Consider the following 72,089-nt stretch of genomic DNA (forward strand, 5'->3'; position numbering starts at 1 on the left):
TGGTTGTTATGTAACACAAATTGAGAAATACTGCAACTCTTGGGAGAAAACTCCTTGTATGAAATTTAGGGTAAAATTTGTAGAAGCAAAAAGCCTGGTTATTTCTCTTTGTTTGTTTGTTTATTTGGTTGGTTGGTTTTGTTTTTTTTTTTTCCTTTTTCTTTTTCTTTTTTAAATCAAATTCAGGAAAAAGTCCTAAAGAAAGAATGCTTAATGAGTGAATTTGTTGATATTGATTGACCCAGTCATATTTACAAAGTATTTCACTTTATAATTCTTTACGCATCATCTTTTACAATTTGAAATGTAGATACTCTTTGATTCATATCCTCACTTCAGCAGCAGCTGAGAAGTGATGCACTTTATCTGAAGATGACCCAACATCTCTGTCTGCTTTTTCTGAAGAATAGTGACAGAGAAAGTTGGTAACACCAAGATTTTACTTCATTCTTTTTCTTTCCACTTAAAAAAATTTCTTCTCTGTCATGCTTTATACCCAGTTAGTCTGATTCTCTCTTTGCTTACTCAGGCTTAATAAAATAATTTGAGCTTAGCCAATGGTAATGCAATCCAAAATGTGAATTAATTTATATTTTCACAATTATGTATCTTCCATTTTAAGGAAACATATTCTAAAAAGAAGTTATGCAATTGCAATACCTGTCCATGCAAATTGAAAACATCACGCTCTACACCTTAAAGTTCTTATCTTTTATCTTTGGTGAGGCAAGATGCAAGCAGAAGGCAGTCATACTTATTCTAAATCTTGTTCCTCTTTCTGACCCAAATCAACCATAAGCTCTTGAATAAATAAATACATATATTTTCAACTATGGCATGGTACTTTTCTGTAGCTGTGGATGTTCTTCTGTATATGTCTGTATCTCTGATTGATTTATTTTCCTAAAGATATCTTCAGGATTTGGGTCAAATAAGCAATCTGAAATTATTTGGTACAAAAACATGGTTGTACTGTCTTACTGGTGAAACCAAGATAAACTTTGGCATGAGACTTTCAATGAAAGGAGGAGGTAAGTAAGGGAAAAGACAAAGGGAAAAGGAAAGAGGAAGTGGGAAAGGGAAAAGGAAGGAAGAGGAGAGGGGAGGAGAGAGGTGGGGAATGAAGGGGAGTGAGTTAAGGGAAGGAGAAGGGAGGGGAGGGAACGGGAAAGGGAAAAAGAAACTATATCTAATCATAACAAAACTGCTAAAATTTCCACTCTCAGACATTTCACTCAGCTTCCTATTTTGACTATGTCGGTACTGGACTTCCTTTGTTAAAGAAAAATGCATTAGTCCTATTTAACTGTATATAAAAACAGTAAGCCTAAATAAACTTTAATAGCACAGGAAGATAATAGAATATTTTTCTATGTTTTCAAATTTTCCAGTGCAGCTTTGATACCCAAGTCATACAATTTGATAATGCAGCGATAAGAGAGCAGTGTGGTTGGAAACACATTCCTGCTTTCAACATTCAATTGAAAGTGTGCTAGGGACTATGAAACAGACTCTTGGTTACCAGCCTCTTCCTCAAGCCTATACCACTGCACTGGATTGCAGTGACTCAAGCATATCTTTCAGTACATAGCCTTGTTGAATGTCATACAACTGGATGTGGCCCATCAATCCAGCTCATCCATATCCCTCTACAGAACCTTTTTACCCTCAAAAAACTCAACAGTCTAATCTGACCTGATCCTGTCTACAGATTTACTGAGAGTGCACTCAACCCCCTCAGACAGATCACAGATAAAAATATTAAACAAAATTGGCCCCAGCACTAACCCCTGAGGAATGTCACTTGTGGCTGGCCACTAGCTGGAATGAAATCCATTCACTGCAATGAACCGAGCCACCCAGTGAACAACATACCTGTGTAAAACATAATCAGATAGTTTCTCTAGGAGAAGTTTGAAACATTCTGAGCACAACCAGTCACCAACTAATTATGGAAAGACAGCTCCATATGTGGAGGACTAAGTTCTGTGAATGAGCTAGGCACAGCAGCTTGCCTGAATGGGGTGTTTATCATATCCCCATCCTTTTTCCAATCATGTCTGTACATGTAAATACAGGGGGAAAAAAAAAAAACAAAACTGTTCTGAATTTATGCAGACACCAGTGAGCAACCTGGAGTATTACACTTACATCACTGGCTGATATGGAACGATGAATGGTCCTCACATCTACAAGACTTTTTCAAGAGCAAAATCTTTTCTTGGATTCATATACTAAATGTATAAAAATAACAGCAATAATTCTGAACAAAGCAGTTTATGGTTTCGCTGTTTGAACAATGATTATGTGGACAAGAGCAAGGAAAATTTCATTTACTATCTGGGAAGATTCAGCAAGATCTTTCTTTGGGAAAAGCCTCAAGGGAGTCTAGATATCATGAAGACCAATACTCTTGGCATTTCAGTATACTTCCATGTCTGTAGAGGGGTGCCTTTTCAGGGAGATAACAGTTGGACACAGACAAAGCAGTCTTCAAGATGGGTATTTTTTAGTCAGTTGTCAAGCTGTTAGACTAAGATATGCTTCAAAAAATCACTAAGTTTTATGTTATAAAACAATATTTTATTATTTGTGCAGCCTGAATGATAAGTATAAACCATATATGCAGTACTGCTGTTGATGGTTCTTCGAAAAGAAAACCCAAATAATGTTTCAACAGATATCATTATATGTGTTTTTACTGCATACCAAAACCACCATCAACAACAAAAAGTAAAAAGAATGGAATTAATCATTATATGAAAAACAAATATACAAGCATGTAATCTATTAGTCTGATGAGAAAAATATTTTGAAAATATCCTATTATCAAAAAAATTTCTGAAAGACATTGTTATAAATAATGAGAAATAATGAATAATATTTTCTTGGAATTGAAGCAAAAACAAACAAACAAGAACAGCATGAGGAGAATCCAAGCTGGCTCAAAGTTTTACCACACTTCATTTTATTCTCAACTTGTCTAGCAAGCAGTTGTTAAAGATGTGGATTATACTGCTTCCTGTCCTGAAAAATGTGGACAGCAGCACAAATAGTAAATATTCTCAGTGCTACATTAGAAGTGACAAAGAAGGTTGGAGGCCATTCTATTCAATTGTCTTAGTGCTGGTTTGTGGTGTCCTGGAGCAGTGTCTCCTCTTCTGATCTTCCTTCAGAAGGTCGGTCTTCTGTTACCTCCATTGGTGGAATCTCCCAGTTCCTCACAGATTTCTTTTTGCACTTTCTGTGTGAGTCAGTCTTTGAATGCCTGTGCAAGGTTCCTGCCAGAACACTGATCAAGAAATGTAATGTGATTATTTGAAGGGACAAAATAATAATGAAAGCTATCTACATTTCTATTTTTCCCACTTATTTCTCCTGCTGTATTTGGTTTCCCATAGAGATTCTTTTACTGATACGTAGAAAAATAAAGGTGTGTTGCTGCTTTTTTTCTTCTATTGTGGAAATGTCGTGAAACTACAGGTATGGCAATCTTAACTCTCAGCCACAGGGAGAGATGCCAATAAGAGGAGTCTAAAGCTATGGGTACTTTGGCAGGAAAAAGTTTAAGGATTTTATTACATCTGATACATAGGAGTTAAAGTAGCAGTTTTTTATTCCTAAGAGTGTTAGAAGTGTTTTTCTGTCCCGTTTGTTATCTAACTGCGCGCAGAAATTATTTTCACAGTTTTAAATGTTTATTCACTTTGGAAAGAATCTTGGGCAAAAGAATGTAATGCATTTTTTTCTAACAGTCCCAAGACTATCTTCTAAACTACCCAGGAAACTATCTGTAGATCAGCAAGCTCCCTGACATGGGACTTCAGGATGTCTCTGATACTTAGAAAAGCAATCAAAAGAAAACAACTCCCTTTCCTTCTCCTAGTCTCTGTGACAATAATTTTACCTTTAACTTTCTCAGTGTGTTAATGAACACTTCATCTGGAATTAGAATACTGTGTTTGAATGTAATATATTAAGGTATTTCTTTTTAGAATCTGCACAAGCTTGCTCTCTCAAAGAACAGATTTTCAATTAGGCAAATATGAATTAGCCCTTGCACTTTAATTTCTAGTAGGCAGGCATAGTTCTTCTGAAAGTGATACAGCTGACTCTTTATAATACCAACTTTCAGCCATTGACTCCAAAGCTGTCTGGATCTGCGTACAAGAAATACATATAAATACTGAATGTAACGATATTCAAGAAATATAAATAACATAAATATGAGAGATTTGAAAACAAAAATAATTCTTTCAAGATTCTGTAACTTTATTTCCTGCCTTCTACTAATGGAAGACTACTGATCTCAGACTGAAAAAAGGATATGACCCACATCTGTTAGAATATTTTTCTCCGTCTTCTCTTTGATCACTTTGTTGGTGTTACTTTCTCTCTTTCCCTTCTCCTTCATGAGTATATATATGTGCATTTATATACATACTGTTGTTTTTCTGTGTTCAACACAATTGTATGGATTAGAAGTCAAGATGAATCAGAGTTTCTATGGCATGTAAGTTCGTTGAAAGGCTAAATCACTCAAGAAGTTGCAAATTTTCATTTCTCTGCTCTTACACTGCAGAAGATTTGGCGTATTTCTTTACCATTGCCATTTATTTATCATTTGCTTCTCAACCTCCTCAACATAACCCCAATTTATGTTATTTTTGCAGTGACTGCTGTGTCCGATTGCAGCATAATTAGTCCTCCCATCCAATAAAGTCTTTCTTGGGCTTGGCATAAATGGAATAGCTAGATGCTTTTTATTTCTTAGACCAATGGTACCTGAATTTATTTATGATAAAATACTGCACAAGTAAAGAAGGTATTTTTCCCATAATGATAAATGTGAAGGAAATAGGAGAACTTACAATTAAACGTATGGTCAACGTGACCTTTAGACAGTCATTGTGAAGGTAAGCCTTGAATAGTCACTGAGCAGCAATTATTTTGTGGTCTTAAGATCAGCAGAAAACTGCACAGGCATTAGTGTTGCAACAACATTTGATTTGTCCTTGTTGGATGTCATCTGAGGGCAGAGAGCATAACAAAATTAGTTTTATTTCATGACTGAATGACTTGGATTCACCTGGTTAGATTGCAACAGCAACAAAAGGCAAGGTCTTCCAAAAAAGTTGAGGCATACAGAGAGGCTTCAACATACAGGTCATTCATGACTATGTTCAGAGAAGCATCTCAATTTGAGGTCCTTGTTTCCTTTGAAGTCATTCTCAAATCTTCCACTGGAGATGAATTGGGCATGTTACATGCTAGAAGCCTTTGTAAGAGTTGAAAAGCTTTTTTCCTCAGTGGTCCTGAGCCGTTCCTGAACAGCATAACAGCATCTACTAAACACACCAGCAAGGGAAAAAAAAAAAAAAAAAAGTGAAACTGCAGCAATCCTCAGAACCTTGTTTATTGACTGTCAAACTGAGAGCTGTTATTGACCCAGGGGGATTAAGGCTTATTCACGGTGCCAAGTAATTATAGAAGTGACATTAGATCATCATTTACGCTCATGGTATAGTCAGGAATGACAATGTCAGCTAAAACAAGGACAAATGAGAAAGACCCCACGGTTTATAATATTCCTAGAAGTGCTGCACAGGGTTTAAGTAAATGAGGATCCTCCAGTCTAGTAGCTGCTCATTTCCATTGGAAATAACCACCTGCTGTTTTCAGTGGCTGTTAACTCTAATATGAGAATCCCTGAGCCAAAGCAATAAACTAACAGAAAATGTTGCTTTCTGTTTTTCATCACTTCAGTTAGGTAACAGATAAGGCAAATTGCAGAAGAGACCTCTTAAGCAGAAAGCTTTGGTACTCAGCAAATTTACTCCTTAATCAGGGAATTATGTAATAGGGTTTTGCAGAACCTATAGCACCCACTTGAACTGGTGCAGGTTATTGATTTCTGGTCAGGTATCAGTTCATTTTTTTGTGGTTTCCACACAGTGCTTTCCAGATTAAATTTCAGCACGTACAAATTCATGTGCTACGTAGATGAAAGTTCAGATTTAGAATACTTACAGGGTTCTGTAAGCATCAGTGTGATGCCACTGCATTACAGAGATCTGCAAACAAAGCTGAATATCCATTCCAGAAAACTCAGTAGATAATCCCCTTCTAAAAATGTTCATGTTGGGTTTCTCAGAGTTATCTCTAGATCTGAGTCTGTGACAGGGGTACAGACACGGAAGGAGACAAAAGAGAGGGGAAAATAAAAGTAGCCCACCTTTTCTAGCATGGCATGACCAGCCCCCCACCCCTGTGACTAATGAGGCAAGGTACTTGGAGGCCATACATTCTGGGAGACAGGGAGAGGGTGAAGTTTAGGGAAATAGCAGACAAAAAACAAGGGCAATGATCTGAGAAGCAACATCAATTTACTAAATCCAACAAAATCAAACAAAATGAGAGAAAAGAATGTCCAAACATGAAGTCTTATGCTAGTAGACTGTAGAGGAAGCACATGCTTTTCTCCACAGCAAACCAAGAGAGAGCAAGTCCGTGAAAGGCAGAGCAGCTGGTGTCCTGCCAGGAGATCCATCTTTCTTCCTCTGTGCACCAGGTCCTCTGGGAATGCTGCTCCTCGCCTCCCCTCCAAGAACCCAAAAATTCCAAAAAAGGTAGTCCACGGAACCAGAACATTAACTCTTAACCCCCATTGTTTTACATGATATTCTGATGTGGAATACCAACAACAAAAATCACAATACCACAACACTGGGACAAAACAGTGGGACTTTTGGTGTAACATACTAGCTTTCCAAACAGGAAGGCTGAGAGAATTCTTGGAGGATATTAGAAGACTATCATCAGTGTAGTCTTCCATAGTATAAGGTTTCTCTAGACAAGGATACTTTACAGAAGTATTACTAAGACCTAGTAAGTCTAAAGGATCCTAACACCTGAAAGATTCATGAGCGTAAGAAAAGGAGAGTAGGAACATGCAAATTAACCCTCTCACTGCTGCTCTGACAGAAGCATCCCTAGAAGAAAGGAAAATCAAAATATTTTGCTAACTGTATTATTAAAGTGTAGCAAGAAGGAGAATTGCTTTCACATGGAGTTAATTTTTCAGCTTTTTTTCCTTCTATATCCAAGTAAAAATGTCACACGTAGTTCAGGTTAGGAAACGACCATCCCTAAGTGAATAAACAGCTTGAATTTCACCTCTCTGATTATTTATTTATTTATTTATTTTTAATTTATGTTAACCTTTCTGAAGTAATAGCCTTTTTTATATAGAATCATCAAGACTGGAAAAGATCAGTAAGATCATCCAGTCCAACCCATCACCATCAAGTCCACTGTCCCACTTCATTCCCTGTTTTTTTTCACCCAGTGAGAAGAAAGGACTACAGTGTACTTCACTGACACAGGTTAGATGCAACATAACAATTTATTAAATGTGATGGAGGCATAGCTGTGGCCTTATCAGGTCTGCATTGGTAGGGGCAGTTCTTGTCATCAACCAGAGGATAGCTGCCAGAACTATACCCCATCCCATTCTCCAGTTTTGCACGACATCTCCCCTTCTTCAGCAGGCAATGTTTGTACCATACTCCACAACCCCTAACCCATGTCTGACAGTGCCACCTCTGCCCTTTTCTTGAAAACCTCCAGAGGCCACTACTCCACCATTACCGTGGGCAGCCTGTGCCAATAGATGCCCTGGAAAACAGAAAACATTTTTCCTTATAGCAAGCTCTCCTCTGTTGTGTAGGCTGTGGAAGATGAGTGCCAACAGCAAAGAAAGAAGACATAAGAGGAAGGAGTAATTGAGTACTTTTTAATATGTACATTTATTATGTACATATCAATTAGTCATCTGTTCAGGCACAGAAATCTCTGAACACCTACCCAAAATTTTCAATCTGCAAGTTCCTTATTTATATTCTCATTTATGTCTATTATGTAATCACAAAATTGTCTTATACATTCATACTCACATAATTGCTAAATTCTTTCACATTACGTATTTTATAATATATAGTATGAAATTGTCATTCTCAACATTTGAGTAAAAATGCTGAATAATAGCTACTAGAACCTCACCTGAGATAGAAGGCATGGATAAAAATTTACCAGCCAAGAGTTATTGTATTCACCGGAAATAGAACTTCACTCTTTTTTCTCTTACTGCTATTTATACCTAAAAAATAAAGAAAAATTGTACTGAATTTATGATATAGAAGTGAATTTTTGTCTTCCTACTGTTAGCAGATGAATTTGCTTTTTCTTGTAAGCATTCACCTTAATGTTCAGGTTTTGAAAGCTTGATATTTAAAACTAACAAAGTATTAATTCTTGTTAAGTTACTTAACAAGAGCTACAGTTGCCAGTAATTCAAATGCTGATCATATTTTGTTAGTCTGCACTCAGAATCCTGTGTCCAATTTTCACTACCTTGGTTCAGAAGACACTGGGAAAAAAATGGAGAGGGCCCAGCAGAGTGCCAGCTAAGTGTTTATTGCATTGGAAACTTGACATAAGACAAAAAGTTGGAGGATTTGTGAAGGAAAAGTTCAAGGGTGAGCTAATTACAGTTTTCCAATACCTAAAAGAGAAGATGGAGATTCCGTCTTCATGAAGATTAATGGCAACAAGAGAATAGAAAATAGGCATAAGTTACTTCAAAGGAAATGTAGTTTGTATATAAGAAAAGAAATCTTTCACTATGAGAAGAATTGAGGATTTGCATAGGCTACACAAAGGAATCTCCCTGTTACAAGTACTCAAGACTCAGTTTGATAAGACTGAATAAATCTCTCCTTTCAACAGAAGGTTGTGGCAGATGCTTCCCAGAGATCCCTTCCAAAATAGATTTTCCCATTATTTTTCCATTTTTTTCTCTTTATAAATGGACATTCATGTGATTGATTATAAAATGCTATTCTTAAGACAATTAAGCCCACAAACCAAACTTGAAAACAGTATTTTAACTTCCTTGGGCATATGTCACTGCTCTGTAATATGAGGCTCAGCACTATATATACACTCAGCAGTATAACAATCATAATTGTTACATGCAAAGTATTTGTCCATCAGCTGAAGGAAGGGAAAGTACAACAGAAGCAATAATGAAAACAGGCATGTGAAATAAAGAAATATCTGTGTTACGGTGATTTTAGAAAAGAAACAGTGAAAAAGCATAATTTCCTGGTGTTTTCTTAAATCCACTGCTTCCCCTCTACCCATTTATACCCCAAAACAAAACTAAAAAATAAAAATAAATTGAAAGGATATATTTTTACATTTCAGTGGACAGGGAGGTGGAAGGAAATGCCAGAGCAAAGAAGGAACAAGGATCATAGTGTTTGTATGGAGGCAAAATCTCAGTTCTGTATTCAAACTGGTCATCAAACATCTATATGACTTCTTAAATGAAAACACATTGTAGGGTAGCGACAGCTACTAATGTCCAAACTAATATCTGAGAATGCTAGATTCTTGTCTGGTAAGAATTTTTGCATCAAAAGAGGTGATTCTCCTGCAATATTTGGCAATGGTGCATCCTCACCTTGTGTATTGTGTGGAGTTCTGGGTTCCACAATAGAAAAAGGATGTTAACATCCTTGAAAGCATTTAGAGGAAGGCAAAAGAGCTGGTAACAGGGTTGGAATGCATGTCCTGTGATGAGAGGCTGAAAACACCTGGGCTTACAGAGTAGAGGGGGCTGAGAGGTGACCACATTGCTCCTTGCAGCCTCTGAGGAGGGGAAGCAGATGGAGTACAGGACTCTGCTTCTGTTTTGTCTATTAGTCGCATTGTATTTACCTGATATTGAGTATTTCAGCCCACACAACTATATTTTTTTAGTACTTATTTAAGTCATTTTCTCCACTAATAAGATGTTTTAATGTGTAAAATATTGTATGAATACAACGCATGAATTTTACCCAAAATTTTTTTTTGTTTTGTTTAACAGAGGCACATCAGATCTCTTCTCCTACTTTAACCCAATATTGTTTCTATGGCTTCAATTATTGCTCATTGCAGCGAAGGAGAAAGTTCTTATAAAGAGGCAGTTTGAGGAGCCTGATAGTTAATAACTGTTAAAGCATTGCTTCAACCTACCTTCAATGGTTGAACTTTGGGAGTAATCGTTGCTAAAAAATTTACAATGACACATTAACAAATATAGGGCTGTACACTTTGAAGTGACTGTTTCTGACAGTTAAAGAGTCAAACCACTTACAGTCTGAGATAGTTATTAAAACTCTCACATAATCACTAGGTAAAGAAATTCTGCTTTTCAGTTACAACATAACTGTGGAAAACAGATTTAGAAGAAAACCATCTCCATTATGGCACACTTCTGACATCTGTTAGTTGGTCTGCCTCACCCAATGCCATACTAAGAGTGATCTGTGTGCAAAGCTAAGAGAAAAAAGAAGTTTAATGGATTTAAAACTTTACATCCCCATTTGCAAGAGTAAATTCAGCACAATAAACCAGTTAATAATTGTACATCTTGTGGGAATTATATAACAACAAATATCTAAAGTCTCATTTTATTTATTTGTTTGTTTGTTTGCTTGTTTGTTTTGATTTCTTGAGCAGTGAAAGCTAGGAAAAATGTCCCTCAGTTCCAACAAATATAAGGAAAAATGAAATTCTTCTCTAAAAATCCTGTTTTTTTTTTCTCCTTGTTTGTTTGCTTTTTTTTAAGAAGAAAAGTAATAAAATCATAATCCAACAGTTGTTTCTGCTTGGAACAAGAGGAATAAGGAGCAAATTGGTCTTTAAAATATTAATGCACACCTATTTTCTGAAAATTACAGCTAAGATGAACAAAACATCATTTCACCTAGGAACAAAGATTATTTTTTCAAGTAGACTTCACATCTGGAAATTAATATTTTAGCATGAGAATTATTTCATATGTGTTGTACTATAGCATCAAGCAAGTGAATCTGTGGATTTTTCTCTAAATTCAGATTTTCTATTAATCTTAAATCCAATGGATTTTAAGAGCTTAGTATCTATATGGAACTGAATGAGATAATTATTTCCGTTTGTTAGCTAAATTCCATGATCTGATTAATAAATTTGAAAGAAATTATATGCATTTTTTTTTAAATTGAACTTAATAGAGAAGCTTTCTACCTGTGATCTTCAGGGTGCATGGATTTCTATGAAAACCAAGAAGGGCAAGTAAGGAAGAAATTTCAGACATGTAAGTTTTGAGGCATTTGTGCTAGATGTCCTACAGTTCTAAATGAATCTACATATCAGTTAGAAAGTAAGCACCACTCTGCTAAAAAGCTGAATATTCTTGGCTTACATTCTGCTACAGTGTCTGATCACAGCTTATTTTGCCATTAGCCTGTAGGGTAGCCTTGTTATAAACTTCAGGAGCATGAGCAATAAAACATCCATTCCATGCCATAGATCCATTTACGAGGAGCAAGTTTCAGAAAAATAGTTGCACAAGAAATAACAGTTCCATCCATTACTCAAGTACTTGCAGTTATAGATTGGTCTCTGTAAACATTCCTTAGGTCACATGTACTTTACCTGACAGGTTTTACCAAAATTAAAACATGCATAAAATTAGATGCATGGCTCTCAATAGCTTAGCATTGAGGTCAAACCTACCACTGCACTTTGACAGGTAGATCAATTATTCAGTGTCAAAGGTAAGCTGCTTTGTAGAAATCCTGCTTTCTGATGTTTGCACATCTGCTTTGTAGTAGACAAATTTTTCTGCCCCCTTGGAGTACAGTCAAAGTCTTCAGATGATCCTGCATGTTTTGTTTAAGGCTGAAGAACTCCTTATTTTCTTTGCTTTCTGAAGGTTGAAGATGATCTTACTTGCAGGTTAAAAATGCGGCTTATAGTTTGTGTTATGTATCACACCATGGCAGAGAGTGTAATCACTAATTTAATTAAAACTTACTCATATATGCTGTCATAACCACACAGAGTTATCCAAAGCTCTCAAAGCTCCAAGGACTTAACAGTTTTTACAGTCAAATATAATGCATTGCCAAGTTTAATTGCACATTACGTTTATTTATTTATTTTTACTCTTCACAGCCTGCATTTAACTGCAAAAGAATGGAAAAGAAACAAATGGTTTTGTTACATTTTGTTTATTTCTATAGGCTGTTTTACCTTGTCTTCTGCAGTGTAAAAAACAGAGAAGCAATAAATGGAGGAAATCACTTTAATATGCAGTATGAGTTATCACTCTGCAAATAACATTTATTTCATATAGCTTAAGAATAAATCGGATTTTATACTCACCTGTAAGTTCAAAAAGATGAATAGTGATATATCACAGACACTAAATGGGTCAGTGCTATTTTGAAATATTTGCATTTTCCCCAGTAAGCCAATGGAGTGTCTGAATAGGCTTCTGACATTTTCTTTGAAGTGTTTTTTGTTTGTTTGTTTCAGCAGCTTTGACCTTAAAAATATTGGTAGTGGTAAGCCTGTTAGATTGCTGAAAATGCCTCCAAAGGTACACATACAAATGTGAAATGCTAGAAATGAAGCAATTCCTTTGTGGATAATCAAATATTTATGTACGTATACCACTCGTTTGCAATTGTATATATTTTGCTACGTCTGCTATTCAGACACTGGCTGGAAACAGCAATATGACCTCAGAGATCCGAAAGCTGTATTTATTTTTCTCTTGTCTATCTGTATAACCAAGAAAATCACAAGAAAAATTTTCTTGTGTATTACAGAAGATTAGAACTTAAAGTCTGGATTTTTTTTTTTGTCTATTTCTTGTTTGTTTTCTTTTGCTTTTTTTTTTTTTTTAAACATTATTGCTTTCAAGAACATTTGTAATGACTTTTCCTAAGAAGGGGCTAAAAAGAAGCTGAAGATTTTCATAATAAATACAGATAAATTATGACAATTTCATTCTTATATATAGGAAAAGATGAACTCACCATGCTTTGATTTTGCTAGTGTGAATCTTCTCATCTCTTATCCAAAAATCCTTTGCTTCTTTCTAGCCACATTCCAATTTTTTTTTATGATCTCTCATAGCCACCAAAAAAAAAAAAAAAAGAAAAAAAAAGTACTTTGACATATTCACATCCCCTCTTAATTATCTCCTTTCAATGTCTGCAGATAACAAATTCTGTTTTTCTTGGGATTTTATAAATAACCTTTTAGAAATGGCACTTTGGTGCTAATGAGTCAACAAAGGGAAAAATGTCTGAGGCTCTTCAAATACCTTGTTGAAATAAACTAATAGCACTGAAGAAAACACCTTATCAGGTAATTATTATATGCACATTAGGAAACAGCTAAAATGACAGTTTTTCAACATTTTTTAAAATATTCTAGATACATAATGGAAAAATCAGATCCCTTGGCTCCAATTCTATATGCAAGGCAGGAGAAGAAGCCACTTCTTTATTCTTAATGGTCTGTTTTTAAGGATCATTAAGGAAAGGAAAGTCACTTTTCATTTGTAGTTCTGTCCTATACGTACAAAACCACAACATGCAATGGGGAGTTTCTTCAGAACAGTGTAGCCTTCGGGAGCAGGGTGAAAGAGTGCCAAACTCAGATTTTTTCTTCTTTTTCTTTTTCCCCCTTTCTTGTCCTCATTTATCCCCCAAAATCTATGATATTCAAAAGTACTGCTGTTTTGTTTGTTAGTTAATTTATCAAAAATAATTGCCTTACTGACTAAACCCTCAGGGCTTACATCATCCAATTTTCCTTTACACCAGGAGTTCTGGAACCTTCCTGGTATTTTTTTCCTTTAAAATATGTGACCACTTAACTATACAAATTGCAAGTTGAGGTAGTCCTGGACACTGTCCCCATCTCAGCAGCAGTGTCAAAGGAGAGCTAGTATTCTCTCCATGGAGGAAGAAAAGGGGCATCTCTCTCCTCACCTCACTGCTCAGCAGGCAGCCAGCTCTGCTTTCCACTCATTGGTAGGGAATGAGGCTTCCAGACAGCTCCAGACTGTTCTTTGGGGACTCCAGGTTCTGTGGAATACAAGAATTACTCTCGAGTAAAGATGTTTGGTAGGAACAGAAAGAACCTCAACATCTTCCCTCCCCTGCTGTGCAAGCAATATCCAAACTCACTGCTTCCCTCTGCACAGTAGGGAGCTGATCAATAAATGTAATCTTCTGTATGGGTCAATTTTATCAAATTTTCTTTTTTGTGCCCTTCTTAGGGCATGATCACATCACTATGGTATGGTATGGTATGGTATGGTATGGTATGGTACGGTACGGTACGGTACGGTATGGTATATGATATGATATGATATGATATGATATGATGATATGATATGATGATATGATGCATCAAATAATTGGAATTCCTAAGACAAAAAAATTATTCTTGATATGATCTCTTTCCTTACAAAAAAAACCAAACCAAAACAAAACAAAACAAAAAACTAAAAACTCAAAGGGATTGTAATAATATTAAGAACAACAATAACAACATCTTGTTTGCAAAGAACTTCCAGAATAAAAAATACCATATGCAGGAAGCTCTATAGAAAGATATTTGCTTTTGGACTTCAAAGCAGCAAATCAGCAGTAAATAAAAGTCTTTTAGAAGGACAAATATGATAAGAATAAAATAAAATAAGGGGGGAGAGGGGGAGGGGAGTTATAAATTGCAGCATCTACAGAGGCCATTGTGACATTTGCTCGTCCTGGTAGAAAGGTTTCACTTTTAAAACATTTAGAAAATCCAGTACAGTTCAGAAAGACGAAAAGAGCAGGTGAAATTTACAGGGGTTTGGGTGTAGAATCTTAGGAAGTCTGGTCATCCCAACGAGGTGTGCATTCAGGTCACCAAGAAATGCTCTGAGGACTAAAATTGCTCTTGTATCACCCTTAAAAAGCTGCTTTCAATTTCAAATTGCACTGAAGTCTGTAGGTTTTCAGAGACTTTCGCAGTTCATATTAAGCACTCAGTTAACTCTGCAAAGAACTGGGCCTTAAACAAGCAAAAAGTAGACCAAATAAGAGAGCAGCATACCTGATTCAGAAATCTGACTTGATGCCAGATCTTGTGACAAATTTCTTTGTTGTTTTGCTGAGCCCCTGTCCAGAAGCTCAAATGATACAGATAATACTGAGGAGCTGCTGAGATAAAATGAATGAAATAAACCCCTTGGGAAGTAGTGTCCCATTTGAATCCACCCCTTGAAGTATGTCACTTCTTAACAAAATACAGTCGGGAAGCTTGCCTGGGTTATTAAGGGGAATTCTCTGCAATCACAGACAATTTTCATGTAATTCCTTTCATAGCCCATGTAAAGTCTACCTTGAAGTATATTTATATTTTCTTTCTTGACTTTTTTTTTTGCTTTTTTTTTTGAGTGGGAGGGAACATTTTGTTTCAAGATGGTGGGGCTTTCTGTGTGTGTGTATGTGAATGTGTTTTGATTTATACTGGTTTTGGTTTGTTTTGTTATTGCTCTGTTTTTCCATAAACCTGCTATTTTCAAAAGAAATCCTCTAATTTCCATCACAAGTCTCTTTAGTTCATACCTTTTCTGATTATACAGTCATTCTCTCTAAATAGCCTTCTCTCATCTTGTGAACACCAACTAAGAAAAAGAAACACAAAAGAAAACGTTGATCTTGTAAAATTTTAGAACATTCCCTGGCTTTATACCATTTGACATTATTTCCATTTTCTAATTAATAAGGAAAAAATGGCATCCATTGACATTCATCAATGTTTTCTGAACATTTATGGAGACCAAACAGTGGATATGATCACAGTGAGGCAGATCACAATGAGGCAGAGGCATTTCAGCAGTGGCAAGAGTGATGTGAAAGTGATGCAGAAGACAAGCTAGATGGCCGTACAGATTTTAACAAACGTGGCATGCAGGCTTTTGTTCATCGCTGGTGACAACACATAGCTAATGGCAGTAACTATGTTGAAAAACAGCATTCTGTAGCTCAGAATTTATCAGATAGTGTTGTTATGTTCTTTATATCTGTTGTATTTTCCATGGGAATAAATAGAAGGCATTACTTTAGCCTGACCTATGTATATAAAGTATATGCACATACACTATCTGTACAAAGATTTATGAAAGTTTATATCCTCCTTGTTTCTAAAGATTTATGAAAGTTTGTATCCTCCTTGTTTCTTTATTTGGCATATTTTCTGCAGTGCTATAATTGCTTTTTTTTTTTTTTTTTTTTTTTTTTGTGAAAGTTTTATTTTTCTGTTTTTTTTTTCTTCCTGATTTTTTTTTTTTTTTTTCCTAAAAAGCTTTATCTATCTGAAACAAAAAGTTAAAAGAATAGCTAATGATCTCTGCTAATATGTCAGCTAGTATTTCTGGCAAAAGGAGGTGCACACTTGAGAGAGTAGAGTCTAGCTCTCAGGATGTTTTGCTTTTATACGGCCAAACATACAGAGTGCAAAGAGAAAGCTCTGTCCTCCCATACACCTTTGCACTTCCCTGTTGGGAAAAATGAGAAGTTTAAATTCACCAAATTAGCAGCGTGCTTGATTTTTTCTTAACTTGGCTTTTAAAGGGACATGAAACCAAGGAAATCAAACTCATTCAATTCAAAAAGTTGATTAATACCCTCACTAATTTAGAAGTGAAGAATAATCCACACGAAAGAAATGCATTGAATATGGAGATTCTAACAAGCAAAGGAAAACAAACAAACAAAAATAACCCAACCAGAGGAGATCTGAGTTTTTGACAGCTACAGTAACCCCAGAGTGTTAACATTGGGTGAAACTGAATTTACTTGAATGCAAATTAGCTTAATGTGTTGCCATAAATAGATACAAACTTGAATAAGCAACTGTGATATAATTACTACTCTCATTTTCCTTGCATAGTAGGGGAAATAAAGTCTCTTGTGTCAGTGGAGATGATCTCTGTGGGACAGACGTTGCCAAGCACCATTATTCTGCTGAAAACTGAAGAAAGAATTTTCTCTTTTTTTTTTTTTTTTTTTCTTTTCTTTTTTGAAAGCAATTCCCAGGCACCTTTAATCTCTACTATGTCCCCATTGTATACTGACTCCCTTTTTGCTGTCCTTGCTCTTTTCATATAGCTGTAGAAGTTTTTACTTGTTAAGACATCCTCAGCAAGATGTAATACCTCCCTGGTGGAGTTTTCTTTGCTGATACCTCTTTTTACAGTTCTTGTAAACTCCTTATTTATTCCTATTGTCTTTCTTTGTCTAGTTAAGTCTAATAATCTTTTCTCTGAATTAATCTGCTATACTTGGAGCAAAATTACCAGGTTTTCAGAAAACTTTATCAATTGTTTCCTTTTTTTTCTCAAGGTTTGTCTAAATAAAAGAAGCTTTGTTTTCTACTTCTTAGTTTGTTTCTCTTTGATATTAATTAATCAACACACAATCCAGGTTCACTTTTCCAAAACATCTCCATTACTTTTTGGAAATCATGTTTATATCACTGTCCCCTGTTGTGGGATACTTTTAAGGAAAGATGGTCAGAACCATGCAGTTACTGATGTCTTAGGGTACTTTTATAAGAAATGGACAGAAACCTCTGATCAATACATGTAAGTACAAGGTGGTATGTGCTATATATCAAAGTGTCATAAAAATTAATAACCCTAATAACAATCTAATGTGTTTCTCTATTTATCTATAAGGAGCTATGATCGAGTACTTGATGTTTATAATGTTATCAAATGGTTTCATTTCTTTGCAAAATGTCTGAGTAATTTCACCATCATCAGTCAACTCCAGCAATTGGAAAGTAAATGAAAATTTCATGTGTAAAAGATAAAAACAAAATATTTTATTTATCTGAGAAATCTGCATTTGGAGAAGACCAGGAAGCACGCTGTTCTTGACTTTCAGTATTACAACACAACAAATTCTTTTTCTGAATGAATTACAAGTTCAAATAACAAAAACTGAATATTTGTACACTCTTCATTTTTAATTTCTCTTTAAAGTATACATTCACTTACCTCTCTCAGAAATCACATTTCTCAATTTTCTTGAAGAGCATTGGTTCAAAAACTAAACAAGACTAAACACCCAGGTAAATGTCAGCAACGTGACCTGTTACATGATGCCCATCTTCAAAAAGAGCCAGAAAGATGATCCTGATAGCTACAGACCTATCAGTCTCACCTTGGTGCCAGGGAAGGTTATAGAATGGATAATATCAAAAGCCGTCATGGGCTAATTAAAGGTCAACCAGAGGATAAGGCCCAGTCAGCATAGGTTTATGAATGGTAGATTCTGTTTGACAAACCTGATTTCATTCTATGATAAGGTGACCTGCTTAGTGGATGAAGCTAAGGCTGTCGGTGGACTACCTGGACTTCAGAGAAGCCTTTGACACTGTCCCCCACAACACTCTTGTGGAGAAGCTGGCTTCCCACAGTTTGGATTGGAATATACTCTGCTGGGTGAAACACTGGCTGGATGACCGGGCCCAAAGAGTTGTGGTCAGTGCAGTTAAATCCAGTTGGCAGCCACTCACTAGCACTGTCCGCCAGGGCCAGGTACTGGAGCTGCTTCTATTTAACATCTTTATTAATGATCTGGATGAGGGGATTGAGTGCACCGTCTGTAAGTTTGAAGAAGAAATCAAGTTGGGAGGGAGTGTGGATCTGCCTGAGGGGAGAAGGGCACTACAGAGCAACCTGGATAAACTGCATCAATGGGCCAAGGTTAACTGTATGAGTTTCAATAGGGCCAAGTGTCAGGTCCTGCATTTTGGTCACAACAACACTAGGCAACCCTACAGGATGAGTGGCTTGGGGAGGAGTGGCTGGAAAGCTGCCTGATGGAAAGGGACCTTTGTATACTGATGGACAGTCAGCTGAATATGAGCCAGCAGTATGCCCAGTTGGCCAAGAAGGCCAAAGGCATCCTGGCTTGTATCAGGAAGGGTGTGGTAAGCACAACTAGGGATGTAATCCTGCCCCTGTACTCAGCACTGGTGAGTACACTTCGAGTACTGTGCTCAGTTTTGGGCACCTCAATACAGAAAAAACAGTGAGGTGCTGGAGCAGGTCTAAAGAGGGGCAACAAGCCTGGGGAAGGGCTTGGAGAATATACTATATGAAGAGGGAATAAAGGAACTCGGGCTGTTTAGTCTGGGGAAAAGAAGGCTCAAGGGAAACCTCATTGCTCTCTTCCAACACCTGAAAGATGCTTACAGCGAGAGCAGGGTCTCTTCTCACTGGTGACAGGTGGCAGGACAAGGAGAAATGGCCTCAAGTCGCACCAGGGTAAGTTTAGGTTGGATATCAGGAAAAACTTCTTTACAGAAAGGATTGTTAAGCACTGGAATAGGCTCCCCAGGGAGGTGGTTGAGTCACCACCCCTGGATGTGTTTAAAAACCATTTGGATGTGGTGCTCAGGGACAAGATTTAGTGGAGGGTTGTTAGAATTAGGGTAGTTTGGTTAGGTTGTGGTTGGACTTGACAGTCTTTTCCAACCTGAGCAACCTGATTCTATGACTTTCTCATTTCTAGTTCTTCCTTTGTATAAATCATTTGATCAGGATTGTTTCTTTAATCATTAACATTAATTTAGTATGCTGCTTTCTAAATTGGAAGAGTTTTTAAAGTTTTGTAAGCCTGGGTTATGTAGTGATAGATTTAGCTGTAGTTATCTTTCCACTCAGTCACAATGGTACGGGGCAAAACTTAGTGTGTCTGAATCCAGCCTGCAAAAATATGTAGATTTCTCTATTCCACAGTACCCAAAACAGTGAGAGAAAATATTCCACTGAAGCCAAGTGGACAGGAAATATTACTGCAGAAGATTATTAACTGGAGCCAACACTGGGTTGTTTATCCTTAGGGAAAACTCTGAATTGTAAATAGATGTACAGTTCTCTCTGACACTCAAACTAAACAGCCACTTACTCTGAGCTTACATTGTTAAAACCTACTGCCGTATATTCAATGGCTGAGCTACATAATACATCCAGTAAAATAAATAAATGAATAAATGAACAAATAAAATTATTTGTACAGTTACATTGGCTGCCTATAGAGCTGCTATCCTTGGTTAATGAATACAGACCTGAAACTGAAATGAAAGTGAAATGAAGCCAAAGCCCAAGTCATCTCGGGAGCAGTATTCTCATTAATTCTTTTTTTTTTTTTTTTTTTTTTTGGTCAGAAGTTACATCATGTGTTACCCTTAAATACTTTGAACTGTCACAATGTCACACAGATAAGCTTGTGTTATGAGATTTTTCTCCTTTTCAGTTATGTGTCACTATTACAAGAAGAGCTGAGGGCTAAAATGTCCCTATCAAATGTTTTCTGTTAAACAGAGTAGGTGGCAAATACTTCTAATTTGCCTGATAAATACCCTCATATTTCTTTTCCCCAGCACTATACAGTGCTTATTCCAGTATAATATAATATAATATAATAATATAATTCCATTATAATGATTTTGAACTATTTTAATTATCATTTCTCAATTACATGCTTGGCTTAGAATATCTAAAAGACAATGCTGGATGCAACGAAACTGAAAACATGTGAAAGAAAAAGGTGGAGACGTAAGAGTCATTTGTTACCTCAGAATGTAACAGTGATTTCAATGTTACAGGGATGATACAAAACGCTTTGTGACTTCCTCACAGCCCTGTTCATTTTTTTCAGTCTGTGCAGAATGATCAGAGCCATTTCTAAATATCACCTGCCATTAACTCCTACGAGAGAAGAGTTGAAGTGAGATACATATCATACATATATTGCACTCTATGTTTATGATGTCTAGAGAGAATATATATTATTCAGTTTATCTCAAAACCTTTGCTCTAAAGTTATAGAAGTCTAGGAAAGGCTTCAGTTGTCTGAAGTATTTCTGTTCAACAGAGGAAGCGTCAAAACATATGCTTGCATCCTGTTGTAGATTTCACAAACCTGAACTACTGGAGGAAACTGGAAGAACTTCTCTTGTCTCAGTTCGTTTGTTGAGCCTGATCTCAGACACTCTGTGAATGTTGGTTGTTTTGGAGAGAAAAGGAAAAGGTAGTGCATGCTTCTTAAAGGAAATTAGGTATGGATTTCTTAAAAGCCTAAGTACCCAACCCTATTAAAGACAAGGTGCTCATGATCAAGCTGGAAAAGTGACCTTCAGGTACTGCCAATGCTGGACTTCAGCTGCAGAGCAGCTTTCAGAACTGGCTGCACTTCAAAAAATTTCAGATATCAAGATCTTATTTAACTGTCCTTCAATATCTCTGTTTTCATAACCAACAGAAAGGAAAGTCCAGGCACCAACCAGTCCAAGTGGTTCTCTCCTTCCAGTTCAGCATTTTCTCTAGTTGACACATTCAATGTCATTGAAAAAGAGACTAAAGCCTCCATTTGATTCTTTCTCTTAAGTTTCTCTTTCTGAAGAGCCTCCTCCTCACCAGTGGGCTGTGGAGCAGTAAACCCTTTGCATAAGGAGAGTGTATCTAGCTTGGCAACTGTTGCCACCAGAGAACTATTATGCAAAAATGTGGAGTTGAAAAAATGTTTCTTTGAGCCAAATGTGGACACCTGAGCACATACCAAATGGAGTAAGCAAAGGAACTTAAGTGGATCTTGTTTATTTACTTTCTCACTTTCTCATCAATTGGACACTTATCAGCTCATTTCTGGAATTAATCTGTTCTCAAATTACTGAAGCGCTCTGCAGTCAAAAGCAGATACCATGTGACTGCAAATACAGCTACAGCTACAACTGCAACTACGAAGTAGAGTTGAGAACTACATAGCAGTCTGTGTAAGCAATCCATTTATAATCCACAATGCACAAAAATAAATGAATGAATGAATGAATGAATAAATAAATAAATAAATAAAAATCAGTGTAGTTAAATGGGTATCATACAATTAGTAAAGGGAGAGACACAAGGCACTGCAGTCAGAACTAAAATACCTAACATACATGTAAATAACACTCCTCCCAAAAAGGATGTAATACCCATTTCTCTTTTTAAGGATACATTTGCTTCCTTCTAATAGAAAGCTGTGAATCATTTTCTATTAGAAGGAAAACAATACAAAAAGATGGTAAAAGAGAAGGAAAATATCCGTGCTTTCATTACATTAAACTGGTTTACACAGTAGATATTATTATCAGCTATTTAATAGCCTTTTGTTTCCCCATGTTGATGCAAACCTGAATTTGAACTATCTTTGTTCATTCTGATGAAGACCTGGTACTTTTGTTTTATTTTGTGTTGCTTGACTGAAATAATTAGATTTCAGATCCCACTGATACTACCACAGTTTACTTCCTCACTTTGAAGGTATAATATCACGAAATCACCAGATCACAAGAAACGCTGAGACTTACAAAAAGCTCTATTTGCAGTTACATTAACTTTAGTGTTGCACTGGAAATAAATAAACTTTGCTTGATGCAGAGCTGCCTGTCTAGGATTCTTTCAGACACTATAATATGTTCACTGTGAGAAACTCTACTATTCAAACACTGCACTGGTTGTTATTAATTCTTTCTAGATTTTATTGTTGCTGTTGTTGTTGGAGGGCTAATTGTTTGGGGTTTTTTGTTGCTTTTTTGTTTGATTGTTTGCTTGCTTGTGGTTTGGTTTGTTTTTGTTGTTGGTTGATTTTTTTTTTTTTAGTAATCTTTTAAAATGCATATGGTACAAGCATATGCTACAGAGCACAGTCAATTGAAACTGATCTCTAGCAATCATTAACGATTGAATTGCTCTAGAATGGAGAAGGCATGGGACATATTTGACCTCAAGTAAAACTGAACTCACCTGCCTATACTTCACAGTTAGCAATGCCACACACTCTAGCAAATAACCGTGTTTGTCTCTACCCACATGGATATGTGCATATATGCACACACTAATTTATAATTACCTCTCTTTTTCAGGTTTCACCCATAATGATCCCTGATCCCCAGCAGCTTTTGAAGTTCATTTCATTTCAAGTAGGTGTTCAAGTTGTCAGCTGAATATCCAAACAGAGCCTGAAATTTCCTCAGCTCTGGATTCTACAAAAGAAGACTGCAACTTTCACAAGATTGCACAGCATTCAGTGCTTCCTGCTACAGGGTCTGGATCCCCTCTGAGAACTGTACATGTAAGAGAACTGAACCTCTGCACGCTGCTCCTTTTTCTGCAAATAAGGAAACAATAGGATCAGCCTTAGGGATTCAGAATTCTTGAATAGAAAGAAATTCACGAAGAAAAACAATCCAACTGTTGTAGGGATCATAGAAGTTCCAGTAACTTTCCCCACACGCTGCAACCTCAAATCTCAATGTGGCTATATAGAACTCTCAATATTTTTTAAAGCTTTCTCTTTCCTGCTGGAGACCACCTTTTACACATTTCTAAGAGTAGAGAGACAAGAGAGTGGTTTTGAGGGTGTATTGTTATGAGAGAACCTTTGTACTATTCTGTTGAATTTCCAATTGATCTACAGACTGCAGTTATCCTGGGTGACGAGTGAAGTGTTGAGGAGTTAGCCTGGATTCAACTCTCTTGACTTCGGTGGCTAACCTGGCCTAGACCTTAACATTCGTCATTGCAAGCTTCAGAGACTTAACTGATGTGCTTGAATGAGGGACTTGCCCACCTACACTCCCTCCCCAAAATGAGTGTAAGTCAAATATTCTGGAGCTGCACAGAGAGTCTTTCACTCTTATTGAGTCAAAAAAGAAGAACAGTAACTATGCCCTAATTTATGTACCTTATGTGAATGCTTCAATTACGGACAAGATGTTACAAGATTTTTTTTCCCCCAAGTTTAAATGGTGGAAAAGGCAAGTAACTAAATGTGCTGTGAAACATAAATGTAGTCAGTTGAGGACATAGAAGAAGAAGTTTGTCATACAGCTATGTCTTCATTTGGACATGCCCCATCCCTCCTTTATTATGAAAGTCAGTTTTCAGTAGTCTACAAAATCATGACATCACATACAATGATTATGTTGTGTAAGTTCTGTTTTTATTTTAATTTTGTTCTTGAAATGCTTCACATAATTTTCTAGATGTGAATTGAATTTGAGTCAAAAGAATTATGTTTACCTGGGAATCACAGAAATCATAGTAAATAGGGTCCCAGGAGATCATCTAATCCATATAGCTGCCCACAGGCAAGATCAGCCATGCCTAAACTATTCTTGACAGCTTATAGTTTCACCAGGTCTTGAAAACTTTGAGTGACAGAAGTTCTCACATTATCTCTTGGCAATATACATTAGAGCTTTGCTATGCCTGTAGTTGGAAAGATTTCTTCCACTTGCCAACCCGAGTTTTCTTGCTGTCATTTAAACCCATTTCTTCCTTTCCTATTCTCAATGAGAAGCAGAACATTTTTTTTTTAATTGTTTTTACTTTGAGTACTATCATTTTATAAACAATGTATATCTTTATTGATCCTGTTCTGATGCTTTCTACTTCTTCCGCACCTTTTACTAAGATCTGTTTAGGTTGCTTTGATATAATTTCTTCTTGAAATATTTTTGCTGAGTGCTAGTTACAATCTTGATATTCTTGAGTCTTCAAAATCAATGTAGTTTTGATGGTGGTGGTGACATCTGTTTCATATACGTATACATGAATATAGTTATATTTTAGTATCTATATTCATGTGCATGTACATTCTTTTAGGAACTCAAATTGTGACCCATAATTCCCTCCTTTGTTTCTCCTCCTTCCCATCCCTTTAGAAACTAATATTTTTTGTCTTTTCAGATTCTCCTGGAATGCACATGTTTTCCATAAGTTCACAGAATCACAGCATTGGTCAAATCAGGAAGGGACCTCTGAGGGTTATCTGTTCTAACACCTATGCTTAGGCAGAAACAACCTAGGTTACCCAGGACCATGTCCAGATAGCTTTGGAGTATCTCCAAGGAGGAAGATTCCTTAATATCTCAATTTTATGCCACCCTCACAGAGGAAAAGTGTTTCCTGATGTCCTCTGTGGTTCAGTTTGAGCCCATTGCCTCTTGCCCTGTTACCGGGCACCAGTGATAAGAGTATGGCTCTATCTTCTTTAAAGCCTTCATTCAGTTATTTTTAGGAATTGCTGAGACACTCTTCAAGCTCATCTTCTTGAGACTGAACATTCTCAGCTCTCTCAGCCTTTCCTCATAGGAGGGAATCTCCAATCATTTCCTAATCTTTGTGGCCCTTCAGTCAACTCTCTTTGGTATATCCATGGTTCTCTTGTACTGTGGAGACCAGAGCAAGTTCTCATAGATTATCTCAATAGTGTTTTGAGAAAGTTTCAAATAGTCCTTAAATATTCTAGACAAATTTCCACTTCAATTTAATTTCAGCAAAGATTTTACAAGTAATCTCCAAAAAGTTTCACTACCCTTTACTGAGTTCTTAATATAGCGTGAATGAGGTTTTGCCAGCCACCTCATCAGTTGATTCTTACTTAAGTGGAATTTAGAGTTTAAACCCCTCAAGTATCAGACCTTCCATCATTTGAAATGATCTCTGGAGGTCCTTTCCAACCTCTACAAGTCTGTGATTTCTCAGTTTCATCTGTAAATAATTTTTTTCCCCTCAACTGGCAACTAATCTCTTCCTCCTAATGAGATGAGAACTATCTTACCTGAGAACGCACACTGTTGCAATAGCACTTAGCAATGCACACAGTGATTGTTTAGACATATGACACTAATAAACTTGTATAAAAAAATCTGAGCTGCCTCTTTTGCCTTACTGATTGCCAGACGTTCCAAATATTTACTAGCCAAGAGCCATAACTCACATAAACTTTCTCCTGAGAGTTTCTATAATACATTAAATACCATGGAAAATATCACATGACATCAAAAGTTAATTTGCAATACAAAAAAGTAAACTATATTGAAATACATACTCAAAAAGGTATTTATTTAGATCTTCACCTGTATTAGTAGCCATCTTTGTTTCTGAACGTCCCCAGAGCTATGAAATGTTCACTGCTCTGGTGCAGCGGGATACTGTACAAAGTAATCAAATGGTATTTTAATCAGCTCACATAGTCAAGGAAGGATAACAACTGCTGGACCATGGGACTGGAATTGTCTTACTTTTCTGAGATGAATAATGGACTCAAAGATTTACTGACAGAAAAACTGGGAAATGAAGCAGTGAGCTCTCTGTGAGAATGTGGGAAGCATATCTCTTATTTGGACCAGAAATATTAACTTCAGCTCTTTTAACTGCACCTTCTTCCACTTTCATCAAATGCTGTCTGCACTCAAAGTGGTGAACACAGACATGCTATTGCTGAAAAGCATTTATTTTAATATTAGTTTTTACCTTTTTCCTCATGCTTTCTCCCAACACACCTAAAAAAATTACTTGAAATAAACTAGTTATTTCTTCTACGTGGTTCACACAAGTGGGTTTGGTCAGGTATACTTTGACTGAAAAGAAAAATACTGAGTCATTTTCATTTTATCCAAGCTGCTTTGTTTGTTTTTAAGCCTCTCATAAAGGAAAAGATGTTAATTCTTTCTTTAAGAAAAATTAATCAGGTTCATAGTGCCTGATTTACAATGGAAGTTTCAAACAAAAATTCTGAGGTATGAGGTTCTATTTCACAGGAATCTCTCAATAGAAAAATGTTCTCAGATATGAATTTTATCACTTACTGAGAAAACAACTTCTTTGAAATCTGACTCTGTTTATGAAAAGAAAAATTTCTTTCCCCAGTGTGTGGGTCATATCTTAAATATTTGACTTCTGTCTACTTTGTATTAATTCAGAATAAACACAGTGTGCATTACAAATCTTGATTTTTTTAATTTTTTTTCTGCATTCAAAGAGTTCAAAGAAACCACTAAAGATTTATGCTCTGGGAGAACAACTTGTTTTTCATCATCTGGCTGCTCAGGTCCCATAAATAAGTTCAGTACTTGACAGAACTTCAGCTTCTAATCTCTGTTGGCAAAGTAGCATCCAAATAACAAGAAACTATAGGTCTTTGGTATTCTGCAATGAAAAGTTAATTGGTTTATATTAATTTTAAATAAACTGACATGCCAATGCTGCAGCAATACTGAAAATTTGCTACAGCAGGGAAGATTTGAAGAGATAGAGGGACATTCAAAATCCACAGCCAGGTTTCAGATTTCCAGAGTAGCTTGGACTGAGGCTGTGGACACACTTAAAAGCAGTCAAGATTTGTGGCATTATTTTTTTTTTCCAAATTCAATTAAACAAAGCAAGTTTGAAATCTGCTGACAAGTGCTGAAGGTTGATGATAGTTTTTTTTAATTTTTTTTCATTACAGTTTAAAAATCAGGCCATGAAAAAAGTTTAAATATCAGTGTATAATCAATAGATATCAAGATATTATAATCACAATAGAATCAAGAGAGGTGGGCAAAATAGACAATGATCACAAAAAGAGAATAGGAGGAAAAGCTTACCCTTTGGCTGAGCTCACCACAAAACACCAAGAGAGGTGATCTCCAGAAGAGACCCTTCCCCTCTGGTAGCCAGCTCTTAAATAGGTCTAGGAGGGCTGGAGCCTGGCTCCACCCCTTCCGGCAGCACAGGTGAATTGCCTTCACCTGTGCTCCTCTGGCTGACTCATGGCTCACCTCAGGTGATCAATCAGAGGTTCAGGCCGTGACTCAGTAGTTCCCATACACAAAGCATAGAGGAAGCAATGGAAAATGTTCTGGTACAAGTAGTGAGAAAAGGACTTAGCTGACCTATGCAAGCTATATTCATCCTTGTAAATAAAACGAGATTATTGCCTCCCAGCACACAGTCTGTCAGGTTAAGTGACTACTAAATTCTTACAAGGTATCTATTAATACTGTTTTGTCCTGAAGACATTTACAGCCATAAAAAGTAATCAAATACTGTATAAAAGAAATACTTGTTCATTCATTGAGTGCACTATCCATCACAAGAGTATAATATTTTCAAAGTTCAGTGGAAATGTAATTACAAACGTATGCAGTCCTAGTTCTAAACTAAAAGCAGGATTCTAATTGAGTTTCTTAAATACCAGGACCAAAAGACTGCCACACAAAGGTCTCAGAGACTAAATGCAAAGATCATTTAAACAGCTGAGAGTAGGAAACTAGAGAAGAATCTAAGGTTATTATGATGGTCTATTCCAGCACATGTTCACGTAATAGTTGGTATAAAATAAGATGAATATACAAAGAGCTACATTTGTTTTCTGCTGTGAACCCAGAGAGATGTTGCTGACACTGATTCATAAAACTAGTCTTAACAAATCTGTATTGCTTTCTATTTTAATTGAATAACCAGATGAGACTTAAAATCAATAGCTCTGATTGTACATTTACATATCTATTATACTCACCCCGGAGAGGTGTGATTCAGTTGTTCTCTTACTGTTTTGAATCTTGATATTGTTTGGAGCTAGACAAAGGCCAATACCTGCAGAAAAGCATTTACAATTTCACTGGAAGTTGGAGGAAAAAAGAAAGATGAAGTGATCGTATTAAATATTTAGGAAGAAGTAGGAAAAACAAACAATACCTGATTTCACAATCATGAACTAATTATTTTCATGACAACTCTCACAGGCCTGACTATCAAGAATATTCTTTATTTCATGCAAATCAGTTTATAATCCTGTCCTCCTGCACTGACAATCCTTCAATGTTTTTCTTTTTTTATTTGAGAAATGCTTCCTGGATTTTTACACACATCATTGATACTCAATCATCTTAGCCCCTGAACTCACCCCAGCCAATTAAGAAATCCTTGGAGCCGCAAGATACATCTGACTTATGGAGCGCTGGGTGCTTCCTGCTTCATTTCCTCTCTTACAAGATCATGCTCCACTGATTAAGAATAGTGTAGAGATTGCATGCAATTGTCAGTATGTGTATGTATGTGCACATATAGGCACATACATGCATGTGCATGCACCAGTGAGAGTGAATATATACATGTACACTGTAGATGAATTCCGTACTTAGCTCTTGAACTGTGGTTTGGTAACAGGCCCAAAGTTTTTCAGATATTTTATGCGATTTATTTCTAGGATAAAGCACAATAAATTCTGCATTTATATGACTATTTGTAAATATACATTTATGTTTGTAAATATGTAAAGATGCAAATATATATTTAATGTCAAATCACAGATCTGAATGTGTAAATACATATTTTCATAAGTATGTATACCTAAATGTATGAATATGCAGACCGTTTACACAGCTGATAGCATGTACTGTCCAGCAGATCCTTAAAGCTTTTAAATAATATGACTAAACATAGAAACAATTTATATGTAAATGTTATTTGGGGGAAGAGTATTGTTTGGCTTTTTTTTTCTTTGTGGCAGAGTATGAGGCCTGTTAAATAAATGCAGTTATACCAGATCTTGTGTGTGTAGCTGAATATAATTCCAAATCACATGACAACAAGCATGCACCACGCAAGGGAAAATTTTAACATAGAAAGGACTACAGTCTTTTTATTTTACTTTGCAGTTTTCTGTTTACGGTCTTCATGACACTGGTTTCACTTTCCACCTCTTAATCTAAGTCTCATACATTGGATATAAATTCAGGGCAAATAATTTCCCTCTTCCGACCACATAGTTTTCCTCAGCGGTTTTATATACTTTAAAGGATTAGCAAAGAGTTCATCATGGAGAGTATCAGAAGACTGAAAAGAGAAAAGCTATTTTCTTCTCAGTGAGTGGCAGCAACTTGTCATACAGATATAACAGGAAGCAAGGAGGGGATGTATGACTCCTTGCAATATAAGGACCTTCTGCGGCATAGGTGAGCTGACAAACATTGTTCACAGAGAGTAAAAGTGCAAATCAGTGCAGAATTATAACCTTGTAATGAGAACCTAAAGACTGCCTTGTCTGGATCTGGCCCCCAAAATGCTGCTAAGACAGTACACTCTATATTATGTATTTACGTTCCAGGATGTGGGCCTTCTGCAGAATACATTGGATTGTGTCTTGCTCCAATTTATAGGAAGGAGATGAGGTTCTTTTAATATCTGTATACCCGGTGTGAGATTAAGAAACAACGGTTCAAATGTTGGTCCAACCAGTTTATTATAAATCCTAATCAGGGAGATGGGGAAGGGAAGGAGGGCGATAGAAAAGATAGGAAAGAAGCAAGAATTGCGTGAAGCAGGGATAGTCACCACCAGGATCCAGCAGTGGTCCTGTTGCATGACGTTTCTAAGGTCTGAGGCAAAAGCAGCAGGGGGACAGGAGGAGTGGGGAGAGCAGCAGCATGGCCAGCCTTGGGCAGCAAGCAGGTAGCAGGAAGAAGTCGCAGAACCAATCCGGGAGGAAGCAGCAGAACTCAGGTAGCAGGCCCAGGTGAGTCCATCAGCATGCAGGAATTCCGTAGTGAAGAATCTGATAGCAGACACCTTTGTTCTTATTCAGCATGCTGGTAGAGTGCAGAGCAAGTCCAGGAGAGAGAGAGGCAGGTCATGAGGCAAAAGGGAAAGGAAGAGGAAGAGGAAGAGGAAGAGGAAGAGGAAAAGGAAGAGGAAGAGGAAAAGGAAAAGGAAAAGGAAAAGGAAAAGGAAAAGGAAAAGGAAAAGGAAAAGGAAAAGGAAAAGGAAAAGGAAAAGGAAAAGGAAAAGGAAAAGGAAAAGGAAAAGGAAAAGGAAAAGGAAAAGGAAAATTCTAGAGAGAAAAGAGAGCTTACTTTTTTTGACTTTCTCCTCTGTAGATATAAAGACATAGGAGCCTCAGCATTGGAGAAAAGCATCCTAAATTGATGTGAATTAGTCCAGTTCTAGTGAGTGCAATGCTGCTTCACTAATGGAATCAGACATATGTAAAGTTATACTAAGCCCTAGAGTAAGGAAAACACTTCCTCATCTATTCTGTCTTTTTCCTCATTATTGTCATGAGTCTCCTCTTTTATTCTTCTTTTTGTCTTACAATTACTTCACTACACTTTGGTCACCAATACTAATTTTTTTATTTTTCCCCTGTGTTTCATTTCCTATTTGACGTTTTTATATTTGGTGGGGTTTTTTGTTTGTTTGTTTATTTTCAAGCACATTCTGTTTTCCTATCTCTAGAGGTGAAATAGGAAAAATAAGGTTTTTACTCTTTGTCTTCTTGGAGAATTTGAAATATACTTACAGAAAGCATTCTTTAACATCAACATAGCTTTTTTTTTTTTTTCCTTTAACCGTCTATTACTTTTAGAACTGTGAATTAAATGGATCTCTCATACTAATTCTGAGAATGAGAAATTATACTAATATCCTCTTCTAGGTGTTAAACCAAGTGAAGAATGAAAAGATGAGATTTCTGAATTCACAGAACATATTCAGGTTAGAACAAGAAAAAAAAAAGCCAGAAATACAAAAGCTTTTTTCTTTGTCTTGGTCACTATGTCCAAGTCTTTAGACTGCTAAGAGAATGGTGAGTAAAAAATTCACAGCAGCAACCACATGGAACACCTATAGGAAAAACTTTATATGTATCAACAAGTTGTATTATTCAAGAAAATAACATTGAATTCCAGTTCTGATATCTGAATATTAGGAACATTGGATCCAAAAAACAGACCTCCTTTCAAGAATCCAGCTAACTTACAAAAGAGCTTAGTTCTGAATAAAAAAGCCTGATTTTCAGATTGATTTTCAGCCAGCTTTCTGAATAATGTCTGATGACTTTGGTGATTTTTCCTTCACAAGTAAACCTGGAGTGTGATGTCAAAATGTGCCAGTGACCAAATTGTATTTTAGGATGTGTACTTTTCCATCTGTGTATGACTGTAATCACAGAACAAGTGCATGAGACAATGAATGTAAATGAAGTTCAAAAGGCTATGCAGAAAGTGAACATGAAGCCAGAGGAGATTTCTTGGTCTCTTCTTCAGACGGGCTCTATGAGATGACTTGCTTACAGAGTTAGGCTATGAACGTTTCAGATTTTCTGACATTAGAAGTATATTTTGAAGAGTTCCTTTGGCCAGATATTTAGTCAAAGGTTAATGTTGCAGGATGAAGCAATTTGACTGTGATTGCATGTTTTATCTGGGAGGGAATGTGGTTAAGCTGAGGCTGTATGTCACTCAGGAAGAATGAATGAGAATGATTTGCAGTCTACCCACTATACGCTATTTTGTTCTGGTTAATACTGGATTAATATTTTTCAGTTCTGTCTCCCCAATTCAAGAAAGACAGGAGAGAGACCAGTAGAGAGCTACAAAGACGACTGTGGGCCTGGGATCTTTCAATCTAGAGAAGGTTGAAAGGGAATCTTATCAATGTTTATAAATATCTAATGGCCAGGAATCAAATGGATGGGGTCAGGCTCTTTATAATGATTCCCAGTGACAGAACAAAGGGCAATGGTCAAAAAATGGAACACAAAAAATTACATATGAACATGAGGAAAAAACTTCACTACTTTGAGGGTGCCAGAGCACTGGAACAGTGCTGTACAGAGAAGCTAATCTCCCTCGCCAGAGATATTCAGCATCTGCTTGGATGTTTTCCTGTGCAGTTTACTGTAGGGAACCTTCTTTAGCAGGGGGTTGAACTAGATGAGCTTCAGAGATCCCTTCCAACTCCTACAATTCTGTGATTCTGAGAATGACCAGGTGTACCCACATAGCCAGGTAGCTAATACCCCAGAATCAGACTGGCTTTTTATAGTGTAGAAGCACATAAACAGTGCTTGGGTTGGAACAGAGCACTCAAGAAATAGGAGAAATAAGAGACCTAGTACAACATCAGTGTGTTTTAGATAACATGATCTAGTTGTGGAGTCACAACCTGATTATTTCCCTTGCTCCATCCTCTCTTGTCCAGTTACCATAAATGAAGTGTCTGTTCTGGGCAGTGCTTCATTACTTCATACTAAGTAGTTTCTTAGCTAATGAGGTTTCCCTCTCATTTGATCTAATTTACCTATACACTAGATTGACTTGCCAATTCTAGACCCAACTTTTCAAGCCACTTTCACAGAATCACAGAATTGTAGTGGTTGGAAGGGACCTCCAGAGATCATCGAGTCCAACCCCCCCTGCCAAAGCAGGTTCCCTACAGCAGGTTGCACAGGTAGGCATCCAGGCAGGTCTTGAACATCTCCAGAGAAGGAGACTCCACCACCTCCCTGGGCAGCCTGTTCCAGTGCTCCATCACCCTCACTGTAAAGAAGTTCTTGCGCACATTTGTGCGGAACTTCCTATGCTGCAGTTTCTGGCCGTTTCCCCTTGTCCTGTCTCCACTCACCACTGAAAACAGTCTGGCCTCGCCATTCTGCCCCCCACACCTTAGATACTTATAGACCTGGATCAGGTCCCCTCTCAGTCTTCTTTTCTCAAGGCTGAACAGACCCAGTTCACTCAGCCTTTCTTCATAGGAGAGATGCTCCAGGCCCTTCACCATCTTCGTGGCCCTCCGCTGGACTCTTTCCAAGAGATCCCTGTCTGTTTTGTACTGGGGAGCCCAGAACTGGACGCAGTACTCCAGATGAGGTCTTACCAGGGCAGAGTAGAGGGGGAGGATCACCTCCCTCGACCAGCTGGCCACGCTCTTTTTAATGCATCCCAGGATGCCATTGGCCCTCTTGGCCACAAGGGCACACTGCTGACTCATGGCCAACCTGTCGTCCACCAGGACACCCAGGTCCCTCTCCACAGAAGGAACTTTGGTGAATTATGTCCCCATGATACTTCACATAGCTTAAGCAGTTCTTGTAGTACCAACATACACGTCCAGACACAACCTCCTTTCTCTTTTATTTTGAACATCAGTGTAGGGTCCTTTTCTTTTTTTTCTTTCTTTCTTTCTTTTCTTTTTTTTTTTTTTGAAAATTGTAGTTTGCAAAAATCAATGTAACTGCCTGTTTTTCTGTTCCTGTGGATAGTGTCTTACACAGTGAGTGCTATTGGAATATAAATAATAAGTTAAGCTCTATCCTTATAGACTCAGTTGTATGATTTACTAATGTATAAGTGGTTTTAAGGATGGCTTCATCATCTATGTTGTTAAAAAATTAAGATAGGTAGATAACATATTTAAAAATTGTCCTGACAAGTAAAGTTGGAATTCAAATTTAATCTTGCAGAATATTTTCATATTATTTCATTTTAGGCTTGAATTTGTCATCAAATTAATATATCTTTACTCAAATAAGGTAAGATTGTCTAGGGCCACATCTAAGCAACTCTTGAAGATCTTTAAGGGGAGAGACTCCATAGCATCTCTGGGCAACCTGTGCCAATGTTCCATCAGCCTCACAGTGAAAACGTGCTTCCTAACATTCACATTGAACTTCATGTGCTCCAGTTTGTGTTCACTGCCTCTTGCCTTTGCATTGGGCATCACTGAAGAGAGCCTGGCTCTGGCTTCTTGACACACTCCCTTCAAGTATTTAGACATTGGTAAGAGCCCTCCCAAAGGTCGTCTTCTCCAGGCTAAGCAGCCCCAGCTCTTTCAACCTCTCCTCACAGGAGAGATGCTCCACCCTCTTTACTGAACTCTCTCAAATATGTCCACATCCTTTTTGTACTTGGGAGCTCAAAACACACAAACTGAGAACCAGACACGTTCTTGTGACTTAGATAGGATTTCAGTATTTTTCTCGCTTTTCCTAGTACCAGTTCAACATGATTTATCAAAAAGAAAAGCAAACATCTCTTCACTTCAGAAGAACTGTAATTCAGCTCCTAAATTCTTCCCTGGTTTCCAATCCTTAGCAGTGGGAACTGCATTCAGCTCATAATACATAATCTATAAAGGATAGGTTAATTTGAAAAGTATTTATAGGGTGCTTTTGAATTCTTCTGTGTTGTTAGTGTTCTTTACAGTGCCAGGTAATGTTATGGAAACTAATATCATTGTTTCATTGAAACTTTAAACAATGTTTTATTCTTTGTTTTTTAATGAGAGCATGCTGCTTGCTGCTAATAGAACAGAGTAAACAATCTAATGCATTTTATTCAATTACTTTAGCTCTTTTTCTTCTTATGGTAATTATCTACTAACGGACAAAGATTGCTACCGTTTGTTTTTTCCTCCCAAATACATGCTGAATATTCTGTGCAGCAGCTTGTATTTTGTGTTATTGCAAACTGACTGCTTGCAGTATTTATTTGGAGATCAACATTTGGTTGCCTAAAGCCAAGTATTTGTTTCTTTTCCATGACTGGATGATCTACTTTGCCACAAGACACATGTTGTTTTATAAATTCATAGGTTCATCCTTCAATGCACTTTCCAGATCAGAACTCTTGAGCTACCCCATGCTGATGGGAACCTACATAATAGATGCAATATCTGCTATAAAAGATAAATCCCGATAAATACAATAATTCAAAAGCCAGCATACAGTTTTATATGAAGTATTTATTTAATTTTGCTGTTGCCATTTTAGTGTCTTCAATTACTAATATTTTTTTCATCCACCATCCTTTCAAAACAATTTCAATTTTCAACATGCACTGCAAATTAACTAATAATAAATCCTTTCTAATTCGATATTGTATTGCTACTGAATTGTAATGTTTTTGTTCAATTTTTATGGGTTTAATTTATATTTTTTTTTCACATGGAATGCTCAATGAATAAATGAGCATTGTTTGCATCAAAGCAAACTTTTGAAAGAATTTTCAGTACTGCCATCATAGCAAACTTCCTCATCTCCCTACCTTTGCAACATTTCAAATATAACATTATAATTCAAATACTTCTGAATATTTGAATGCAAAGCTATTGAAAAATCATTAATTTAAAATATCTTTTTGATTATCTAGAACATTACAAAGAAATTTGAAATAAACAAATAAATGCGGAAAACAGACTCTTATGTCATATGACTTGATCTGTGTATCAGTTGCCACAGCTAGCATTTCTTCTCTATCACCATCACCGTCACCGTCACCATCACCATCACCATCACCATCACCATCACCATCACCATTTGAAACAGGTTGCTATTCATCTTTTCTGATAAAACAGCATATAGCATTCGATAGACATTTTACCTACTCTAACACCAGTGATTAAGTCATAGATTACAATCTTTGACTCAGAGCTCATTTTGCTGGTCAATTCCCATTATTAGCTGAAGAGACTTATTTCAGTTCACCTCAGTTGCATGGCTTTTTTATTATCTTTTATTAGTCTGGTACCTTGTATTGAGGTTACTATAGTGTTTCACAATGTATTTTAACAGATCTGTCCTCTGTGAAGAACTGTGCTGGCTGTCTATCAATAGTGCATGAGAGGAGTTTTTGAGGAGTAATTTGTGAGGCTGTGATTTATCCCTCTGCTACATACTTTGTAGTGAGTATAACAGAAGCAATTCTGAAAATCTACAGTAGGTTACAAAATACAGAAGCAAACTATAATGAGACAACCGGGTGGTATTTCAAAATTATTTTACAAAAGTCTGTACACTAAATAAGCTCATTTTTAAATGTTGCATTATTTAATTATTTAATTGTATTTAAGTATTTATGTAAACTCTTAAGCAAAAGTAAGACATGTAAACACCTTACCCCCCCCTCCCCACCCCCTTTTCTTTTTTTTTTTTTTTTTTTTTTTCTTTATTCAGCACTTGCCAGGGTATTCTTCAGATCTGAAAAATTAAAGTCCAGCTCCAGTTTTTGTTCTCCTTTCCTGTGGTGTAACAGTGAGTACATTTAGACTTTATATTCTTCAGCTGGGAAGTGTTGGCAACAGCGTTTGCTTTTACTATTTTTTTTAACTGTCTGTAGACTCATGAATGAAAGGAACTATTCCTAAGCCACAGACTTTTGTTTGCTTCTATCTGACATCCACCACTACATTTTGTTTGTAGGATTCCTCTGAAGATTGGACAGCTTGTCTGAATTCATCTAACTGACTTAAGGGTATTAGGCCAGGTCTTGATATCAATTTCAGCTGTGATTTCTTGAGGAAGAAGAAAGGCACAGATATGAAGTTGTATGACACAGGAATTTGGATGTTCAAATTATCAGTAACAGTAAGAATGGATTCACAGCACCTGGGATTGTCTAAATAAAACTAGGAAAGTAGCACAAACACTTAAAGAAATTATTTATTCTTGTGTTGTTTTTGTTTTTGGTTTTGTTTTTAATATTAAATTTAAAAAAAAAACAACTCAAAATGCTGCCCAAAAATCTGGCATCTTGGTCATACATGGAACACCAGCACCAATCGAATCAGAATGTCCTTAAGCTGCTGGATACTAATGAATAAGAATCAGGCATTAATATTGAGTGCTACAGCACAGTGTTGACAACACATCTGACCAGTGGCAACCCTTAGGAGGCAACTTTTAAGTTTTGGCCTCATCAGATTTTAGATGGAATCTTATCTTGGCTCAGATTTCATTCTCACTGTTACTAGGGATTTCAACATCCAGATGGTCAGGGAAAATATAAAGTTGCATGCATACTTTTTAAGGGTTAGTGATATGTGGAAAAAGATACTGATACTTATACATTATCTTTGAAGTGAAGATAATGCTCAGTGACACAAGACAAAACATGCCTTATTATGCATTATGCTTTACCATTGCTCTCATTATTGCTGTGTTAATTCTTCCCAAGAAGGTTTTGATTTTCTTTCCAGATGCTGCAAATGAAACTGAATTGCTTCAGTAAGGAACAGATTTTTCAAATTTACTATTTTGTTTTTAACTCCATCTAACTCCAGCTTACCAGAAATCGTGAGAGTCTTCTGAAACATGATTTAGCTGATGAGTGAAGTGAATCTGGATTGTCAGGTTACAAATTACAAATGGAAGAAGCCATCATCTCTCTAGAAATACAAAAATAATAAAGCACAATAAGCAATTTTGCATATCTCCATACCTGTAAATAATTACTTGTGTAAGTAATATTATAAGTAATTATAATTCATATTATAAAATTATAATATTGTAGGTGCCCCTTCCCTGGAAGTGTTCAAAGTCAGGTTGGATGGGGCCCTGGGCAGCCTAGTATTAAATGTGTATTAAATGTGGAGGTTGATGGCCCTGCAGGGGGGCCAAATGTGGAGGTTGGCAGGGGGGTTGGAGCTTCATGATCCTTGAGGTCCTGGGCCATTCTGTGATTCTGCGTGATTCTGTGATTCTGTGATAAGGGAGAGTTCTATATAGTTTTCTGCCTCTTTTGCCTTTTAAGACCATGTAAATCAAATTAACTATAATCACTGATTTTGCCCAGATATTCCCTGTTCTAAGCAGTGATAGCGAAGATCCTCAAGAGATGACTGTCTATAATGCCACTACTTCGAGAAGTTAGATGAACTTTTCCTAATGACTCAGAGAGCTCTTTGCTGTTTGATTACCTTCACCAGATTTAACTGAGTCTAATTTTTCAAAACTGTTCCTCCATGGAAATTTGGATACTTTTTTTGTGTGTGTGTGTGTACATAAGTACAGCATGTAGAATATAGAATATATTCTACACAGCATATAGAAAAAATAATAATTTCATAATAAAACATAATAAAGTTTTGTTTTATATTTTAAATGAACTCTTAAATGTCTTGTTATGAAATGCTGGAATTCCTAATATGAGTTATATTTCAGTTTTATTGCCAATCTCAAGAGGTAGAATATTCAACCAGATTAGACTATTCATAATGGCCTTGTGATAAGTGCAAAAGATGTCCTTCCTCTGCAAGGAAGAGGAGAAATACAATTTAAAAATGGGAAGTGATGTGCACCTAAGGAAAGTTCTACAAAGAAGGCACTCCACTGATTTCTTTATACTTTGCTCAGACATGCAAAACAGCTCCTGTAAAGTTCTACAACTCTTCACAATTTAAAACACAATAGTTTTGACATATCAGGCTAACTGACATGCAGAAAGTTCAAGGTTATGAAAGAGCTGCCTTTGAAAAGCTATGACTTCCTTTCACAATAAATGTTTAGAAGATGATGTATTAACCAGATCTTGTCCATGAGTGTAGTACTCGAGAGAAATAGAATCCTGTGTTTTGTCATCTAAGGGAGTAATATTACTTCTTTTTATCTCAGGACTTACAGTTGAACATAACCTGAATCCAGAGACCATCCTCTGTCGTTTATTCAAGTGAAAGATATATACAGATCCCAACCATGCACTCACTGAAGTCCATGTTAATGCTCCCAGAAGGAACACTGCCAAATCATATAGCTGCTAAACAGACGTGCTATGGAAAAAAAAAAGGTTTAAAAAAGTGAAAGTTGTTTTCAAAACTGGATGGGGCAGCATTGCTCTGTCAATTAAAAAGACACAAAACAGAAAGATTCTAATTCCTATGTACCAGGTGAGTGTAAGCATAGTGAGGTAGCAAGCAGAGTCAACCATAAATGATTTCCCTATGAACAAAACAAGTAAAGTTTTTTTTTAATAAGAAATTTTATTGACCCAAATATTGATCCTTAGTACTACAAAACAACCTACTCCTTTCTTGCCAACCCCCAAACAATCTGTAGTTGAAATTATAAAGCATAAAAATACCTGTTCTTAAACTACAAAGTCTTAATTTATGCCAGTAATAGCATAGCTGTGATACTCTGTAAGTGCGGCTGAAAACCTCACAGGGCAAAGCTGCAGTACATTGTAGATGTTTATTGAGTACTCACTGCTTGTACATACAATTCTCTCAGGAGGAGAGTTCTTCACATTATTATTTTTCTACATATTCTGTTGTTTCCCTTTATAGCATGGTTTATGGTACAGCCAAACTGGAGAATCTGCCTAGGATGAAAACTCACACTTCACTTGCAAATCAAACGGAGCCTCACTCAGTACTGCATTATAATGCTTCTTGAAATTCCCTCAATTTTTTTTCTGGGCAGTTCACTAAGAAAAATTTCAAACAGCATTCCCAGCCTTCTATTTAGAATGATTTTCCATGTTCTACCTAGTGTTTAATGGGAAAAGAGCCTACCTATTTCTGCCTCTCTCTGTGACTTCTAACCGGGTGCAACTACTAAAATACTAAAATAAATAGTAAAAGAATAGTCCACTGACTGCAGTATGATTTGGGCTATTCCTTAAAGCCTTAAGCACTTACCTTTGAAAATTGGAAAGAGTATGAATACTCATACTCATACAAATTTTCAATGCATGTATCATCTTTTTTTTTTTTTTTTAATTACCCAGTATTTCTTACATAAAGGATGAAAACTTCTGCATAGGATGATCATGTAGTCAATGATTTGATCTGTTTAGACATTTTGCAAAGAAGATGAACATTTTCTTGGTTGTATTTCTTGCCTCCCAAAGCATCTCCCTTCAGGAGAGTCTGAAAATATTTGGTACTCATATCATTTCAAATTGATATTGGATGACTAAATCCTGTAAGGACCTCTGAAAATTTCACTCTTAATTTTTAATTTTTAATAATCTTACATCAATATATTATATATTTATACACACTTATTAATCAATAAGTGGAAGTATGGTCTTGCTTTATTCTTTACTGAGTTCAGTTCCAAATCTCCTTAGAGATCTTCAAGAAATAACATAATGTATAAAAATCAATATGAACAAATTAAGTGCAGCATTAAAATTTCACGTGTAAGAATTGAAACCTAAAACTGGAAGCCTTAAAATATTAATAATGATTATATAATAAAAGAGACAATTGATAATTATTTGATACCTTCCAGTATAATCTTCAGCCACACTTGAGCAGAGTGAAAACTAAGACTCTTTTTGGCACTCCACAAGAGAGCTGATTTTCACGAGATCTGGAGTACAGAGAACCTAAATACAATTAAAAAGAAATAGGTCTGAGATTATCTAATTCCCAAATATTTAATTCAAATATTAGACAAATATTGATTCCCTGTCACCTTAATGAGAAATTGGATAGGCATTCATTTTCTTTGTCCTTCATCCATCTAAAGCCATTAGTGCCAACTTCCCTTACCTATGGCATGAGTCAGATTTTGTAATTTGTACAGAGGAAGTTCTGCAGAAAATGGAGGAGAAAAAAAAACACCAAGAGCAGTGGAAATGTCTGCTCCATTCACTCAGTGAATAAACACTGCAAAGCACTACTGAAAGTTTACATTGTGAATGGACATTTGCCACAGTTCCTTCCTATGTCTAATATATGTGATATTATTCAGCTGGATACATAAATTTACATTAAATTCAAACAGTCTTTTTCTCTCCAAAATTAGCTTTTTGTTCAGTCTTCTCCTTTCTATTCACTCATCTTTCATTTTTTATGATTTTTTTTTGTCTGCTCAGTGTTTATCTATGTTTTATTTTTCTTTCCTTCTAACTCTATGGTAGACTTTGATACATTTTATTTCTGCCTTTTCTTTATACAAACCCGTTGAGCATTACCTAAACTGGCAATGTTGTCTTTAAAGGAGAATAAACTAAAGTCTTAATAATTCAAATGCCCCAGAGTATAGACATGTTAAATAAACTTAGGCTTTACAAATCCTTTTCTGCATTCTATACTCATCATGCAATGGAAAGAGCTTATGTTGCTGCATATAGCAGATACAGTCTTTACATCTCCAGATGTCGTAATTCCATGAATTTACCCATTTTAATCAAAAGCTGAAGTGTGTTTCTTTCCTTCTTTCCATCCATCCTTCTACCTTCAAGTCGAAGGTTTAAAGAAAAACGTAAATCATTACTCTTATTTATCCAGATACGAGTCAGAAGTATTCTCCCTGAAGTTCTGTGTGAATAAGAGTGCTGTGAGAAAAGAACCATTTCCCATTTGTGTTTTCACACCTTTCCAGTAAACCCTCCTGTTCTACCTCCTTGCATATACTGTGAAGTCAGGCATTTGTCTTTTTCACAAGACATTTGCCTTGCTGGTGGCTAAGGACATTACAAAGAACAAGTCATTTCAAGCTGTGCTATATTCACTTCCCTCTGGGAGCCATTTTTCTGCAGATATCTTCTTTTTATACCTCATATGATATTCTAGCAAAGTTCACATGTACCACAATACTCAGAATATTATCCTTAAATAGATACAAAATGTATTTCTGAACAGAAGACCATGAAAGTATCCCTACTGTAAACAAAATTTCTTCCTATGGAAGAAAGAAAGAAACTCTACAAACATATAAAAAAATACCAGTAATAGTAATGATGAGTTGTCATATTTGCAGGTTATTAACCTTAAGAGCACTTTATTAAACAGGCAAACATTTTTTGTGATTTTAATAACTGGATTTATTATTGAGTAGGTCAAAATGAAGATCCCTGTTAATAGGCTTTGGAAAAGATACTTTGAGAAATTTATTACAAAGTTAGCAAATAAATATTATTATGATAATCATTCAGGCCTCTCTGCACCTTGCACTTGAGAATTAGCACCAAAGAGAAAAGTACTGATGATACAGTTCCCCTCTAAAATAGGAAAATAGTGTTTAATTCTTGCTGGACTGAAATTAGAAAGCTCAATCTTTGTCCTAAAAAAGTAATCAATTTTATGTGTTAATGAATTATTTATATAAATATTAATAGCAAAGTTTGTAAATTGGTCAACTCATCTGAACAGAGAAATTAAAAAATACGTAATTCATCTGCTCCATCTAACCAACACTTAAATTATGAACACTGCATACAGAGCATTGACATCCTCATTTTCACCAAAATCCAAATGTAGACAAACAAATAAAACAAGAGAAAATTATTTTAGGCAAATTCTTATAACAAACACAAGGACACTGAATTGCAACGTGCATGCAGTGAGTAAAATAAGCAGACAGAGTAGTTGGCTAAAGTATTTACCTCACTCTATTCACAGTATATTTTGCATCCATTTTCAACAGAAATCCAAAAGGACCTGCTCAGCCACAAGGATTTCGGGAAGTGTTTCTATAAACATTAATCCGAGACATGGCTGCATGTAAAATTTAACACTTTCCTAAAGAAACTGTGCAAATTTCCAAAATTGCCACATATTGACCTATCTTAGCAAATAAGTTTCAGTGTAATATGAAATCACAGAATCACAGAATTGTAGGGGTTGGAAGGGACCTCCAGAGATCATCGAGTCCAACCCCCCATGAATGAAAGAGGGAAGGACAATATGAGCTGTGGGAAGGGCTAGAAAATGCAAACATTTGCTAGAAAACATTATGTGTGTGTATATACATATATATATATATTAGACTGGTTAAGTAAACATATTGTTATGACACATCAGAAAATTTCTCAGCATATGTTTATAGTTTATTTTCTTAGCATTACTGTAGCACTTGCATCAACTTGATGCCTTCATTCTGATAGCTGCGAGCCAAAGGGCATAATGCTTTATGGAACATCCCCTAATTATTTATAATCATAGCCCGTAATCCTTTCCACATTGCTAAATATCAGAAATTATACCTACATGTCTGTATTTAACTGCCCTGTCTTGTCTTCATGACATTTCTGAAACAGTTGTTAAACTGATGCTTTATTTACTGCTGAACCATATCCTATCCTTGTAATACCTATGATCAGCTATGCAATCTACCAGCACAATCTGTGGATGTGAGTATCATGGAACATATACCACAATGTCAACAGAAACTGTTCTCTTCACAGTCTTGATATCCTGTATAGTAAAGACAGAATAACTACAGTTTTTATTAAAAATAAGCAAACAAACAAATAAATAAAGCAACAAAGGATGAATCTATAAAGAGATTATTTAGCATGTACCTCCCTTTCTTATTAATCATTAGTAGGTATTTATAATAACCCTGAAAACAATGCATTGATGAACTTGTCCACCTGAAAGCAAGAAAACTCATCAAGACAGGCCCTCCTAATTAGTTGCTCAAATGGTTGCTTCCTATTCATGGATTAATCTCTATCTGTGCCAGTAGGAACAAGAAATATTTTAATTTATTTGAAGCCGTTGAACCAAAGAGATATTAGCTGTGGGGCTGTTCTTGCAAATTGCTGAGCACCTCTGGGAGACATTCTGCATTTCAAACTCTCATCATACCACTGGGAACTGAGAATGCTGAACAGAGTAGGAAAATAATGCAAAATAGTTTCTGTAAATGTTTGCCCACATTTAAAATAAAATCAGTTTTGCTTTGTTTGCACTTTATTTTATATTCAAGCTTGATGAACATTGGCAAAAGTGAGTTATAACATTTATGCTTGCTCTGCTAGCATGATCATTCAGTCAGTAAGAAAAAAGCATCCTGATAGGCGTACTTACATAAATATGTTGGTACAGATGATTTGCCACCAGTACCACTGCTAAGAGTTCAAGCTCCATACTGGATCCTTGAAAGAAACAGATCTGAAGGATTTTCTCTTTGTTCTGTGTGAAGTGTTACTTAATGGAATTCACAGAACAGATGATTGCACAAGTGTGGTAATGCAAATACAGTTATTAGCCTTCATTTACTTACTTACATTTACTTACAGCAAGATTCAGTAGGCAAGGTATTATAACTTAGAAAGTCAGAAGTTTGGTTTACTGCGTCAACACCATTTTATATCTTGCTTCAATCTTCCAGACTAAAAAGCTAGCTTTTTTTTTTTCCCCATAAAGTTCTTTGCAATCTATGAGCACCTGCCTATATACATGAAAGAATATGATATTCTCATTCTAGATTTCACTCTCCTTCAGCTTCCTCTTGCTTGGTCAAGTCCACAGCAGTCTTTTGTAATATGCCCAATGATTAGATGACATGGAGAATGAAAAGGAATGGGAGATAATATTTAAAAAAATACAAATAACTGAGGAAAAAAGAAAATATATGATGACAAAAGACATGAGTTTTGCATTCTAATTTAATAAGACAAAAAAAAAAAACCTGTCCTATTTTAATTCATCTTGATGCATTTACAAATACGTGCTCTTTAATCCATTAGAGAAAAGGCAGAATAGTCACAAATTTGCATTCATTTTAAAACCACAGATCATAAATCCAGGCTGTTAACAGAACTGTGAATTTTTATCCCTTCGTATTCTTGCTTTTACTCCATTATAGCTGCAGTGCTGTTGATCTACTTTTACCTTGAAATAAGTTAACTGCAAATAAGTTAAAAATTTGTTTTTTGGTTTTTGTTTTTTTTTTACTATTTTCAAGTAAGTAAGAGTAGACCTGTAAAGGTGATGGTAAGAATGCTGCCTGACTAGATAAAGGGCTCACATTCTGATGACTGTATGAGTACCGTGCCTTTTCCTCCTGTTTCTTTCTCTTTTACTCACTGGACTGTATGCAGCTTTAAGGTATCTTCTCATGAGGGCAGGAAGGAAAGGAGGACTGTAAATTGTAAACACCATGTTGTCTGAACATAACATATAGTAATGATGCCACTGCATCGCTTAAACCACTGTTGCAAAATTATGTTCCAAAAAAATCAGTCCAACTTCAAGATCTCTATAGACACTCTTCCTTTCATACTGGTGTTTTCTTCCCTGTGAAGCCAGATTTTAAAACGTATTCCTGCCTCAGACTCCTATATGCTCTTGCTACTTGCTAGCATTTCTAAATCTGCACCTTAGTTTTCACAGCCCCAAATCTTCTCCCAGTCAGCAGTTAAACCCTCCTAATACATCCTGGTCAATATTATAAATCTGGCCTTTTCTATGGAAAACAAAATAAGCACGTTGTTAGTGATCAACACTCTTCTCAAAAGTAAGAGGATTAAGAATTTATGTAATAGATCGTGGGTAGTATTTCCTGATGGCATTTGCCCAAGACTCAGGGTGCAGGCCTCCATGTCAATGTCTGTACATGCAGTATCTCTCAAGACGCAGTAAGAGATAATTAATATATATATGACAGTTTCTGGTTTTGGGCTACCAAATGAAAAAAGCCTGGGTATATAGAAGACAAATAAGACATGAGTTTACTCCTGCTTAAGGACCTACGTGAAGCCTTAGGTCACTTTTCAAAGGATAAGTATTTCAGTTAGAGTTGATGCCTCTGCTACAGTCTTGAATGAGAAAGCAAAGACTGAAATGATAGACTGTCATTTATTATAAGCCTTTAGGAGAACTTTAAAGTAAAAATTTAAAGTAAGTTTATATAAGAAAATAGTTTTCATATCAGCAGACTAATTTGCTTTTTAGGCTGAGTCTGCATGTGCAACAATTAATTTGTTATTTCTTGTACTAGATCAATATTTGGTGATCTGTGAGTTTGCAAAGAGAATCACCCAGTTCTTGCTAGGACAGGCCTAGTACATAATTGCTGACTGAGCATGTTTCCTTTAATATAAACTAAGCTTTCAAGACTGAAATTAATAGTGCTGCTCACTTTTACTAGGAAAACAAGAAATATGGACTTGAGAAACATGGTGATGAAAGATGAGGTGAGCACATCTTTTTCCCTTAGCATATCACTCCCATCACATATATTAGCCGTGATGAACTATGTGTGATCTGCAATCTCCATTGTCTCACAAACATTTATCTGGCAGGTTTAACAGTGGTTATCCAGGTTAGCACTTGGGAAACATAGCCTGAAGGTAAAAATTAGGAAGAACTGCCTGAAGTTCCCCATGAAACTCTGTAGAGAGTACAATGCACAGGAGGGAAAACCTACAGAGCAATTTTAAGTGTTATTTTTCAAGTTCATTAATAAATGTAGAGAATTTTTAAAAGGGAATTATGCTTCCTGAAGTCCTGAGGGATTTTACTGCCAACTGTCTGAAAATTATCATTTTTATAGATAAACCAATTAAAGGGAAATAAGGTTTTTGCATCATACTGAGAGTACTAAACAGAGGTTTTAAAAGGATCTGGTTTTGCTTAATAATTTAATACAATTTTGCTTTTTGTATGGACAGTGGACAGTTGAAGAGCAAATCTTTTCCTATAATTTCAATTAGAAGTTAGTTATTTATTGATTTGGGACATATCAAGAAGGGATACTATACCGTCAGTAGTTTTCCAATAGCACATACTTCTGTTTGGAGAAGAGGAGGATCTGAAATCGTGATTCAAAGTACTGCATATAGGTGCTATAATTAGGTGGCAATGAGGGAGCCCAGATTCAGACCTTCAGGTATGGGCTCCATCCCACTGGCTCTGAATAGCGCATAAACTTTTGTTTATCTCATTGAACTTTGTATCCAGCTGTTAACTTGCCCTTTCTCACTTAGGATACAAGTGACAATATATCAGAAGTGTCACTTGACATTTTTTTCAATGGAAAAGGAGAATCCTCAGTAACTTTGTTACTTCAAAATAATTTATATTTGGATCTTCAGGAAGTTTTACACTAGGAGTGCCCAGTCAAGCTCCATTCCTCCTGGGCTCAGGTTGTGAACCTGCAGAGCTTTGCTTCACAAAAGCACATCATTTGGCACTGGGGAATCACCAAGGTAAAACATGATGCTACAGAGTGGGAGAGAAGAAAGGAAAGAGGCACAACAGAAGAGCTGCTGTGGATCCTTTAGCATGCTTGGACACATACATACCTGGGTGCATTACTTGAACCCACTTCAGATAGTTTTTGAAGATGCACAAAATGGAAGAGCTTTCCATGAATGTCAGTTTACTATCATAACTGGTCAAAGCATTTTCGATTGAACTTATTATTTTAAATCTTTTTCATAGAAATGAGTTACTGAGTAAGAAGTGAGATTCAATGAGAATTATTTTAGCATCCCAAAAGAAAAAAAAAACAAGGTTGTTTACAAATGACTAGATTTTGGGCTTCATAACTTCTTTCAGTTTCATCTTTTTGCTAAATAAATAACCTTATAATCAATTAAAAAAAAAAAAAAAAGGAAAAAAAAAAAAGAAATTCTCAGAAAATCAGTCTCAGTAAATTGGATGGGGAATTTGTGAGCAGTAAACTACAGACACTCTCTTCAAAAGAGGTGAAGGTTACACACATGATGCTTTACTGCCACAGCATGGTATCAGCTCAAGGCTTCACAGGAATGTAAAACAATTGATTCTGTCCTAATCCTTGAAATGAAAGCAAAGCAGGATGTGGTGAAGGAGGCTGGAGGAAAAATGAGCATGTCTCTCTGTTCCTCTTCTTCTTCATCATGTTTCCTGCCCTTTCAACTGATCTGATTATGCTGCTCTGCCACAAGCAAGCCAGCAATACTTCCTCCACAGAAAAGAGAAAAATGCAGGCCTGGATGAAAAACATGGGAAAAACCTCGGGGGAAGGAGAAGAAAGAAAAGAAGAGAGAGGTTAATGAGACTGTGCAGCCTTCTAGGAGTCCTTCTTAACCCCCTGAAATAATTGCGATACTTGCCTTTTGTGAATGTGGAAGCAGAAAGTTCTCAGTTTTCCACTCTTTAGACAAGAGATACTGACAAACTGCTTGGACAGCAAATTCTCATCAGACAGGATTTTCTAGGCACTAGCAGAATACACAGCTGCAGTCACCTCTCTGTTCTGGGATGTCTTTGACCACATGTCAACACTTAATTTGCCTAGGCAATAATTTAATTTAATTTATACTTAATTTTAATTTAACACTTAATTTGCCTAGGCCCCTCAAGTAGGGGCCAATGGGGCAAGTAACTTAATAAGGACCACAGAAGGCTTGTGGCTTCATACAGTTTTCTCCCACTCTTGTGGATGGGAGAATATGTTGTATTTAGGAATCTGATGCAGATTGGACTTGAGCAACATGATCTTATATATTCCTTATCAGCTAATAGAAAGATCAGCGTAACACCCTTTTATTTTTTCTTCTTCTTTCACACATACTGAAAAAAAAACAAAAAACAAAAGACTTTAAAACACAATTCCAGGAAAGGAACATAATAAAGTATATCTGTACTATATACCACACAGTTGTATAAAGAATAACAGTTAAAAATCCTATCATAGACATACATTATCTCTGTAATGCCTTCTGATATTTCTGCACACACTTTTTCTCACAATGTACTGTGGTATTTCTCACAGATCTATAAGAGCTGATACTTTCTATCACTGCTATAATCATGTGTGTGTCAGCAGCTGTCCATGTATCTCCTTGCACACACATTCCTCAGGCCCTGTATTTGGGTTCAGTTTGATGTTCCTTGCTTCTTCACATGGCAGGTCTGCAGTGTCCATGTGCAGGGAAGCAACCGTAATAATGAGTGACACGTCATATGCACAGTTAAAAGAGAATGTGAAGCTGTCAACTTGTAAAAGCAGAAAGTATATTTAGAATTATGTTAGCTCAGTTGAGATGGCAATAAAATTATGAGAAGATAGAAAACAAAAAACAAAAAATAAACAAACAAAAACAAGCTGGTAGGTATGTATTATACCTGAAGTCAATAGTACATCATATTGCTATTGCTTTAATAAACCCAAAAGGGAGAATGTTTTTTTCATAGCTAAGGACTCAACCTCAGAAATTCATCTACTCTTGGCAATGGCACTTTCCTATTCCTTTTAAGAAAGACAAGGTACAACTAAGTGCATTGTGGCCCTCTCATGTTATCCCCTCAAATGAGAATGGCAGACAGTGACACTTGAGCTTGGCTTTGACGTAACTTTTTTCCCCCTTTGAGTTCCTGATTTCACATGTTTCCCATGAAACTGAAGGCAAATTTCTCTCTCTCACATTCTTGCTACCACAAAGCAGTGGTGGTGGGGTCCCATCTTTGCAACAGCAAACACTCCAATTTCTTTATGCCTTATCCAGTATTATCACTCACAGACTGAATGTAAATACCAATGGTACTTAAATAATAAAACTACCGATGGCAGCATTACACTGAAGCACACGTGTATATTTTTTAAATCATTTATGCTTAGTTTTATGCGCTACTTCTTTCCTATTTTATTTATTTTTTCTCCAGGAACATTTCATTCAGAATAATGGAGCACTGGGTATTAAATGAGTTGCCTGTAGTCCAATGAACTCAGTATGCTGCTCATCTTGTTACTATACTTAATCTAAATAACCTTTTTTATGCTCTGCTGGAATGGCATTTTCAAAAGGCTATACAGTAGTAAATGAGTGTATATGTCAGTAAGGATTTGCTAGACAAATCAAATCTTCCTGAGAAGTACATTTATTCATTACTATTTACTACACACTCCAGTTTGAAGGACAATTTTTGCGATCGGATCATTAACATTTACTGTCATTTTGGCAACATTTTCCAACTTTTCTCTTTGCCTCCTTTCCTGCCTGTTGTCTGCCTCACAGTGTCTGCTGAACAGAAGTTAGGTTTACAAGGATTATATCACCAATATGTTAAACGGATCTTTTTTTCCCCTTGTCAAGCTGTCTTATTGCACATAAGGCTCTTAAGTATTAAAGCAAATGTTAAATACCAGGTTCCTATGTGTAACATTAAGAATCTACTATAGCTACAGACTTGATAAACAGCAGGGAATATTTTCTTATGAGATCACCACTTCTAGATGGACACAATTGCCTATTAATTTTTCCAGGCCACATCTTCAGCAGATATAAACCAATATGCTGATCCCAAACTGAAGGCCTGTCTTTGACACTGAAAATATACCATGCAGTTGTGTTAAGTTTTAATGTATTTTGACCCTGCTTTAAAATTCATTTTCATGCAATTCCACTGAAGTAAAATTAACTTTATTAAAGATTTATTTAATAAAAAGAGGAAAATAGGAAGAGTTTTCCTTTCTGGAAGGAACTATCCTGCACTCATCAATGTAGTTAAAAGGCTTATAAAATTCTTGTTGTGGAAAAAATGCTAGAAACTGTACAAAGTAGAGTCCAGAAGGAAAAATACTGTGCTGAGGCAGATAGGGTATCATAAGAGAGGAACCAAGATGGTAGCTATGAGGAAGGGAGATTTATTCACTAAAAAGAACTGATCTGCCAGAGCTTAAGAAGCACGTGGACAGTGCTCTGTAGTGTGTGATTTTTGGGTGATGCTGTGCAGAGCCAGGAGCTGGACTTGATGACCCTTATGGATCCCTTCCAATTCAGGATGTTCTGTGAACAAGGCACAGAAAAATAAAACTATTTTTTTAGAATTCTGTGTGTATTTATTAATCCAAAATAATTTCCCTGTCTCAATTTGCACTTTTTTTTCAGTTTTATTTCACTTTGTTATTTGTGTTGTTTTCTTTTTTTTTTGTCCCACGAACTCACAAACATGCAAGTTCTCAGAAAAGCCCTCCACAGTCAATAATGTATGAGAACTTTCTTTCACCTTGGATCATAGCACTCAGCATACTACTAAAAGTTCAAGGTATCCAGACAGTGCTACTAGCTCAGATTGACAAAGTCAGGGAAAGAGTAAAGTGTATCTCAGATAACTGCAGAAACAGTTGTGGGTCACAGGGATCTAGCTGAAGATTATATTGCCCAAAGACAGATTGTGACATCTTCAAAACAGATCTAGTTGAAAAAAAAAAAAAAAAAAGAAAAAAAAAAAGAAAAAAAAAAGTCTAGAAACACTGCTTATGCAGCAGATCTACAAACAGCAGACTGCACCCATTGCTGCTTCATATCTCATGAGAACTAATTGGAAAACGCAGAAGCACTGAACACAGTGACAAAAAATTAGGGGAAAGAGCTCTAAGGACTTGAAGATTTCCATCTGAGTTGCAATGTTTGGATTACCTACTTGTCAGGACTGATGAAGTCTCAAATTAATTGAAATAAAAAAAAAAACAAAAAACAACTCTACAAGTATTTTCAAATAATTACAATAGTTTAACAAATGATATTTCTGACAAAATATTTTAAAATCTCCTACTTTTTTGGCTTGTTGTTCACATTTCTTTTCGGTTAAGAGGAAAGTAAAAAAAAATGACATTTCCTGTCAGTTTTCCCCAAGCAATCCAACCTGGTTCCCCAAGCAGCACTGACATTTGGCCATTCAATTGGCTTGCTATTAGTAAATGAAGTACCTGGATGCACCAACAGCCTAACCCACCTCTGCTCCTCAGGGCAGCCATGGGGAGCCCTCGGGAAATGGACAGACCTGACTGCAGTGGCTTGAGTCACTTTCTGGTCAACAGAAATGACTTTCAAGACAAAACCAAGATCTGCTTGGAAAATCACTTAACATTGAGGTGCTCCTGAGAAAGGTTTCAATAGTGACAAATGGCCATCTCCCACTGGAACAGGAGAAGCTTCAACTCCAGTACTTCTGACTGGCATTCAGTTTCAGGTGGGCTTATAAGTAAGGCTGAGTGGAAGACCACGTTGAAACAGTAGCTCTAGTGCACAGTGAGGCAGAGCACCCAAAGGACTCTGGATTGTTTCCTCTCAGTCTATTTCTATACAATTACATTTTGGATGTGAAATCTTATGAATCAAAGATAAATCAAAGGTAAATAAAACTAACTATATAGACTATAGACTATGAAATGTGTGGAAATTTAAGCATGTGTAAATACTCTCCTTTATCCCAATGAGCCATTGGTCTTCATTATGAAATATTCATCCTGCACTTTGACTTCCCAGTCTTCTGAGAACACATCCTGAAGATGCACGCAAATAACTGCTGCTGGATAAGGCTTCCAGAAGAGACAATTTTTCATCCCCCACTAAAAAGCACAGGAACATCAGACGTACATTGACAGCACTCACCCTACCAACCTGTTGACCTGTTAGAGATACAATAATCCTTATGTAGGTGGGTTTTTTGTTCTGTTTTGTTCTGTTTTGTTTTGTTTTCTGGGATAAAAGTTATTTTTCTTTGAACCACAAAGGAATTTATCATGGAGCTGCTCAAAAATAAACAAGCATGATATATAGGTATAGATATATAGAAAAGATTTATATACACTGCATCTATATTGCATCCATAGCAGTGTCAATATACACAATATGAGCCCCTAACAATCTTTAGCCATCCAGATTTATGCAGACACAGTCAGAAAAGCAGGTTTATGTTGGTCTGATCTTTGCATCTAGGTCTACCCATAATGTCATTAGACTTGGGAACCATGCCATACAGCAGATTTCTGTTGTTGTTTCTTGCTTTTCACTCCAGAGCACCACCAAAATGTTAACATCAAGCCAAATGTAAGCTAAAAATATAGCCATGATTTTAAGACTTACCTTGCTAATCTTATCTTAGAAACATGCAGGATGTGGGCTATATCACTGCTATTTAAAATGCAAAAATGATATGGGGGCAATATGCCTTCAGAAGGTTACAGTTTGTTACACTGAAGGAGAATTGAAGAGAAAAAAAAGTGCATACAACATCTATGGGGGAAAACTAAGCAGACTATCCTTACTTCTCAAGGATATTAAAAACTCATGGCTCCATTTTATGCTTCATGTGTGAGGTAACACATAGTTCCAAAAATCTTGGAAATCAAAGAGGCTTAGGAGCTGCTGTACTCACTTGATTTCAGGCAGTTTCTGTTTACCATTACAGCAGGCTGCTCCACCTGCTGTATTCAAACTGGGCCTAGAACCACAAAATCACAGAAGGTCCGGATTGGAAGGGACCTCAAGGATCCTGAATCTCCAACCCCCTGCCACACGCAGGGCCACCAACCTCAACATTTAATACTAGACCAGGCTGCCCAGGGCCACATCCAATCTGGCCTTGCACACCTCCAGGGACAAAGCATTCACAACCTCTCTGGGCAGCCTGTGCCAGCACCTTACCACTCATAGTAAAGAAACTACACATACTGATTTTGAAGCTGTTTCTGCTTCCTAGTCTCCACCATCATCTGACAGCAAGTTCCTTGTTCTGTTGAACCCTGACAGAATTAAAAAGGGGATGCAAAATGCAGGTGTAGGCTCCAGTTAAAGATTTGGGATCTTAACATGTGTCTGAGCTGCTGCTCATGGTGGAACGGAGAACTTGTCATAAAAGCAAGCCCATTCCCTGAAAGTGTTCTCTGATCAAAAATGGCAAGGAGAAATATTGGAGACTTTGCCAGTTGGAAAATTAAGTTGCACAGCTTGGCAATTAGTATTTCATAAGATAATTAGGTTTTAAATAATAGGGTAGAAGAGGTTGAGAAGAAGAGACAAATAAAAGTCATCTTCCAAACAAACTGCCAGAGGCAGCAAATCAATCCAAAGTGTAATTATCCTGCAAAGACACATCTACCAAGAGATAATGGGAACTCCAGACCTTTCTTTCCCCATTCTTGCTCTCACAGTTTTGGTCTCTATGAATCCATTATGTTTTTTGTTTTACTTTCTGCTTTAGAAAATACATGACAGCGGAACATCCAGCTGCTTATGGAAAATTCAATAGCTTTTGTGATTTAAATCAATATGATTTAACAGGTGGTTGTTTTGCTATTCACATTTGAAAAATCATTGCAAATATAATTCTGTCATAATAAACAGTTCTTTACATTCACAGCTACTGACAATCCTTGATCAACTGCCAATTTTGCTCACATTTCTGGTAGTACCAGGTCTCTTTCACTAGTACTACAGTTTCTTGGCCTGCCTCAAGACAGCCATTGCAACAACTTTCTGGGAACTATCATCATTGATACTTCAGGTCTCTCTTTGTTGATGTTACAGCTGTTTACAAAACCACTGTTTCATGGTCTATCTGGCACACATGGAGCAGTAGTAAGTCAAAACTTTTGGCTGGATTTAAAGCTATGGTTAGTCAGAATTGAGAAGCAAAAGGAATGACAAGTATTTTTTATAGGAATTCACCAATTTTCTCAGGTGAAAAAAAAAAAAGCCTGGTTATTATTTTGGCTTACACTTTATTTCCTGTTTTCTTGCCTAGATAGAATAATAGTATTTACATTCTAGCCTCTTTATGAGTAAATAATTACGGATTTGTAACTTAAAAACTTAGTCAGGATGACTGTAAACAGTCGTCCTATAAATTAAGAACCTTATGTTGAGATAAACACCATGCGAACTTACCTCATGAAAAGAAACGTGCGTGGATTCACCCTTCAGCTGTGCTATACACTCCCATTATATCATTTCATCCTAATATGGAAATGGGAATTGGTCTGACTGAAATGCAAGAAACATATAACAAGTGATCTTTCTTTTTCCACTCATCACACACGTACTTCTAAATCATTTTGGCTCATAGTGCATGTCAGAAATGAAAGTCTGAATATTTTTAGGAGATTTGGGATAACGTTCTAAAAGCAAATTAATGCAATTTACATGTGACATGTTTTGGCAACCTCAAGCCCCAGTGTAGTCAATTTCCACTGTGTCTTTTAGAATAAATAAAGGGATGAAAATAGTGAAGATTAAAAACAAGTGATTGTTGACGCTCAAGTGAAGAGTTTTGCAAAAGACAATCAGGGGCTGATTGTACGGTACTTTTGCTACGTGGTGTTTCATTATTCCAAGTAGAGATTCTCTCTGTTTTGAGTTGAAAGATTCAGCCTCGATCTGTGGAAGGTGCAGTGTCAAATGTTTGTACTGTCATACTACCAGTGTCCACCTATGACACTGTGGGCCAGTATAATAAAATAGGAGACATTACTTCCAGAGAAGCCCTCACATAACATCAAATCACTGCAATAGACTGAAAAAAAATTCAGATATCCTCTCGTATCAGTAGGACTGCTACAAGCTTGCAGTCTGAGGTAGTGTGATTAGCATCTAATGAATTTTCTTGGTTTCTTTTTTTTTTTTCCACTCCTTCATTCGTGTTTTATTTTGCATATCTTATATGCTGATTAGCTGAATAATTTTGTACTCTTACATTTCTTGGTTTCAGAGTTTTGTGAAGACAAAACTCCTTCTTGAATTTGCGTAGTACACGATGCTCTTAATCAATACTAGAGGTCAGTGTAGCTAAAGACAATTTGTTCTAAAATGCAAAGTTACAGTTTGGGACCAAGGTCTCTCTTAAACACAGCTACTAATTAAAATTCAATACTACTAAGCAAAGACAAGAAGGCTTGAAATTACCTTTGACTTTCTACTTTTCAAAGTATCGTCCAGTTTCTAAACCTATAGAGGAGTTAAATCCTAACCCTAGTAATTAGAATAATATTATAAACATAGAAGACATTCTTTGCTTTATAAACAAAAAAAAAGTGTATCTTTATTTCATTTTATCTTTCCACTTTTTTCTACTTTTTTTCAGTGAAGTGATTATTCATTTTGACCACCATTAAATACTATTTTTATCCTTGTAAGGCTTATTTTCAGCTTAACCTGGTTTGGTTTTTGGTTAGAAATCCATCTGTCTAGGGAGTCCAATCGTGTCTGAGTCCTAAATGACTGGTTTAAGACTTCCTGTCTTCCCAGTGTATAAAACAAGGATAATAAGTACTTCACAAGCAGGGCTGCTGTGAGGATTCATCAGGTACTGTTTAAAGATAGACATCCCAATGATTTAGCATTATCCTGTAAGAATGTGTAACTTGAGAGCATAGGTTTCACCATGAATTTCCTCTTGACAGAATAACTAACAACATAGGGATATATCAGTCAAGAAATTCTCTAGCAAACATATGCTTTCTGTAGTACATGATACCACTTAATCACCCACAGTTTCTTTACCTCTATAACATGACCTCTACCATAGATCATAGATGCTGCAAGTAATCACATAGTATATGCTTTAACCAACACTCAAACACTGGTCCATATATCATTAATTTCAAACAATGTTTGAAAGAATACCTCAGTATATGGATGCATGTAGGACTTTAGGGCACTGCACGTCAGAACAGACAGGCTTGTAAGTAGTGATCATGTACTGTTTGTACAAAAAGAAAAAAAGTTAATTTGTCAAGAAAATGAGGTCAAAAGTGTAATGGATGTCAACCTGCACATCAGTGAGACCATTACAACTAGCAACTGAGGTTCACTTATCCAAACAGTTGTGGTTAATAAATTTACAAATGAATTCCATGAATTATTTCAAGTTGGTGTAACTGACCTTCCTAAGAATTGTCAGTTAATGTATGAAATAGATTAGCAGGCAAGATGCAGAGGGAAGACTTCCCAGACAGGTGAAGTAGCACACTGTTAATTCTAACATTTTTAAGAATCACCAAAAGAAGTGACATTTCTGTGAGCACAGCAGAAATCCTTTCCTTCCTTTTCTACTTTTCCCTTTCCTTTTTCCCTTCCCCTTCCCTTTTCCTTTTCCCTTCCCTTCACTTTCTCTTATTCCTTCTCCCATTTTTTCCTTCCCCTTTATTCCCTTCCCTTCCTTTACTTCTTTTCTCATTTATCTTCCTTCTTCATTTGTTTGGTTCTGTTATTTTAACAATCAAAATCCCACAGCGAAATTAACATCCCATATTCAAACAATGGCAGAAGAAATTGGTAAGTTGTGACATATGAAAGCTAACAGACAGACATTCATTTATATTCTTGCCTCCTTGACCCTATGCAGGTGCGTTCTCCTTACACAGTTCTTTTATGAAGGATTTTGCATTTATATTTAATATTAAAATGGTGTAAAAATGTAATAATTAATCATTTTTCCCTTAATATTTCTATTTCTCGTTCTCTTCTATCAGCTTTTTTTTAGGCAGATTATTTTTTCTGATACTCAATTAAGATTTGCTTTAGTTGCTTCAAACTTTTGTACAATGTCCCAGAAGTATTTAAATTAAATACTATAAATTGGCTGTCCATCATAAGTCTGTAATATTGCATCCCAAGCTTCTAGAAAAAAAATCATAAATCAAATCTACCAAGCTACACAAATGAGAAACATAAAATATGAACTTTATTGATCATGCCTGTATGTATGAGTATTCATGCAGCAGTTATTAAATTCCTGGAATCCTCTCCCAAAATAGATTGTAATAAGAACTGTCTAGAGCTTGGCTTGTTGGAACCATTTTTTGTCTTTGCTTAATTCAAGATCCAGGTTTGGAACTTGGCAGAAACATTCCCTGGCAGACCATTATTAGTAATACTGTCTTGAATGACATCTGGAAAGAAACAACTCAGATGTGATTACTGCTACAGCATATTATTCTCAGAAGTGGGAGGGAAGAGTGTGCATTCTTGGACATCGTAGGAATCTTAGCTTCAGCTGAATCTCAAGAACAATCAAGAAAATTATGCAGAATCAATTAAGCCACTAAGTTAAATGAAATATATTTGATCTAAAGATATGCTTCTTGAACTTAGATATACTTTTTTTGATAGACTAATTAAAAACAGGGACGAGTCAGCTGTCAAATATTTTCTGTGACAAAGATCTGATTGAGCAATTATCTGCAACAAATTTGGGGTCCCATTTCTGACACCCAGACCCTTTTAGAACTCACCAGAGGATGATTTTGGCTGGTTGTTAGCAAGAAAACAAGAGAATGAGTTGGGAGACACTTATAAAAGTTGAAAACAACAGCCCTTGAAGAATTTGAATCATTATTCACATGCATGTGAAGAGCCTGCCAGATAAGACAGTGAGAGAATAGGCTGACAGGGAATAACAGAAGACCAGAAAAGAGACATGGGAATGTTATATTCAAGAATCTGATGTGAAATTTAAACGGTTGTCTTTTTTTCTAAGATCCTACCAGGTGGCATCTCTTGTAAACCCAGAAGAGGAGTTCTCATGCCCTGCATCTGCATGCACACACCTGCTGTGCTTAAACACACACAGCAGAGCAGATGCCTGTTTTTGTCTGCCTTAACTGAGAAAATCATTAAGTCCCAACAGAGAGAGGAGGGAGACTGTAATAGTCACTCAGAGAAGAGAAAGTCAAAACAATAAGGAATGCAGCTACAGACAGCTAACTTCTGCTTGACAAGAGAGGGAGGAAATACTGGTACCTCTGTGACTATTTTGTCACAAACACTGTGCCTCCATTCCATCTGCTGTATTACTGCATGCAGAGGAAACATGCTCATAAGCATGTGCAAATACAGTCAGATGCTGAAAAGAGACATGCTTGGTAAAGGCTGCTTTCTTTCTGCAAATTTTGAACAATTCACACTTCTTTCATTGAAAATATTAAAAAGAAATAAAAAATCTTGATTTTCTAACAGTTCCTTCCTTTTTTTTTTTTTTTCTTCTACTTACCATTGGCAAGGAAAAATAAAATAAAATAAAATAAAATAAAATAAAATAAAATAAAATAAAATAGACAATAAAATCAGTAGAATAAGATTTTTTTTTAAAAAAGCCAGATGTAGATGAGTGATTTAAAAAATTAAACTTTTTTTCTTTTTTTCTTCTTAACAGTTTTTATCTCTGTAGATTCTGGTCACTTTTATACACAAGAAAATGACAATACATCAGAAAAAATGGAGTAGAAATGATTATAAACTTTCAGTCTCCCTATCAGGGGCAAAATTCTGAAAAAAAATCAGAAATCATCTCCAAATGTATATCTACACTATTTTTTTTTTTTACAAATACAAGAGTAAACATTTCAATATAATATTCAATGAAATTGAAAAAAAAAAAGATTGAAAAATACATACATCATTTATTCACATCTGAAAAAAAAAACCAACAACAAACACCCACACACAAGCTACTAATGCAGAAGTTTTTCATTCTAAAAGTTGTTTTGTGTCACAGAGCAGCAAAACGCATTTAGAAAGTTATCACAGAGTTAGGAAATAAGGACTCTGTGTAAAAGTACTTAAAGAAAATGTCCTCAGTCTAAATAAAACGGGTCTCATATGCCTGAGGTAAATGATTCAGTCAGGTAGTGTTTCTCCCAGCAGAACACCTCTCCTTGTTGGCTCCTTCACCACCTGGGTGGGGAAGTCATAGAATCACAGAATCATTTGAGTTGGAAGGGACCCTTTAAGGCCATCCAGTTCAATTCCCCCATAATGAACAAAAACACCTGCAGCTAGATCAAGCTGCTCAGAGCTCCCTCCAGCCTGACTCTGAGTGACTCCAAGAAGATGGAGTATCCACCACCTCTCTGGGCAGCCCATTCCAGTGCTTCACCAACTTTATTGTAAAAACCTTCTTTGTTTTGTACAATCTAAATCTCTTCTAGTTTGAAATCATTTTCCCTTGTCCTATCACAACAGAGTCTGTTAAAGAGTCTGTCCTCTTATTTCTTACAGTCCCCATATAGATACCAGAAAGCTGCTCTCAGATCTCCCCTTAGCCTTCTCTTCTCCAGCCTAAATGCAGCCAGCTCCTTCAGCCTGTCTTCACTGGAGAAGTGTTCCATTCCTTGGATCGTTTTTGTGGACCTCCTCTGAATGTGCTCCAACAAGTCCATCACTTACCTGTACTGAGAAAAATTAAATTCTTTTTGTGCAGAATTTCAGGCTGAGTTCAGGGACAACAGAAATAATCTTTGAAAGGTTGCCTTCTTTGTGTTAGAAGTGCCATTCTTCTTTCTGCTACTGAAATTGCAGCCTCACTGTCTGTTATTAAAAAATGCAGGTGCGAGGTGGTACATCTTCTGCACTTTTACAGACTCTGTAGCACAATCTGAATCCATGCAAAAGGAGGTTTTAATTATAATTTCTCTAGGGGAAAAAAGAAAACAAAGTGCACTGTTTTTCAAAACCAGCCAAGATACTTAGAATTACCTTTTCTATTTTATCCTAAACAAGCATGCTGCAAAGACATCACAGTCTGCTAGCTGAAAATTAATGTTTTCTATGATCACTTTCCTCATGTTTCAGAGCAGTTTTGGTAACTGATGGAAAATAGAAATAAAGTTATCTTCATATATCTGTTCTTTTTATTCTTTATTTTTTACTGACTTTCAAAATTAAGGAGAAAAAATGAGGCAGGAAGAATTTTTTTTTTAATTTATTTAAGATTTCCATTACCAATGGAAACAGAAATGCTGAAGTAGCAGAAGAAATATGATGTTCAAAATAGTTCCAGCTTTCTTGAAATCAGAAAGTGTTTTGCCAAATTCCTTATAAGCAAAAGGATGGCTCCAAGTAAGTGTTCTGAGGGACTTGATTCATCACTGTACTTAGCTCCAGGCTTATTCTAACTCCATGCCAGAAATTCTGTTGTAATTAAAGGGTAATTGTCAAGGCATAAGGCAGTCACTAGCACAGCAATGTATCAATATCTTGGTTTCTTCTTTGAACTGTGGTATTTTCATCCATCATTTATTCAAAAATCACAGAATCAAAGAATGGCCAGGGTTGGAAGGGACCTCAAGGATCATGAATCTCCAACCCCCCCTGCCACATGCAGGGTCACCAACCTTCCCATTCAATGCTAGACCAGGCTGCCCAGGGCCCCATCCCATCTAGCCTTGAACACCTCTAGAGATGAGGCATCCACAACATTTCTGGGCAGCCTGTTCCAGCACTTCACCACTCTCTCGGTAAAGAATTTCCCCCTGACATCCTGCCTAAATCTCCCCTCCCTCAACTTAAAACCATCACTAACTTGATCAGGGCATGGTCACTGCAACCCAGGCTGCCTTCAACCTTAATACCATTAATGATTTCCTCCACATTGGTGAGTAGCAGGTCCAGCAGTGCTTCACCTCTGGTTGGCCTGTCCAACTCCTTGTGAGAATCCTTCTCTGTTTTTTGGCTCAAAGCTTGCTTCCTGAGGTATTTCTTGTGACAAGACTCTGAATGATTTGTTGAGGAGGCAACTAATGGGTGCTAACCGTGTGACAATCGATATCGCTTTGGGAACATTTGAAAGCCCCTTCCCCCAGAGCTCCTTGCTCTATAGAAGAGCGGATGAGAGTGCTCAGGAGTGTTTACTGGCGGAAGATCTGGCCTGTGACAAAACAGCTTCAGCTAGGTGTGGGAAAATTGGGGAATGATACCATCATGTTCTGTGAGAAACAGGATGCAGATGGGCATCCCTGCTCCCTCTTATCTGCTGGCAAGGCCCGGAAGATGGGAACAAAGGAGTTTCTGCTGAGATCTCAGAGCCAGAAGCTGCCACTCAAAGGAAAGCTGACTCAACCACTTTGGATTTGAGCTGTCACTCCAAAGATAGCTGACTTCACCACTTTGAAACCATTGAAAAGGGGCCATTATCACCATGGTCATCCGTCGTGCTTCGTCAACAGAACAACAATGCCCGACGACCCACCACTACTGAGGATCAAAGACAGAACTACGAACCTCGCTGGATCCATGGTGGTGACTATGTCCCTCTTGCTGCCTATAAAGACTCCTTGCTTCTTCTTTTCTATCTTTTCTATCACCCTCCTTCCCTTCCCCATTACCCTAATTCATAATAGTGTCCGCCCTCCCCTTCCCCATTTCCCTGATTAAGATTTGTAATAAACTGGTCGGACCAACATTTGAACCATTGCTTCTTAATCTCACGCCGGGTATATAGATAATAAAAGAACCTCCTCTCCCTCCTATAAATTGGAGCGAGACACTCCTGGACCAGAAAGGTATCATCAACACATTCCAGGAGTGTCTTAGACCTCTTGCAACTCACCATGTGGTCTTTCCAAGAGATATCCAGATGGTTGAAGTCCCCCATCAGGACAAGAGCCTGTGAGCATGAAGCCTCCCGCATCTGAAGCAAGAAAGCCTCGTCAACAGTCTCCCCTTGATCAGGTGGCCTGTAGTATACACCTGTCAAATATAAGCACATTTCAGAGACCACATTTCATTCTCTCTCTCTGTCCTGTAATCAACCAGTTGAGTTTCTGTAAGCTGGAAATACTAGTATTCACAGACAATTTATCTTTAATGTTAGACAAAAAAAAAAAAAAAAAAGGTTAAGAAAATTGAATTTCTACCACAAGACTCAATTCTACAGAATGCAAGACTAAGAATAAAAATCACTTTAAAAGGCAGGTAATTAGAGAGTCATCACACTAGAAGGTGAGCAGGTATTTAAATAAGAGATGAGGTAAAATTCTGTAATCATACCAGAAACATCTGAATAAATTTTAAGTTTCTATGAACTCTTATTAAAAAAAAAAAAAAAAAAAAAGTGTGTATACTACATCCACTTACAAAGAATTAGTTCCAGACTGTGGAATGCATCCAATGACATTATTATATTAACAATACTTGAAAAGAACGTTTGCAAGGACATTTTTCTAAGAATTTTAAGAATTCTGTTTACTCCTTTTACTAACAATAATCTTTTGAAGTCTTGTCATCTGCTTATATTAAACAAGGCTCATTTTTAAATAAGAATTCCAGGGTATTTAATTTGAAAAGTATATAACAAAGACTAACTAAACTTGGCAAATCAAGCATGAGAGGATCATGTTTTGGTGATGTAAGCTTTGCTATTGTTTCTTCAAGTGCAGAGAGAGACAAGAAATATCTGTGACTACAAAAGTTAGAATTGTAAAGATAAAGTTTAGCTTTCTTCTGAGGGTGCCTGAATGAAATATGACGCTAGTTAAAAAAAAAAAAAAAGAAAAAAAGAAAGAAACGAGAAAAAGAAAAGACTAAGATCTCAACTGTTATAAACCAACACAGCTCCAAGATTTAGTCTTAGCAAGACTTCATATCCAAAAATGGACAACTTAAACTTCTGGAAAGTTTATTTTCATGGCACATAATACCAAATAATAGCATTTTTCATGCTGAGAACAGCAAGATCTCGGGTGTTTCAGCCCAAACAAAGGTGAAATAAACTCATCTGATGACACAGAATCCATCTCACCAGCAGCAGTCCCAGATCCTAGCACTCCCTTTGCAAATATTTGCTGGCTGGTACCTACTGCTTCCCATGTTAATTCTGGTGAACTCATCTTCCCTGCTTCCAGGTAGGCTCTGCTCAATGAAAAAGGCAATGTACTATGAGTGAAGATGGGAATGACTTTTCTGCAGCCATCTAAGTCCCTTGCAGTTACTTACAGGAACACACTTGCTACTTAGTGTGAAGGGCTGTGCAGCCCAGCCCACGTAGAAAGGACAATCTACATTTGGATTAGAAATTGTTTTGAATAAATGACCATGATCTGGCCTATGAGGCAGTTTGGTCCATCATCTGTGGATGTGTAGATGTGACTAAGGCAAGCAAATTTTTGGATGATATCTCATCACCGAGTCTGGGACTCTGTATCAGACTAATCTCTGAAAATTTCTCTAGGAATAAAAGTGGCTCCCTTAAACAATTCTTGCTTAGTGAAAAAGATGTGAGAATTCCTGGAAAACACATTGACAGAGGTACAGGTCTTTTTCAATTTCATATCTAACATGGGACACAGTATGGACACAATAACTGAGATATAAATTGCACAATCAATGCACACATTAGATAAAGGTTATTTTATGAAAATACCAAATCTGCAGAAAATGAGAGGTTAAGAAAGCTGAGAAAAAACAGCGAAATGGAGAGGAAGACCATGTGAGTGCATTCATTATAGGTAAAGAGATACTTTTTCACTTGATATGGAAATTAATAAAGACACATATTTCTTCCCGATATCAACAGATTTACAGGCATGTCCAGTCAGCATGAATCAATCATGTGCTCTTTGTATAGCCTTCAAAACCAGATAATAAAACATTCAGGTGAACAATGTGAATCATAAAATATGTAAGTAATACATATCATACATATCAGTTCTGAGTAGGAGAGAAACAGTTTTCAATTATTGATAAAGTCTTGGTCTCATTCATTTTCATACATTTTCCTATGCATATAAAAATACAAACCAGTGTGCTTGTCAAATAATATTTAAATTATAAAATTATTACAGTGAAAAATGATATCTGCTATTATGATTTCTAATAAAATTTGTTAGAAAGAAGCTATTGTAGTGAGTAAAGGACCATCAACATTTTAATCATGCTGTTAGTAAAATAAAATTTAATTAAGATGTAGCCTGGAAATAACCAAGGTAGCCATCTTAGTTAACAGAACAAAGTTCATAGAGCTCTAAAATCAGTGTAACTGGGAAAAGTTTACATGAATTCTCTTTCAATGTTGCATCCCCTTTGGTAGCTGAAACTCTGAATATTTCTTTAAATATTTCTTCCCTTTGTTTCTCTTTCCTCCCCTTCTGTTCCCTTACAGTTATATAGTATTACTTATTCAGTTTTAATAAGGTAAGAAAAACAATATGATACTCAGTAAAGGGAACATAGGAAGGACTCCAAACTTTTAAAAACTGAAAGCAGAGTTGAGAAATGTTCTGTATTTTCTTGTTTAAATTTTTAATATTTTTTATTATTAAAAATTATTATTTATTATTTTTATTTTGGCATGGCTGTGGCTTTTTTTTTTTTGTTTGTTTGTTAGTTGTTAAGACAATTTATTATGTTCCTGTCAGTTCCAATATTAAACTTATACCTTTGGTAAATATGGAAATTCATGTAGCATCACACTGAAGCTGTGCCCACACCATTTACTCTGTTTTGTTACCATGTCAGCAACTGTAAGAGTTATAGTGTAGAAAACTGGAGCACTGGGAATTGATTAGAAATAATCATGCAACATCTAAATAACAGTTCAAAACATAATTTCCCCTTCATTTCTGAATTTGCCTGTCCTGCACTGATTCCTCACTGTACTGGTGTTGGCAGTAACGTATTAAAAAAAAAAAAAAAAAATCAAGAAATTATTGCTAAACTGGGAGAAACTCTACTGCTACTTCTTTAAATACAGCATTTGAAGAATCCTAGTAGGATTGCAAAGCCATTTTTCTTGTCACTGATTTGCTGTGTTTATGTCATTCCTATGTTCACACTGCTAGCAAGAGCAATCAGGTGCCAAAAGAAAGGATTCTGTAAATCTTTTAACACAGATAAAAAGCAATATGTTATTTATAGAGATGAAGAAAGCCTGCTTTGCCCTTTTTATGAGATACACCAATGCAAGTGCTCTCAGTTCCTTTCTCACAGAATTTCACCCCATATACTCTTATTTTCTGGGTGGGAAGTTCTTATTAATCACACTCATGAAAGAGAAGAATAAATATGGTAAGCATTCACTTCATGACAGCCTTTGGTGCTCTTGGATGAGTACCAGGCCTTCTTTATTTCCTCTCACCCTTCTTCTACTCTTCTTGGATTCACCCAGAGCTCCAGCACAGCAGATCATGGCCCCAGGAACCTCTATGGGGCAGAACAGATCTGAAAATGACAGCCCTATCAAAGAACAGCCAAGAGAGTGATCAGCCTGGAGGCAGGTTTTATTTATCCTGGCATCAGTCTTCTCTTTTCTCTGTCTGATCTTCTAAGTCAGATATGGAAATCAACAGTGGGAGAACCTCCACTTTTCCAGTGCTCTTGTTAACAGAGTTTTGAAATCTCTGATATTGTTTCTTGTATAATAGCATTCTTAAAAAGGTTATCTTGCTTGCCAAACTATTATGCTGTATTTAAAAATAGTGCCTTTTATCAGCATCCAGAAGAGGACTAATTTGCATACTTCCTTGTGTTTTATGGGAGTGTTAGCTTAACTGCTTTAAAAGCACATTCATCAAGTCAGTCCTCTACCTCTGGTACAGCTCACAGCAGCATGATAAAATAAAAAGTCAAGCTGGGGTAAAGGGTTACCATAACTTAGGATCACATTTTGGGCAATCAGCTCATCCATCCCCTTAGCATTTATGTATAAACTTTAACCAGCCACATGAGGAAAAAATTGCCACATTTCAGCAAAAGTTTATTAACTACCATTCTTTATAAATCTAAATTAAAAGAACAGACTTACTCAAAGGTCTTCCTCACACTTCGGAAGATGTAATTTCCTAAAGTCTATCTTGTTTACTGGCTTCACCATGCCAACTTCTGGAAGCACTGCTCATGTTCACTGTGCTGCAGCCACTTTTAATGTTGTTTCTTCAATACCAAATATAGGCATTTAGTTCATGTGAAAATTAAGTGCAAGGGATATACAGTAATGGTAAATGAAATTGTGTCAAGTAGAAAAGATATCTAGTCAGCACTAAAGGAATTAAGGTTTAATTCTGCATTATTTAATTAACAGCCTGAAAAAGAGATTAGTAAGTTGAGTTTTTAACATGTTTTTCAGAAAACTGGAAGGCAGAAATCTTAGGATTCTTCTCTTGTCCTTGTCAGAGACCATGCGCTCAGCTTTAAGCAGATTCTTTTCATTCCATCTTCTGAACTGCTCAGGCACTCAGATGTCTGTGTTTGGAGTTTGACATACGAACACATCATACACTGAATTTTGCTGATGCACTGAACATGCACCATGAAAGTTGCAGCAAACTCAACTACTTTGAGCTCACAGAAGTTGTACTGAGAAACAGCTTCTGACTTGTACACAGTGTCAGTGCAGAATGATGCAGCCAACAGGATCACCTCCTCTTCACCACAGGGAATGAAGGTATTAAGGGCTCCTGCTGAAAACAGGTCACCTACATCAGCTGTGCACACTGCTGGTGAAAAGTCACTGAGCAGGTTGGAAAGAGCATGTTTAACTGTGTTTCCTTTGGATTATTAATGTACTTGCACTAAGATATTAATAACATTTCAGTGGTGGTCCCAAACTGCTGTGCCAGAAAGGTCATCTACATAAAAAATTAAAAGCAAAGAGCAACAAAAATCTACACTCAACTCAATGAAACAAAAATCTCAATACTCTGAGCAAACATCAACTAATTTTAAACAAAACACACAAGCATATTAGTTGGGTTGTATTTATTTTGAATATTTTTTTCTGTAGTTGTAGTACTGCATTGTTAGATATTTTTCTGCTCATATTTTACTTAATATCTGAAGGGTTCCAAAGAGAACCACATGTTCCAGGAACAGACATAATCTGGTCCAAGTTCTAATAAGTGTAGAATGGGACCGGTCTAGGTGCAGTCTGCAGTAACATAATTTCCCCAAAAACCATGTAGCACGGGCATCAAAACCTCAGCATTAACAGATCCATCTCTAAGATACAGTCCTAATGTGTCTCAGTACATGCTAACACAGACAGACCATCCTGTTCTCTTGGTCCATAGTTCATGAACTATGTTATTGGAAAGATGTAGTCTGAAACTTATAAGACAGAAAGTACTTGTTGACAGTGCTCTGAAGGAAAAAGAGAAAGGAAAAAAAAAAAAGAAAAAAGAAAAAAAAGATCAAGGGAGAAAAGATCATTGGAACAACTTCAGAAGCCAAACAACAGCAAATAGAATTCTGTTTTCCTCAAATTTTGTTAATACAAAATGGAAAGTTTCCTGAAAAGACACATAGTAACCCAGTACATAATATTTGCAAGATCAGCTGCTGCACAGAGAAATTAGCATAGATTTATTTATTTATTTATTTTTAATGCCAATGCATCCAAAGATGGTACTGCGGCCAAAGAAATATGCCTGGCTAGTGCTGATTTCAAGCAAAAACTTCACAGCAAATCTCCATTAGCTGTTCTTAAACCCATGTAATGAAGTAGAGATCCACCACTTTTGTCATCTGTGTTTCATGCACAAATGCATTCAGGTACTGGACGACATAAAAGAGCTCCATTACTTTCAGATAGGTTTGAGTTCAATGTGTTTTTAAAAGTGTGATGTGTTCAGGTCATTCTGAATTAGTTTTATTATTAGACAAGATTTAAATGGCATGTTTACTTAAAATAGAAATTTGTGGTAATACAGCAAAGTTACAAACAACTTAAATGAAATATAAATTACTAAGGCTGCTGCTAACAATTCATCTTTGCAAGCTTTTGAGGTTTGCTAATTAGCCTTGAAAATCTGTCCCTGATCTGGCACACTCAGGAGAAGTCTCAGAGCTCTATTTTAGCTTTCTGCTGTTGTTGACAGCAAATATTAGAGACACAGAACAGACATATAGCCCAGGATGGGTGGGGAATCCCTGCATCTCAATTTCTCTTTGGTTGCATTTTCTCTGCTGTGACTGGGCAACTGAAGAGCTCATGGAGGGGATTAAGCCATCTCCTTCCTTTGTCACTCTTAGAATATCTTGATTAACATTTCAATCACATCTCTTAATTAGCACATTCCCAGCATAGGCTTCAGGCTGCTTTCCCTTTCCAAGAAAGCTCTAAAGATACATAGATAAAATTGCACATTCTGTATTGCATATTATAGGGAATATTAAGTACAGTACTCTTTGCTCTGAATACATTTCTGTTCTCTCTCCAGGAACACTATATAAAGAATAGAATGCTACTGTAAGTGATTACTTTTGGAATGAAGTGCTTATGTTAAGTAACATCCTCTTACCTGAAAACATACCTTTTCTTTAAGGATGTAATCATAGGAAATGTATATACACTGGGAAACCAAATAGCATTCTTAGAAATTTGAATGAATTTTCATTTTCTAACTTTCTTGAACAGCCATGGACACAGATTTTGCTTAGCAGATGAGTACTTTCCCAAACATTTATTGGGCACAAACTAGGAATCAGCACAAAGCCAGGACTGTTCTCCATTTGTCCCCAGTTGGTAGTTTAGTCGTTAGCAGCCTGCCTGGAAGACAAGAGTGTTTAGCAATATGACGGGGTCCAGAATGTGCCAGCTAACCTCAGAACAAGAAAACAAGCCCTGGCACTGTTCTGTTCACTAGCGCAGATGTAACCACAACATCCCAGCATTTTCTTAGACCAAACAGGTCCAGTAGATGACTTGGGAATTTATCTGAACATCGTCCTTTGAATGATGAAGAAACTTTCAACACAGGAGGCTACTTCTTCAGTTTACAGTATGAACTCTGATGCTGAACTGTTATTTCAGATAGTTTCCTTTGTGAACAGGGGCTGCTGAAAGAGATGCTCATGTTAGGCACACTTCTATCATATCTTGGAGCTAACCTCAGATGCACTTGGAGCAGCAGGTGAACTCAAAGCATCTGAGACTAAATGAAGACTTTGTCCTTTTTTTTTTTTTTTTTTTTTTTGGTAGAAAACCTTTCAACACCTTGTAGAAACAAAAAGCTTCCCTAATAACAAAACACTGGATATAAAATTCTGGAAAGACTTAAAAGTCTTCTTTGGGTAATTTACAGGAAATTTTCTACAGAAATACACTTAATTCTGTGATTCTGATCTGGAAGTTGTAGAAGAACATTTCTAATCATAAAATGAACAAATTTAAAAAACAGTACTACAAAGGGTAAATGAAGAAGGATCAGTGATGCTGGAAGATAGCCTGAAAGATTGATTTTGTTCTTATATTTTTAAATACTTGTGCAAAAACTTAATTATTCTTTTAATTAACATTTCTTTTAATATCAGTAGGATTCATAAAGTGCAGACACATCCTTGTGAAAAACCTCTAAAAACACTGGACTTCAGGACTACTCCCTTTACCTGTTGCCAATCTCTGATTTATTGCCAAATGACTGGACATAAATTAGAAGGTAAGCTTCCCCACCTAACCTACTAAGAAATTTTCTGCTAGGAAATTATTTTATTTTATTGTAGTGTTTGTAATCTTACCACTTACAACATTTTCCTTATTCACATCTGTGATTTAAATACATTCCAGTAGGAAATGTATAATTAACACAGCACATCTGTGTGGAAAGCAGATTAACTGAGAACCAAAATGAAGACTGTCTCTTACAAGGATATATCAGATGTTGGAGGCATAGGCCCAGCTACATGTAGATATGGGTTTGGGTGAGCAAACGTGAGAAGAAAGAATGTAGCTGTCACAGAAAGCAACCAGGAGCAGCAAATAAAACAGCTGTATAGAACAGTGACACTGTAGTAGATGTACCATAAAAGAAACAGAAACAGAATCCAGTCTGTGAACAGATGCTGAAACAGAAATGAACTTTGCAGCAAAGGCAAACAACGCCAAAAACGTTAGTCCTGTGGACATGAGGGCAGAAATCCAAATGAAATTAGATTCTTGCTGTAGTCCACCCACTATGCCTCCAAAGCACCCATCAAAAGGAGTGCCCATCAGATTTTGTTTATAGCATATCACAGTGGGGTTGAAATCCAAATACTGAAGCTTCATTACACATTTAGACTCCAATATCCACAATCTTAGCTGCTGCTCTTTAATGCAATCCTTTCCCCACTGACTATGTATATTCATGTATGTACAGATAAGTATTTAATTGCCAAAGAAATCAAAGCAATTGGATTCCACATTAGTCTTGAGAAATGTCTGCCATTCTCTGGGCCTTCAAAATAGATGCATATTCATATGATAGTGTGTAGAACTCAAGTCCTGTTAAAATAATTAACAGAGTTCTCATTGGCTTCAGTGATATTATAATCTGTTCTCAGGTATTTCTCAGGCCCTCTGAAAATCTTGCACAACAATTGTCTTTTTTTTTAATCTCCTGCTTATTTGTTTTCCTTTACCAAGAGATTAAAACTGATCAACTAATTTCCAGATAGAACAATTGTTCCATTCAAAAATCATGGTTAAATCACGCCAATAAAATCTGCAATATACAGTTCAAAAAAATTGACTCCAGATTTTTGAAATAATTCCTTTTGAAAAGGTCGAGGTGCCTTGTTTCAGTGACTGCTTCAATTTATGATTTCATAAACCTTTATCACACCAGACAAAAATCTTATCAATATGTCTCTAATAATAGAAAAATCATAACAAGTAAAGAAGAAATGCTTTACTCAATAAAATTAATAAGTTCATGGGACTACTTAAATATTTCTGAAGTACAATCATTTGGAAATGTAATCTTGCAAGAAACTGCATCTTTTTGCCTCATTTTGACAGGAAAGACATTTCTGAACTAGAAAGGAGATTTGGAATTTCAGGGAGCTCATACTCTCATAGAATGATAGAATCACAGAATAATAAAATGGCTTGTGTTGGAAGGGACCTCAAAGATCATCAAGTTCCAATCCCTCTGCAACAGGCAGGGTTGCCAACCATTAGGTCAAGTACTAGATCAGGTTGCCCAGGGACTCATCCAAGCTAGCCTGGAACAACATTAGGAATGGGGCATCCACAACCTCTTTGGGTACTCTGTGCCAAAGTCTCACCACCCTCTCAGTGAAAAACTTCCCCCTGAAATCTAATCTAAATCTTTCCTCCTTAGGTTAAAACCATTACCCCTTGTTCTATCGCTATCTACTCCTGCAAAAAGTTGATTTCCCTCTTGTCTATAAACTCCCTTTAAATACTGGAAAACCACAACGAGGTCTCCTACAGCCTTTTCCATTCTGAACAAGTTCTGCTCATTCAGACTGTCTTCATAGGAGAAGTGCTCAAGTCTCTTTGAGGCCCTCCTCTGGATCCTCTTCAAAAGCTCCATGTCTTTTTACCTCTGGGAAACCTGGACATAGTACTCCAGATAGGGCCTCACAAGGGCAGAGTAGAGGGGGACAACCACCTCCCTGGCCCTCCTGGCCACCTTTCCAGAAGGAACGCAGGATACTGTTGGCCATCTGGGCAGCAAGCACACAAGCAACCCCTAAGTCTTTCTCAACATGGCTTCTCTGAAGTTTTTCTTCCAGTTTTTATGTATATCTAGGATTACCCTCCATCCAAGTGCAAAATCTTGCACTTTGCTTTGTTGAATGTCATTAGGCTCACA

At 36.5% G+C, this 72,089-nt stretch overlaps 2 long non-coding RNA genes across 5 annotated transcripts; both read right to left on the reverse strand.

Annotated features, from left to right (window-relative positions):
• Nucleotides 1-6,956: 6,956 nt before the first annotated feature.
• LOC125690554 (uncharacterized) lies at nt 6,957-13,022 on the reverse strand. Its single transcript, XR_007375715.1, has 4 exons — nt 12,918-13,022; nt 12,259-12,421; nt 8,062-8,158; nt 6,957-7,677 (listed from the first exon to the last, which is right to left on the reverse strand). It is a non-coding gene; the product is annotated as an uncharacterized LOC125690554 (long non-coding RNA).
• Nucleotides 13,023-13,688: 666 nt separating this feature from the next.
• On the reverse strand, nt 13,689-47,603 carry LOC125690551 (uncharacterized). 4 transcript variants are annotated; one of them, XR_007375709.1, is made up of 6 exons: nt 40,553-47,603; nt 38,944-39,091; nt 37,612-37,711; nt 28,287-28,363; nt 15,507-15,565; nt 13,689-13,976 (listed from the first exon to the last, which is right to left on the reverse strand). It is a non-coding gene; the product is annotated as an uncharacterized LOC125690551 (long non-coding RNA). The 4 variants fall into 4 exon arrangements; XR_007375711.1 differs by lacking the exons at nt 13,689-13,976; nt 15,507-15,565 and adding an exon at nt 22,752-23,105; XR_007375710.1 differs by lacking the exons at nt 13,689-13,976; nt 15,507-15,565; nt 28,287-28,363 and adding an exon at nt 36,555-37,525.
• Between the last annotated feature and the right edge of the window lie 24,486 nt (nt 47,604-72,089).

Source organism: Lagopus muta, chromosome 3, assembly GCF_023343835.1.
Source record: "Lagopus muta isolate bLagMut1 chromosome 3, bLagMut1 primary, whole genome shotgun sequence".
Taxonomy (NCBI): Eukaryota; Metazoa; Chordata; class Aves; order Galliformes; family Phasianidae; genus Lagopus; species Lagopus muta.